General features: G+C 42.3%; 2 protein-coding genes across 2 annotated transcripts; both read right to left on the bottom strand.

Annotated features, from left to right (window-relative positions):
• Positions 1-18362: 18362 nt before the first annotated feature.
• On the bottom strand, positions 18363-19988 carry LOC126100592 (uncharacterized). Its single transcript, XM_049911218.1, has 2 exons — positions 19874-19988; positions 18363-19192 (listed from the first exon to the last, which is right to left on the bottom strand). The coding sequence occupies exon 2, from the start codon at positions 18828-18830 to the stop codon at positions 18378-18380; it is 453 nt and encodes a 150-aa protein (XP_049767175.1). The 5' UTR covers positions 18831-19192; positions 19874-19988; the 3' UTR covers positions 18363-18377.
• Positions 19989-20247: 259 nt separating this feature from the next.
• Positions 20248-34164, bottom strand: LOC126100593 (uncharacterized). The gene is made up of 2 exons (XM_049911219.1): positions 34006-34164; positions 20248-20702 (listed from the first exon to the last, which is right to left on the bottom strand). Exons 1-2 carry the CDS (start codon positions 34012-34014, stop codon positions 20364-20366), a joined length of 348 nt encoding a protein of 115 aa, XP_049767176.1. The 5' UTR covers positions 34015-34164; the 3' UTR covers positions 20248-20363.
• Between the last annotated feature and the right edge of the window lie 37925 nt (positions 34165-72089).

Consider the following 72089-nt stretch of genomic DNA (forward strand, 5'->3'; position numbering starts at 1 on the left):
GATCACAGAGTTTGTAAAATCTGTATCATAACAAGATGTATAATTCCTGTGTGTTCACATGCTTTGCCCTCGCTAACTCGCAATCGCATTCTCTTTTTAAGCCGAATTAGACCCCGGGAAGATCTAAATACCAGTGCGTCACGAAGTCTACTGTTTAGAAATTAAAAAAATATATAGAAAACTAAATATTGTTAATATTTGGCTCTACCGTTACCTGGTTTCGAAAAACTGCTCGCTTCATGAGAAAAGCATATAGCAAATAAATTTTTTCTCGTTCGTATATTTCTAGTTGGGGCGCTAACGATGCAGACAGAGTTGTCAAAATTTCCTTTGGTCCAGGTTAATACAATTAGCCACAGTGAATACTGAACTTCTCCATCGAAATATACCATGGCGTGACTACCAATTAATTGTCTTGATTTTATGTAATAGACTATGATAACCGTTCCATGCTTCGCCAAGAATGCAACTGTTTGTCACGGACCGTTAACGATTCTAAACCAAGGTCCATCGCAGTGTATTACACTCTTATTTTCTTATGCATTATATCTGTTAGTTCAGCAATTTCTATCAGGTAGCGGTCTGTTGTTTCTGCCTCCTCTGTAGTAAAGATAAGTTGACTTCAGAAGTTTTCCTTACCTTATTTGTTGCCACAGGCGCGGAACAATTCTTTCCGCTATTTCCAAGAATCGTAGAATGTCGCCAGCTGCTGTCATGCTTTTTATGGATTTTATTTCTGCCCTTTCCAATGGTAGCAAGTTGATCGAATTTTTTTTTCTGAAAAGAATAAATTATATGGAGCGATTACGAGATTATTTCAGCACGAATATCAATATTTCGGTACTTACAATACGGGTTTCCCAGCAAGTTCGGCCGCTATGTCAATAGAAAAATTGTTGGTCACATGGAAATATTTATCTATTCGATAAAAGCAGTAATTAGCTTAGAAACTACATTCTACGAAGTCTCACCTGCCAGCAATGTGTTTTTCTATTTCCATTGACGCCATACTTTTCTGACGCAGATGTTATAGGTTCAGTACTTTTTCTATACATAAATCGATTGTTATTAATGTCGAAAATATCACGTACTAGCTTCAGAATATTTATTTTCGTTGACAGTAGTCGACTTAACCAATTATTTCATTTTCATACCATCCAAAATCGTGCCCGGTTACTGCAGAACCACATTACAAACATTCTGTGCTATTGTCTCACAGATAAAATCCTTACGTCTTTTAATTTAACCGTGGGAGTAGAGCTGTGCTAGAACAGGACTAGATCTGTTCAAGCAGTTGTAATCACAGTTGGAGAAATCTCTGGCTCTACGAGAACTTTCGATCGACGCACAATCTAGCGACTTCAGTTGGTACTTTTCTCCATGACGTCTCACAGCGTTATTAATATAATGTAGATATTAATAAAAATAGCCGTAAGACACATACTGCAGTATATTATACAGAGTGCATGTCACGTGTAAACGCAGCTACTAATAAATACGTAAATGATCACAATCAAGGTTTGATCTGACGCTCGAGCTTTAGCTCGTCCTGCAGTCTAGTGACATCTGTTGGTACTATCTCCGTAACGGGTCTTGCCACTGCTATTTATTCTCGCAGGCGCAATTACAGACAATTTACTACATTTTTTTTCTTTCTTGCTTCAGTTTTAAATCTACGTTAAGTAAGGGATATGAACCAGTGCCTCTTCTGGCATTAGAATTATCTTACACTTTCACTCGATTTTTCGATATGTAAACAGGACTCAAAATTCCCATTAGTAAATGAGTTGATATATATTGTTAGCCTGTAATAACGAAATAAATTATTGTGTAGGGTTCAGAGACGAGTAATATTTTTGAAGAAAATTACTTTTACCTTTGACCGTTGGCTTTAAAGAAATGAAGTCACCATAGATAATCACGTAAGGTTTCCATAATTATTATATAACAATCATAATTGTGAATGACTTCACATACAATATGCGTATATGTTGATTGTATTTATTACCCTTGCCACCCGTGTTTCACAAAACCGTAAGATTTCAGGCAGATCTGTAGTTTGTTTAAATGACACTTTTTCTGTTTCTCGCGATCACTTGTTCTCACGCACTATAAGTGAGGTGTGTGATTGTTCGAGCATTGAAAGGGTGGTCCATTGGTAGTGACCGGGCCAAATAACACACGAAATAAGCATCAAACAAAAAAAAACTACAAAGGACGAAACTCGTCTAGCTTGAAGGGAGAAACCAGATGGCGCTATGGTTGGCCTGCTAGATGGCGATGCCATAGGTAAAACGGATATCAACTGCGTTTTTTTTTAAAATAGGAACCCCCATTTTTATTACGTATTCATGTAGTACGTAATGAAATATGGATGTTTTAGTTGGACAACTTTTTCGCTTTGTGATAAATGGCGCTGTAATCGTCACAAACGTATAAGTACGTGGTATCACGTAACATTCCGTCAATACGGACGGTAATTGCTTTGTGATACATTACCTGTGTTAAAATGGACCGTTCACCAATTGCGGAAAAGGGCGATATCGTGTTGATGCATGGCTATTGTGATCGAAATGCCCAACGGGCGTGTGCTATGTACGCTGCTCGGTATCCTGAACGACATCATCCAAGTGACCGGACCGTTCGCTGGATAGTTACGTTATTTAAGGAAACAGAAAGTGTTCAGCAACATGTGAAACGTCAACCACGACCTGCAACAAACGATGATGCCCAGATAGGTGTTTTAGCTGCTATCGCGCCTAATCCGCACATCAGTAGCAGACAAATTGCGCTAGAACCGGTAATCTGAAAAACGTAGGTGTTGAGAATGCTACATCAACATCGATTACATCCGTACCATATTTCTATGCACCAGGGATTACATGGCGACGACTTTGAACGTCGTGCACAGTTCTGCTACTGGACACAAGAGAAATTAAGGGGCGATGACAGATTTTTTGGACGCGTTCTATTTAGCGACGAAGCGTCATTCACCAACAGCGGTAAAGTAAACCGACATAATACGTGAAAGGTGGCTACACTGAGCCACAGCGCCAGAGATCGCGCCAGAGAGTATTGTTCGGCCGCCTCCACTGGCAGTGATTACTGAGAAGTAGCGGCAGGCAGTTCTTGTCGAGAAGCGGTGCTAGCTAGGCGGTTCTTGTTCAGATGTAGTGGAGAGTTCTTGCCGAGAAGTTGTGGTGGGCACTGCTTGTCGTGAAGTCGGAGTGGATATGTGGTAGTAGGGAGTGTTTGTTCCATGTTTTATGCAGTTATTTGATGGGAGAGATAGCAGATGTTATTCTAATGAAGATATTGTAATGATCAGAGTGCATTTCGTCAATATATATGAAGGTAAAAACCACTATGTTCTGTTATTATTTGTGTGTCTCAAATAATGCATCATTACAGGTTCAGTCAACAAAGCATCTGGCTTGTGTTCTTGTATTAGAGTGTAATTCTGATTTTCTTGCGCAATTATAGTATTTCTAATTTTTTTAATTACTTCAATATAAATGGTACTTGAAATTTCTTGTCTTATTGGAGAAGAACCGCGCCAGATGTGTACGTTGAGTCACACTTCCACATACAGAACAGTTATACTTGTGCTTTGGATTCGTTGGTTTTATAGTTGCTGGGGACTTAATTAATTAATTGTGTTAACGAAAATTTTCATTTCATTCTTTGTTGTTGTTCTAAGCAGTCAGATTGCGTACTAAAACTAGTCAGGGCCAACCGTTTACGATACACAGCGTAATCGGACGTACAGCTACTAAAATTATTTGCATTTTATTATTTAAATTAAGCCCCCATGCATACGCATTATTGGGCAACGGAAAATCCACGATGGATGCGACAAGTGGAACATCAGCGACCTTGGCGGATTAATGTATGGTGCGATATTATTGGAGGAAAGATAATTGGTCCCCATTTTATCGATGGCAGTCTAAATAGTGCAATGTATGCTGATTTCCTATGTAATGTTCTACCGATGTGACTACAAGATGTTTCTCTGCATGACAGAATGGCGATGTTCTTCCAACATGATGGATGTCCGGCACATAGCTCGCATGCGGTTGGAGCGGTATTGAATAGCATATTTCATGGCAGGTGGATTGGTCGTCGAAGCACCATACCATGGCCCGCATGTTCACCGGATATGACGTCCCCGGATTTCTTTCTGTGGGGAAAGTTGAAGGTTATTTGCCATCGTGATCCACCGACAACGCTTGACAACATGCGTCAGGGCATCGTCAATGCATGTGCGAACATTACCGAAGGCGAACTACTCGCTGTTGAGAGGAATGTCGTTACACGTATTGCCAAATGCATTGAGGTTGACGGACATCATTCTGACCATTTATTGCATTAATGCGGTATTTACATGTAATCACGCTGTAACAGCATGCGTTCTCAGAAATGATAAGTTCACAGAGGTACGGGGACTGATGACCTTAACTGTTTAGTCCCCCGTTAAACCTCCCAACAACCACCACCACAAAGGTACATGTATCACATTGGAACAGCCGAAATAAAATGTTCAAACGTACCTACGATCTGAATTTTAATTTAAAAAACCTTCCTGTTACCAACAGTTCGTGTAAAATTGTGAGGCATATGTTTGTGTCTATTACAGCGCCAACTATCACAATGCGAAAAAAGTGGTCCAACTAAAACAGTCATATTTCTTTACGTACTGCACGAATGTGTAATAAAAATGGGGGTTCCTATCTAAAAAACGCAGTTGATATCCGTTTGACCTATGGCAGCGCCATCTAGCGGGCCAACCATAGTGCCATCAGGTTTCTCCCTTCAAGCTAGACAAGTTTCGTTCTTTGTAGTTTTTGCGTTTGACGCTTATTTCGTGAGATACTTGGCCCGGTCACGATCAGTGGACCACCCTGTATAGCTTTGCGGCGTGTAGGAGAATCTCGAGCTCGCTCGAATGAGAGTCAGTTTCATGTAGTCCTACTTGACAGTAACTGCGAATGTTGATCAATGCGCATCGATAATCTGTTGTGGACGACGTAATACAAAGTTGCGTCCGAGAAGTTCGGTAGATGGTCTCATAAATCAAAGAAACAAGTTTTAAAAAACAAATACCTTTACTGGGTTTCAAAGTAATCACTATTAGCTACAACATACTTCTAACACCGACTGTAGAGCCTACGGAAACCTCAGCAAACGCTTCTTGTGGAATCGCTCGAATCACCGTGGTCACGGCGCTGTTGGATATCCGCGTCATTGCAGGAAATGAGACCTGGTATTCTCAGTACGATCCGGAGACGCAGCGACGGTCAGTGGCTTGGTGTTCATCGTCTCCTCATCCCCCAAAAAGGTCGGCTGAAAAAATCCAAAGTTAAGAAGACGTTGGTCGCCTTTTACGACAACTAAGTCCGCAGCACGTGGTCTTGCGGTAGCGTACTCGCTTCGCGCGCACGGGGTCCCGGGTTCGATTCCCTGTGGGGTCAGGGATTTTCTCTGCCTTGTGATGACTGGGTGTTGTGTGGCGTCAGCTGAAAAGGACTTGCAATTCCGGCGGCCGAACACCCCGCATGGAGTCTCCAAGCCAACAATGCCGTACGATCATTTCATTTCATTACGACAACAAAGGCTTGATCCGTCGTGAGTCTCTACCTGATCGAGGTGGAAGGACCTTTAGACAATGCTGGAATCCTGTCTACTGCAGATGAATGTTATGAGATGTTATGCAATATAGTGACTTTGTTTGTAAAGCGAAAGCGTCTAAATGGTGTCTGAAGACACGCCATTCTTCTCGAATAGCAACCTTACCGTTCCCACAGGAATGTATCATACCCTCACTCGTCTTCTCATTCCATTGCGACGAGTATTTAAGGTTGATACCAGGCTCAAGAATGAAATTATTATTGTTAAGTAGGATAAAATACTTTGTGAGTCGGTATAAAGTGTGTTAGAAGAATCAGATCATATTATTGGGCCTATCAACAAATCATCAAATCAAAAATTTGATGTTGTGTAAAACGATTTTTATTTTGGGCACCGCAAGGCCGCAGCAAATACGCTATGTTTAAACTTCGAGAATCAAAATTGTATAGACGATAGAGCATCTTAAACTGAGTAATGGATGTAAATTAGTAATTACTTTTCTATTGATGTAAACAATTTTACGTTTATAGTTATAAGCTAAGCTGTAACCAGCTGTTCAGTGAGACGATCGCCAGAGTTATTCTATGTATTACAAACACAAAGTACAGTTACGAAACAGGTCTCTGTGTTCAAAATCCTTTGTCCCCATTGTTGGCACATGTTTGTAATCAAGCTGTGACTTCCACCAGCACTCTGCACGCCATATTTAACGAGTGCACACTGACGAACCTCTTTCGAAACCTTCAAATCCGACTGTAGGAATATTTGAATATTCCTTTTGTAAGAACGTTGGCCAGCTATCTATAACTTGAACGGCTAATTTAATCTTAGGTTTTTATCCGTCACGCTTAATTTCTTGCCGTATAACTTCTCTCTTCCGGGAACCACAATTTACTGCTCCATACATGAAAGCAATGTCTGCAAGTTCTCATGACGAATCATGCTCCATCTCTCACAACCAGTCATGAAATTTAATACGCTGCAAAATGTACAGTGTTCACATCAAGACGATTAGGTACTGTTTTTCCAAAGTAGGGCCACCAACTGTTGTTTCTTATAAAACATGTAAGCAACACGTGCCTCTGATACACTGTTCATACAAGACGTTCTACCGCTATAACGTATGATTTCCCGGCTATTTATGTGGGCTAGCTTTGTTAAGCTATTGTTGTGGCTTTGACCATTATCAAATCTCTAGAGGGAAGCGGATTTCAGTTCGATTGACGATGGGCCAGGCTTTCGCTGATCTTCCTGTAGCTGTAATTTTTCTGATGGAGGCCTATGTGTCCAACATCGGTGGCAGAGAAATTTCTAGAAGCGGTGCTAGGTAGGAAATGGCCAGTGGAGGTGCCTATATTCTGTTCGTGATTCTGATTGGGTGTGATAATATCACAGAGCTGCTGGAGCTTGTGAAGTTGAGGGCTGGGCCGTCAACGCTCGTGGTATGGAGGTGGCGAGTTATGAGGGCTGTGGGGTGCACCTGGCATATTAAAGCTGTTACAGTTTCGGAACTCTGCTTACAGAGACACTTCATGATCAATGAGGTTGCTTTTCCAATATGGAAATCATACAAAGCATCTGATAGCGTTGTAATAAGCAGTGGATTCTGGTGCCTATCAGACAGCCTGAAATTCCAAACTGCTAACAGCCTTGATACGTCTGGGCATTGAGTCAAACAGAGCTTGGGTGGCGTGTACAGGTAGAGCTGCCGATGCATCTTCAACACGATACCACAGTTCATCAAGAGTGGTGACTGGCGTATTGTGACGAGCCAGTTGCTCGGCCACCATTGACAAGACGTTTCCAATTGCTGAGGAATCTGGAGAGTGTGCTGGCCAGGGCAGCAGTCGAACATTTTCTGTATCCAGAAAGGCCCGTAGAGGACCTGCAACATGCGGTCGTGCATTATCCTGCTGAAATATGGTGTTTCGCAGGGATAGAATGAAGGGTAGAGCCACGGGTGGTAACACATCCGAAATGTAACGTCCACTGTTCAAAGTGCCGTCAATGCGAACAAGAGGTGACCGAGACGTGTAACCAATAGCACACCATATCATCACGCTGGGTGATACGCCAGTATGGCGATGACGAATACACGCTTCCAATGTGCGTTCACCGCGATGTCGCCAAACACGGATGCGACCATCATGATGCGGTTAACAGAACCTGGATTCATCCGGAATAATGACGTTTTGCCATTCGTGCACTCAGGTTCGTCGTTGAGTACACCATCGCAGGTGTTCCTGTCTGTGATGCGCCGTCAAGGGTAACCGCAGCCATGGTCTCCGGGCTGATAGTCCATGCTGCTGCAAACGTCGTCGAACTGTTCGTGCAGATGGTTGTTGTCTTGCTAACGTCCCCATCTGTTGACTCAGGGATCGAGACGTGGCTGCACGATCCGTTACAACTATGCGGATAAGATGCCTGTCATCTCGACTGCTAGTGATACGAGGCCGTTGGGATCCAGTAGGGCGTTCCGTATTACCCTCCTGAAACCACCGATTCCTTATTCTGCTAACAGTCATTGGATCTCGACCAACGCAGCAGAAATGTCGCGATACGATTAACCGCAATCGCGATAGGCTACAATCCGACCTTTATCAAAGTCGGAAACGTGATGGTACGCATTTTTCCTACTTACACGAGGCATCAGAACAACGTTTTACCAGGCAACGCCGGTCAGCTGCTGTTTGTGTATGAGAAATCGGTTAGAAACTTCCCTCATGTCAGCACGTTGTAGGTGTCACCACCGTCGCCAACCTTGCGTGAATGCTCTGAAAAGCTAATCATTTGCATATCGTAGCATCTTCTTCCTGTCGGTTAAATTTCGCGTTTGTAGCACGTCATCTTCGTGGTGTAGCAATTTTAATGGCCAGTAGTGTAGTTAGACAGCGACAGGGCTTTCAACTATATTGACTTACAGTTGTGTTACGTTTAACTCTGTCTCGCTTGTCAAAGCGAGGGTGGCGACCATTATTTATAAAGATCGTGTAAGAATACACTGCCATTGCATAGACTAAATGTAATCTAATCACTGATGACAAAAATGCTTGGTAGCAGATTCGGAAAACACAGGACTGAGCGAGATGGCGGAATGGTTAGCAGAATGGACTCGCATGTGGGAGGTCGATCAAACCTACGTCCGGCCATCCTGATTTAGGTTTGCTTTAGGCAACTACCGGGATGTGTCCTCTGAAAGGGAACGGCCGATTTTCTTCCCCATCCCTAATCCGAGCTTGTGCTCCGTGTCGAACGACCTCGTTGCTGACGGGACTTTTAAGCACTGATCTCCTCTTCCACCTCCTTAAATCATAGGCCAGCTCGTGTCTGGCTGCGATGAGCCACGGGCGGGCTCGGGAAACATAGCGATTCTGTGTCTTATTTAATGACAGTGGTAGAGACGAATGTGTATTTTCAAATGTTTGTACTATGGAAAGCTGGCTGATACTAAAAACAGTGTTTAAACTGAATTTAAATGTGAATTGTGTAATTTAATAGTGGAAGATATCTCATTAAAATTAGACACACGACCAGTAAGACCAAACCGGAGGAGGAGTTTGACACTATAGTCATCAGAAGGAAAAATCGGTACAGTCGGTAGTGTGGTAGAGGTGGTAGAGAAGATAGTTAATCCGAGTGCGCCAATAAACGTTTCCGACTAAATCTGCGACACAGTGCGTTGCGTAATTTTCGCACGTCGACACGGAAGATCATATGCACAGTCGACAGCAACATTTCACGGCTTCAGGTAAATATTTCTGACAGTTGGTCTGTTACAGGAGCGAACCAGGCTCCGCGCGCTGGGGGGTGTCGAAGTGTGAGAGCACCATCCGCCACTAAGCTGGTTGTTAATGTGCACTCGGAGCCAATATGTTACTAACTTCAGTATACGTGTAAACTTGGGTAATAGATCCGTTTATATGAGTGACTTCTCGTGACCCATTTATCTAACTGCGCGTTCCTTTGTAAGTGTAGTGAATTTACAGGGATTTTACGAATGTTAACGCTCGTAGAGTGGATTTTCTGTTGATATTTTTGTTATTTTTAAAACTTTATGGACTGATTATGTGTTTTAGTGATATATGCGTAAAACATGAAGATTCTACACAATGAGCTCTCTGTGTCAATCCAGGGGCGCCCCCATGTTTTCCTCACAGTAATGGCAAAATATTTTCCCCTCGCATGTGGTTTACAAATTTTGAGGACGTGGACATCTGCTCACCATTTTGTCCTATTGGTTACGACATTGCCCTTTTAGTACGTTCTCGATGTTGTAAACAAGCCAACTGTACAGTTACAGTACAATTACGTTTTACATTTTGACATCTTTTTGTTTTCCCATCTACATCTACCTGTACAGGGCTACTCTGAAAATCGCACTTAATTTCCTGGCAGAGGGTCTATCGAGAAAGCTTCACAACATTTCTCTGCCATTCCACTGTCGGACAGCACGCGGAAAAGAACATCTTTCTATTCGAGCTTAGTTTTCCCCTCTTTTATTATGATGATCGTTTCTGCCTATGTAGGTGGGCGTGAAAAAATATTTTCGCAGCGGAGGAGAAAGCTGACGATTGAAATTTCGTGTGAACATCCCGCCGCAACGATAAACGTCTTTGTTTTACTGGTGTCCATCTTAAATCGTCTATCATGTCCGTGACACTATCTCCCCTTTTTCTCGATAATACGAAACGTGCTCCTCTTTTGTGATCTTTCTCAATGTACTCCGTTAATCGTATCTGGTAAGGATCATACACCAAGCATAAATATTCCAAAACAAGACGGAAAAGGATCTGTTGTATCTTCTAAATGTTCTGCCAATGAAATAGTCTTTTGTTCATCTTCCTCGTACACATAGTGTTTTAAATTTTAGTTGTTCGTAATTTATGTTATTTTCTTTTGGCACCATTGTAAAAACCTATTATCTGTGTCTTCCTACCGTTAAAATATTGCGCTTTTGAACCACTGCCACAAGTTTCATCAACCGTTTGCAAATTGACTTTTGTGGAAACTAGTCGTGTTCTTGCCCACACGCAACCTATAGGGTCGTGCATAACATAAACCGTACAGTTTTTTCACTATCTGAATCATCTTGGTTTTTATGAGAAGTATAACTGGCTCTTTTTGTGTTCTATGAGAAGTATATCTAGCATTTTTGAGGGCACTTTCAAAACGTTCCCGCAATGTCTTTTCATCTGACTGCTTGGGTGTACCTGGAGGATAATATACCCAGGACCACGCAATGTTTTGTAATCGGGGTTACAGTCTAGTGAGTGATATCAGAATGACCTGCAGCAGTGCGCAGTGAAAACCGCCATAAATAGCTCCTGGAATTCTCTACAGTTTCGGCTATTGTGTGACATGAGTTGAGTTTTGTGCAGACTTTTTAAGTTTTACAAGTTCTCCACATTCAAGTGCTCTATAACATTTTAAATATTCTTGAAGATAATGGTTAATTCTTCAATTAGAGAGATGTATGGTAAATGAAATTAAATATATTTGTAAAACTAGTTACATAAAGTGTTGGTGGTTAGAGCAACACGTTATCGGTCGTGTACTATCTTGCACCTTGAAACGAAAAAAGGTCTTCTACCATAGTGATATTTGCAAACGAATTGAGTTTCTTTAACGTCCCAACAATTTTCCCTGTCTTGAAAACTGAAATTTATGTTAGTTTCCAATAGCTTGTATTTCAACATGATAATAACTTGTAACTGATTTTCGAATACAGTAAAAGGTCTCTGTTGGATTTCTTTCATGTTAATTTCTTAAATCTTTGTCATTTACGGCATACATTCCACGTCTAAATTTACTGTGGTGTTTCTGACTCTATCTTGTAGGAGACGTAGCAGTGGAACGTGTTACTTTTACACGAAAACAAGAACGATCTGTCACACTAGTACACTTTAAAATACAGTTTATATGTAATTCATGTCACACAGTCTCATATGGAACCTACATCCGCTTTCTTTTATATAGTGCATATGATAAGATACTGTCATCCCCCTTCCCTTCTGTGTGAAAGGATGAATGAGCAAATGTATTTCTAGTTGCATGCTTCATGGTAGCAGACAAGCCTGTCTGCTAGAGAACAGTAGGACCAATTTCGGAACAGGTAGCTACGCTTTTTAAAAGCAAAGAGATTTCTATTCTTGGTATGGTCCTGTCTGTTCAAATGGTTCAAATGGCTCTGAGCACTATGGGACTCAATATCTTAGGTCATAAGTCCCCTAGAACTTAGAACTACTTAAACCTAACTAAACTACGGACATCACACACATCCATGCCCGAGGCAGGATTCGAACCTGCGACCGTAGCAGTCCCGCGGTTCCGGACTGCAGCGCCAGAACCGCTAGACCACCGCGGCCGGCCGGTCCTGTCTGTCCCTTGTCATGTTGGTATAGGAAGCTGCCTCTCTGGTCACTTCCGATTGTATCTGTGAGGCACCCTCACTAGGGGCCCACTCTGGTCTGTCCGCGGCGAGCGTCTCTGCTAAGTCCGTAGGATGGTTCAAATGGCTCTGATCACTATGGGACTTGACTTCTAAGGTCATCAGTCCCCTAGAACGTAGAACTACTTAAACCTAACTAACCTAAGGAGATCACACACTTCCACGCCTGAGGCAGGATTCGAACCTGTGGCCATAGCGGTCGCGCGGTTCTAGACTGTAGCGCCTAGAACCGCTCGGCCACCCCGGCCGGCAAGTCCGTAGGACAATGGTTTTCTTAAGTTCAGCCTAACAGAAAATTTAATCACCTTTGTTTTAGGTTTAGATCTAAAATATATTATCTTAAATTGCTACGCAAAGTAATTCGAGTGTGAAGTTCAGAATATCTTCCAGTAGTTGCTTTATCACTACTTTGTGAGCAAAGTGGAACCACGTGTTGATGATCCGTAACTCTAACTAAGATCATCAATCTTGTGCGACTGCTACGGTCGCAGGTTCGAATCCTGCCTCGGGCATGGATGTGTGTGATGTCCGTAGGTTAGTTAGGTTTAAGTAGTTCTAAGTTCTAGGGGACTGATGACCACAGCTGTTAAGTCCCATAGTGCTCAGAGCTATTTGAATCATCAATCTTAAATACGAATGTGCGTGAGATTATAACGTCTCGTCTCGATAATATTTTTCAATATAGCAACTTTACTTTATGTTCAACCCACGTGGGGTGTACTTTGTGAGACCAGTACCACGTGCTTATATGATTGTTTGACCCATCAGGTTAATAGTATGACGGTAGTAACCAGTTCGCGGTTTTTCTTTTGTAAATGGCGTTTCGATGTAATTTATTTTAATTATCAAAATTATTGTGGAGTTACACTTTTTTTGTAAATCAAGTTGACATCGTGAAGCATGTGGTGTAATCATCAATTTAGCTCTCAGCTATTCTTTTCGAGAAGATTTCACAGACAATTAGTATGAATTTAGTATACCAGTGTGTGGTAATTTCATGACAGACAGGATTGCGCTAGGAATGTAACTTATTTGGGTGAAAGTTGAATTGGTTGGTTGTGGTTAAATGCCTCTTGCATATGTTTCAACATTCTTTGTGTGTTATTTTATGAATGCAATGTTGTATGTAGTCTCCCAGTCTTGGCTCCATATTTGATGTGTTCCGTAAGATTACAAACTCACATTTTCACAATCCTAAATAAGGCTCCAGTTTAGTTATGAATCATGTTTAAAATGCTGAAATTTTAACAGAACAATGATCAATGTTAAAATAAATGTCCAAATATAAACTGATTTATTTCTTTTTATGTGAATTCTCACCGGTTGTGGTAAGATGACTATTAAAAGATTATAATTAATATTCGTCTGGTTGGAAATTTGGTAAACTAGACTGGATACCTGGTGAAATAGTTGCTCAGTAATGCAAGGATAACTTCCCCAGATAGCTCACAGCTTTTAAACCGCTTTTATTATCTTGAATATCAGCACCGCTCTCAGAACAACTTAATGCATCAACTTTACAACAGTGTTGAAAAAACATTCTCCATTACAACACTTAAATTTGAATAGAATATTTGTTTCCAGTACATGATCATTTCATACCTAGGAACAGATATTTACATTTGGAAAACCTTACTGTTCTGGAGTGCAGCAGACCTAAAATGAATGGTATCATTTCAAAATGAAATAAGACGAGCCTGAAAAGTTTTCCACTGTACAATACTCCCTCATACTTTAAACTGCAATATATCATCAAAAACATAATTTGAATATGTTTTTCCCTCTTAAAGACAAGTCATGTAATGTACAAAACAATATGCAATAACCACCTGATTAGTTTGTACTAATTTCGCAAAACTCTGATTGATGAGTTCTTTTTCACTCTTAGTTTTGTTTCCTGTAGTATCAACAAAATTACTTGACTTTTCACCTGCATCTTCGTCATTTTAAATTCATATACCTTTGTGCAGATTTGTGAAACTTTTTTAAATTGATGAGTGACAGCTAGTGAATGTGCCATTATGACTGCCGTGTATTATACGTGGTCAGAAAAGAAACAAAACAACTTAAAAATGCAACTTTAACTACTTTCCAATAAAACGAACACTGATGTAATGACAGACCGTCGATTCGAGATGTTTTGTGTATGACATCTAAATCATTCTTGATATTAGAATTTTGTCATTTTGCCATGGATTCAATAAAATCCAGTACTTTTAAGCCAGGCATCGTCATTCCCCTTTTTTCCAACGTAATTTCTGGCACCGGAAATACTGTCCAGGAAGCTACTATCCCTTATTATCATAGGGCATGAAGTCAGCAGAGGTATTGGCTATGTCTGTATTTTCTCCTCTGTACAATTACTGGGGTTTTTATTGGAGATTTTTGAATTCAATTCACCTATTTCTTGTAATATTTCATCGCACAATGTATATGTATCTATTCCATCACTTTAAGTTTCGGTTTTCATCTGATTTTAAGGTACAAAATGCTTACGAATGTCAGTAACTTTCTTTCACTCTATGGGCAACGCTTTTACGACTCGCAGTGCACAATATTCCAAGTAAACAATATTCGTGCATCTCTGCTCACTTACAGCTCACTGTTGACGTTAAACACAAACATGTAAAGAATGAAGTAAAGTCTTGCAAATGTCATCAGCCCTGAAAAATTAAGAAAGTACTGTACCAATATGACGAAGAATACTGTGGTGTGCGTACTGTAAGACCTTCGGTACACACACCATCAGATTATTTGAATTGTTGCTCTAGCGAAGTAGGCGAGTGTCAGCAATATCTCTCATGGTCTTATCGTGGTGTGTTTATCTTCTGCTGTTAGGTCAGACGATAGAAATGACACTTGCATGCTTGGAGTAGCAAATTGATGGTGACCAACTTTAAACAGAACATGATTAATTTTCACTCACATTTATTAAAATAATAACAAGCGTAAAAAAACTTAACTTGATTCAGGATGCTATTTACAACTGACAATCTGAAGTTCCTTTGGTCTTGTTACATTAATCTTATTCTCACATATCTCTGATACTTGACAAAGTGTCTAGTCATCTTCATGGCTATGTACAGGAATATGGTAATCTTATTAGGCGCAGACTGAAACTTGACTATAGACTAATGAAAATTAATGCAGACTAATGCAGACAGACTAATTGGAGGTCTATACACTCGTTATAATACCTCGCACGCTCAGGTATCACTGCACGACTGTGATCCGCGAGGAGAAAAGGTTCTACGTTAGCAGCAATCTCATTGGCTGCGTTACATATTAATACGCGGATCGGCGGAAGCAGAATTTGGTCCGTCTCTAAGACAGCGCCATCTCGTAGTGTGGAGACGGACGAGCGCTGTGCCTGCGCTGTTGTGCTTAGCGAGGTGCGCTCTAGTGTGAAAGTTGTGTTTGCCCTGACTACGCGGAACTATGTACACAACAAATACTAAACTGACTTTATGTTCCTGTAGACAAAATATTCGCGACATAAGGAAAGAAAGGCTACATGTGAAAAAGACGTGGCATTACTACTAAGCTGTAACAAAATGAAGTAAAGTTGGCTATCAACTGTGTGACGGATTCCAAAGTGTGCACGGTCACATACAGAAAAATATCCGTGATGAGAGATCCATATCGGAAATATTGCCTTCCGAGAGAACAAAAAAGTCGTCGTTCTAGTTCCTTTGTCACTAGCTGCGCTTATCTGCATAAACCTCAAACGGCTGTTGGAGTAACAAAACAGTTGCACGGAAAAACACATTCGGCTAAAGATTTCTCCTTCGAAATTCAACAACAATCAGGTGCTAATTTAAAGTATCGTATCATTTTATATTTGTTATCATTTCCTGAATGGGTGTTCATGTGTTCTGCATGGGCGCTGACCATTACTTATAGGTAGAATTAGTAGAACGTAGTACCTGAAATTACTGCGAATCTATGCGGTCTAACAGTGGGTAGTACTCACTGAGTGGCTGTTGTACTACAACATTAATTTCATTAATTGCGACCACACTCAGCTGTGCTCCACACCACCAGTTCCAGCCAAATGGTGCTCATAATCTGAAGACGGCAATTTAAAAGTGCCGAAAACGGTCATTTTATTAACTCACACTGCGATCCTGACTTTTTTTCTAAGTGATCAACCATAACATATCGATATTACTTCCCAACCATGTTGGTTAAAATTATTCAGGTAATGGGGTTTCTTGAAGGAAAACATAATGACTTCAAATTAAATACCGTTTTTGTAATTTCGTTTACAACGTCCTGTAAAGTTTTTCCACCGCTCTAGTTTATTTTATAACTTTACATATTTTATGTATCCTTTTTACGCCGTTTTATCGATATTTTCGTGTCATTTTCTGATTATATGCCATGCGTTTTAGGTCATAAAACCCGGGTACTGTGGATGGAGGACCTCTTTCGTATTTGTAAACTAAATGAATTTTCACTAGGGACAGATAGATGTCCACTGTCCACCCCTCCCTCCCCCCTCTTACAGGCGCCCCTGCCCAATTTCCAATAAACGTGTGGCGGGGGGTGGGGGGAGGGGAGACGAGGGGGGCGCTAAGGTGGTGCTCGCACCCCGGAGACACATAAGCTAGAGCCGTCTCAGAATCCTCAGATCAAAAGGCTCTACGTTGCCGTTTATTCATTGGTACCTGTCTATATGCGGCGGCAGCTACTTATAGTACCTACGTGATTTACTATTTCGTAATTCAGTCGCGATTAATGCTTGTAAGGGGAATGAGCTTAAGTAAAAGTTAACAGCCAACTCAAGAAACAGAGGTACAGAAGTGTTGTTTATTGTCAAGAGATACTGCGAGAAATAAAACCTGAAAATCATAAAATGAAAATTTAGACAATTTACTTGTTCTGATCTTGTCACGGTTTCTTCAGATTGATTGTCACTGGTTGAAACGTTGCAAGAACCACATTTTAAACATGGAAAGAAATGATGCTGTCAAGGAGGTATAGAGCTTAACATGTCAGCCATAATATTTTTCTTTGCTTCCGTAACGAATTTTCCATCAGAGGAAGCTGTTTGAAATTGACACCGAGCGAAATTCACTGACAGACGCTAATGCCTGCTTACAGAAGCACGCCCTTGCCTTACATGAAGCTCCTGGAACTAAACCTTGTCATTCAGGTTGTATTTATAAAATGTGAATCTTCCATGCGCTTTGTCGTGCATGGTATGACGTTTCTTCTGCCAGCTGCATTCATTTCCAGCAATATTTTTTTTTCTTTCCCCTGACACACTGTTGAAGGTGTTAATTACAAAACCTAAACGTTGTATGTCATAAACCACAAACTTATTCGTAGCACACCTGATGGCTATGGGCATTTGGACGTACACCACTTGACTGCCAAGGCGCTCAGTAGTTTCAATTCCTATGAACTAACTACTGAGCTATTACCCACAACCCTTGGGTTATACAAAGATCCGCCTCTCTGGTTATGATGAGTGAAACGAAGCTAATTTTTCAGTTTGTGACTTACACCATGCGGCAGTCAATCCGCATGTATGGGGTATAGGTCACTACATGGAAGAAAATAATATTATGTCTTGTCCCAAAAGTGTTTATTTTCCAGATAGTGAGACATGTTTAGGCTGAATGGGAAAACAGGAGAAAATCACCGACTATTCACTCGTCCATTGGTTGAAGCTGGTCCGCATCCAAGCATATATCGCTTATTTTTGCAAAAATAAAAAAATTAAAAAACGTGCTCAAAATGTCTCTTGGCTGAAGAAACTAATTACATAGATATATTCAGTCACAAAAGACTTCGTTTAACACAGTGTATCCAGTGTTTTCTGCAAAAGAGGAGGTTTAATTGCCTCTCTACATAATAAGATGAGCCTTTGCCGGACTTGAAGAATGATCTCACCTACTGTACAACATCAACGCAAACGATCAACCAATCGGTCCTTAAAGAAGAACATTTATTAATTCAGATGACACAGTAACTGCAGCTCAAGATAAAAGCTTTGAGGAAGTGGAGGTGAAGTTGACAGCAGGTATTGAAGGTCTCAGCAGATATTATGTTGATAACCACCTAAAGACACATCCCGAGAAACAGAGATCTGTACCTTTCATATGAGAAACTGGGAAACCAGTAGAAAGTTAAATATTACCTGGAGAGAGTGCTGAGTAAGGGAAGTGAGACCTGTACGCTAAGTTACGCTGCAATATACTGCGGGAGTAATAACAAGAAGCTGCCACGAAGGGTAAAAAGTCTTCCTGCGGGAAATAAATAGTGGAGCTCAGGCAGCAACGGACAGAAGCAATTAGGAAGCAGTTCGGATCTGAGTACAGATGTGGTCCATGTCCAAATGTTCAATCTTCGTAGTCGACGATTCCGGAAGTCTGTTCCAGCTGACAGGAGTCATCCGTTCACCACCAGATGTCAACCTCAGCTCTGGGGGTCGACCCGAGTTAGGTCGGCACCGTGGCTGACTAACTACAGCGAGAACTTCCAGCAGGACCGGCCGCAGCGCGGTCTCGGTCACAGGCGCCGCCGGGGACTGACGCCCGGACTTCGCGGCATCCCGGCCCCACGGCGCGTGGTCCGTCCATAACGGGACCTCGCGGACATCGCGACTGACGGCCTCCCAGCCGCCGGTGCAGCAGGCGTCGGCAGCTGACCTCACGGCGACGCGGCTGCCGAGCGGCGACGAGTTCACCTCAACCACAGGGCATCCTGACTTCAGCGGAGCAGTGGTGGTGCGCGTTGCACGCATTGTCGGAGAATCTACACAGCAGCAGCCAGGCGGAGGGATCCGCAGGGCTGGGCAGCGACGACGAGGGAGAAATTGTAAAGAAAGTTCAACAAATAATTGCAAAACTCCACGCCATCTCAGTATTCGCTGCAGCCACTGTGTCTGCTGCTAACAAGTGGTGCAGAAGCCGTAACAAGAGGTGCAGAAGTCGTAACAAGTGGCCATCTGTCGTAACATTATGTTTGTTATCTTGCCAGATATGGTTATTACATTTTGGGAAATGCTATTTTGACTGTCTGGATGACTTTAAGATGGGTTTTGGATCCGAAACTAGTGACCAAGAAAATAAGAGTGAAATTTTCAACTTTGTTTTTTCCTTTGTCCTGTGTAAGGGGTCCGTAGGCCCTTACTGTAGGTTTGCACTCGGCACAGGTGGACAGGGCAAACTATCGATTAGTGTGTCGTGTTGCGAGACTGAGTGGAGAGTTTTACAGTTTTGTTGCCGTGTGGCGGGCCGAGCTGTGCGGAAGCCAGCAATTGTTGTAATGCAAGGTTTACCGACAAAGGGAGTGGCTATCGCCGCGTTTAGAATAATACGGGAAAGTGATAAAGTATAATTACGAGAGTGATCAGTAATATTTCTGTGCCGTTATTTTGATTTCGCGGCTACCGCGCCGGCATTATTTTGGATTTGCAGTGTTGGATTGCAGTGTTGGATTGCAGTGATTGTATCAGCGTGTGACGAATATTGAATAACGAAGAAACCTGTGCTGAGATTAGCCGTTATTAAAAGTGTATGACGAAGGTAGTGGCTGTCTCCTTTTTCTTGTGTTTTTGATACGAATATAGGTCTTGATTACTGAAGCTGTGTTGGCGTTCTTCTTGTCACCAGACATTTCATTATTACATCATTTGAGAAGGACAAAATGGAATGTAACAACTCCATAGCAGTCCATTCCGATTGCCAGCCCCATTAGGTACACGGTCACATTAATTAATAATTTATTTGGCCTGCTATTCAGATCCCGATCAAGCGGGATACATAAAATACGGACGTGTTACACCTGACTTCCATTATGGTTCAAATGGCTCTGAGCATTATGGGACTTAACATCTAAGGTCATCAGCCCCCTAGAATTTAGAACTTGGTCCAAATGGCTCCGAGCATTATGGGACTTAACATCGGAGATCATCAGTCACCTAGAACTTAAAACTACTTAAATCTAACTAACCTAAGGACAACACACATATGCGTGCCCGAGGCAGGAATCGAACCTGCTACCGTAGCGGTCGCGCGGTTCCAGCGCCTAGAACCGCTCAGCTGCAATGGCCGGATCTTCCATTATGGTTTGCCCCAGTATATTTAGCGGCGAAGTAACAAATAAATAATTAATCTGCCAGTGCCAGCATCTGATATGAATGAGTGAGTAATTCGATGTAGTAGTGCTAGGAGTGTATTTATTGAGGCCATAAAAGTTTGGGGTACAAGACTAAATTTAGACGCAGGCAGTGACAGTTGACAGCAGCAGGTGAACGGCATCGTCGGTCAGCGGGCTAGATCTTCTGGACGGGCAGGTGTCCGTACGGGGCGGCGATGACAGCGGGGGCGGCGGCACCGGGCACGATGGCCTGCGGCAGCGCGTACTGCAGGCCGGGCACCTGCAGCGGCACGACGGGCGCCTGCACGGCGGGCACGAGGGGCGCGGGCACCAGCGGGCCAGGGTACTGCCGCGACTCGTGCACCGCGTACGCGAAGTTGCCGCCGGAGCGCTGCTGCATCACCGTCGACGTCACGGCCGCGCCCGTGCCCGGGTCCATCTGCGACGAGTGCTCCTCCACCATGACCGGCACCGCCGAGGCGGCGGCCACCACCAGCAGCGCGAGGGCGGCGAGCTGTGGGCAGCGTGAGTAGGATCAGTACGGCAGAAACCAGGGATATGCGAATGACAAGTAGATAAAATGTGTGTGGGAGGCAGGTGGAGTTTGTAACTAAGCAACAGGGTGGGAATAGTACAAGCACAAATCCAGAAAATGAGTGAGAAGAAAATTGAGTTTATAACTAAGCAATAGAGTAGAAGCAGTACTAGCAGAAATACAGGGGATGTGTATGGGGGGTAGATGGAATTTGTAACTAAGCAAGAGGGTGGGGATAGTACAAGCACAAATCCAGAAAATGAGTGACAAGAAAATTGATTTTATAACTAAGCAATAGAGTGGAAGCAGTACTAGCAGAAAAACAGGAAATGTGTATGGGAGGTAGATGGAATTTGTAACTATGCAACAGGGAGGGAATAGTACAAGTACAAATCCAGAAAATGAGTGAGAAGGAAATGGAGTTTGTAACTAAGCAATAGAGTGGAAGCAGTACTAGCAGAAATACAGGGAATGTGTATGGGAGGTAGATGGAATTTGTAACTAAGCAAGAGGGTGGGTATAGTGCTAGCAAAAATCCAGAAAATGAGTGAGAAGGAAATAGAGTTTGTAACTAAGCAACAGAGTGGAAGCAGTACTAGCAGAGATACAGGAAATGTGTATGGGAGGTAGATGGAATTTGTAACTATGCAACAGGGTGCGAATAATACAAGCACAAATGTAGAAAATGAGTGAGAAGAAAATTGAGTTTCTAACTAAGCAATAGAGTGGAAGCAGTACTAGCAGAAATACAGGAAATGTGTATGGGAGGAAGATGAAATTTGTGTAATAAGCAACAGGGTGGCAATAGTACTAGCAAAAATCCAGAAAATGAGTGAGAAGGAAATGGAGTTTGTAACTAAGCAATAGAGTGGAAGCAGTACTAGCAGAAATACAGGAAATGTGTATGGGAAGTAGATGGAATTTGTAACTATGCAACAGGGTGGGAATAGTACAAGCAGAAAGCCAGAAAATGAGTGAGAAGAAAATGGAGTTTGTAATTAAGCAATAGAGTGAAGACAGAACTAGCAGAAAAACAGGAAATGTGTATGGGAGGTAGACGGAATTTGTAACTAAGCAACAGGGTGGGAATAGTGCGAGCAGAAATCCAGAAAATGAGTGAGAAGAAAATTGAGTTTGTAACTAAGCAACAGAGTGGAAGCAGTACGAGGGGAAATTCAGTAAATTGGCTTATATGTAGTTGTATAAATATATGTTGTGAAGGTGAAGTTTACATATCCACACTCCAATGGGAGCGATTCCACCAGAAATTCAGTGGAAGTAATTCTGTACTTTAAAGGCCATGACTGGAGTGGAGGCGCTGTCTAGAACTCAGGACATGAGTAGAAGGAAGAGAATGTATGTATGCATTTTAAAAAGTGTGTCAGATGGAGGTAGTCTTTAGCACTACTTTTAATTTTCAAGATGAAAAAAAGAAGGAAGTAACTTAAAACCAAATGACGAGAATGGTCTGAGCAAAAGGAATAATAATAATTATAATAATAACAATAATAATGACAAAATAATAAGCAGAACAACATTATGAGTTTGCCGAATAATGTCATAAATGAAACTCAAAAGAAAGCAGAGGAAATGAATATTGCCGTTAAAAGAATGTGTGTGGGAAAGAAAGTGGAGTTAAGATCATCTAATACTCAACTTACATCCTCAAAAATGAAGAAGTGGAAAAACTAAGACCAGAAATTTACCTATAAGTGTGATACTCCTTAAAATTTTATTTTTTTCGTTGCGTAAATGATTGCAACAGAGACAGAGTATGTTCCGGGACAAAAAAGTAATTTTAAAAAAATCCTTTATTTAGGCTGCTTTACCTGAACCAGTCTGTCCAACTCAGTGCCATCGTAAGTGGCTCGTTATCTGATATCTTAAGAAGTATGAGGGAAACAACAATAACGAATAAGTATCCACATTCCAACAACCACATTTTACACTGTACATTCCAATTGAAGTACAGTTTTCGTATCTTTTCCTAAACAATAATGTTTTTGGAGATGACTATCTATTGAACCACATCAGATGTTCTATAATCACATTTCTGAACTAGTGGATTCGCGAACAGGTACATTTGAATCCGACACCATAGGTTAGCCTAGAGTATTTCAACAGTTCAGACGAAAGCTTGGTTGTATGGGATAAGGCCAGCGTGCGAATTTGGTTGCTACTCGGACACAATTTAGATTGCCGTTTAAACTCATTGCCGAGTAAATATTAACAAGTAACTGCAAAAATAAAATATGTTGATTTCTGACGCTTTAAGCACAGAATTCACACTACAAAACACAGTTTCGAAGCCAGTTCTGTGTGTTGTTATATTTCCGTAAAAAAATTTAAAGCAAAAAACAGGAAATTTGTGGTAAAGTCTTATGGGACCAAACTGCTGAGTTCATCGGTCCCTAAGCTTACCCAATACTTAATCTCACTTAAACTAATTTATGCTGAGGACAACACACACACCCATGCCCGAGGGAGGACTCGAACCTCCGCGGTGCATATTAAAAGCAGATAAAGCTTATCCATAATGGATATTTTAGGACCCGTGTCTATTAATTGAATGTAAATTCGTAAAACTGCAACCAGTCTCTTTTTTGAATAGTTATTTGTTATTCCATAAACCGGTTTTCGAATCTTTTCAGGTTCATCTTCAGCTGTTTTTCTGGTAGTTACATATGTATATTTATATTCATTAACATGGAACCAGACAAAAAAAATCATATCTCTCCCCCCTACCTGTTTTTTTTAAGTTTTATTGCATTCAGAAATTTACAAGTGAGTTTGCATCGCTCATAAGCGTAATCGAATACATAGGACTATACGACTTTATGGAACTGGTAACAGAGCAGTATTAGACATATATGTTGGATAAATCGAAGGGTGCGGCTCTAAAATATTGAACGGTTTGTAATATACCTTCTGACTTAAGTTACAAACGAAATCCGAATGAGACAGTCAGAGCAATTTTAGAGAATTTGAATTTTTATTTCTTTTTTCTTCTTGTGCTGCCCACAATATACGTTACATGTCTTAATACGGCGTCGTAGAGGAAACTAAAAATTGTTAAAATGGCATGATACACCAGAGTTGCGTGAGCGATTCTGATGTTTTGTTCCGTAATCTGTATTCAAAGTCGCTAGCAATTCTTGAACTTGTCCTCGCGAGGCTGAGAGATAGGCAGTCAGTCTTTGCAGTAAGCAGAGTTACCTGGTCACGCCACGAATCAAACCCAGATCCACCTCTGACAGCTGGAGTAATTTAAGGCTGTTTATAAGTGGTTTTTATGGAGTGTAATGCGTTGCAAAATCTTAAAAATCCGTGAAATACAGAAGATTCATTTCTGACCTGTCAGGTGTGATCAGTTCACAGATATAACTGAATCTCTCTATTTGTAAGAGTGTGATTGAACGACTTCCTCTTTTATACATTCATATTCTTGACACTATCAGTTATCCTATCATGCATTTGTTGAAGAAAAATAAACTTCCAATATATCTTGTGTAGCTAGTGGTTGTCCCTTCGGCTGTGAGACTAAACATATCGTACACCGAGTCATATTCCTATGGATTGTAGCGCTATGTTCTGTAGTTTTTGCCGTATCACATCTAGCTTTCATTCGTTTGGATTTTCCACACACTTGACCCGTTGCGGGACTACAGCTTTCTGTACATGAAACCGAAAACATTGTAGGGGAACGGCGCTTAGCAAACAAAAGTGTCGAAATTGGTTGGTTAAAACTGGACTTTGTTAAATCAGACTGTGTCATCATGAAAGTCTTTAACTTATTCAGTGCAAAAGAAGGCAGGAATCGTCAAAAGCTAACTGAAATGATACTGTTTTTATTCATTAAAATGTAAGTAACGTACAGCAACTTTTTCGCTGCTGCTAAATCATGAAAATCGAAGGGGAGACTTGACATGTTATAGGAGTTCTTGGGAAAGAGCGTACAAGTTGCTGGTGTGATGTTCTCTACTATGCTACGCCAGTGCTAGGAGGTCTGATAGGTAATATCGAAGGAGTTTTGATACACGGTGGCAACATCGAAACAGCTCCCTATAAGAAAGAGGAAAATATTACAGACGCTCAGGCGTTTATGCTGAAAAATAGGAAAAAGCCATTTGAGCAACGGGTATTCAAAGGAAGACGGTGCAATCTTCGGTTGAACCTATGGTGTATCTTACGCAAGGACCATGAGAACAAGATAGGAATAGTTATGTTGTGTGCAAATACTTTTAACCGTCTTGGGTACTATTAACAGCTTCAGCTGAATTTTGGCAGTATTTAATCCACGACATACCGTCTTTTATCCGTGTTTTGTATTTGTCGGACGACGAATGTTGGGAAAAAAGACCCCGAGATTTTCCGCTCTAATGTTTTAATCACATGTCACCTGAAAAGTGGCTTTAACGCCACGAAACCGGTAGTGGTACAGTAATAAATTACCAAAATACAGCTGAAGCGGTTATTAATATACAAGAGGAATACATATAGCTGTGGTTGCTCCACCTACAAGATTGTCTACATTTACCCGTGTCTTTGTACCCCAAACGAATATGAAGGAAAGATGATTAAAGTTTAACTTCAGCGATATGTTGAGTGCAAACTGCAGTTCTCATGAAAGCGAATCCACCGTCTTGCAGGGTGGTTATGATTTAACTTCCACTACTTCAGAGGGTCCTATGCAAAACAAGTCATCGTAAGACAATGAAACTACGTAGAAGTATTTTTAAGGACATGCAGAAGAGAAATAACGAATAACCCGTCGAGGGAAACACATTTTAGCTTCCATATGAGAGGGTAACATTTGTTACTTGTGTACCATGTTTACGTTTCAGGTTGCAAAAATTTCTCAGTGTGACGAGTATCTGCATCCACGACAGCGTGGATCCGCACGAGAGACATAATTTCACAATCGTTCGCAGCACTCATGGAAATGTTCAGCTGTCGTGACACAGGCCGTGCACGGCTTCAGTATCGCACATGGCGCCCAGCATTCTCAGCCATGGTAACTGAAATTCTTCAATTTGTGGCGTAGCTGGCCGTCGACCTCTCCCAAGCGAAATTCCCTAATCGGAAGTTAATTCGAAATTCCGAATCATGTACATCCACAGTGAGGAACGAGGACCTCTGCGTATTACTTTAATGCGTTGATATTTGCGCAAAGCAGAACTATTGTTTTGATAAAGAAACTTTATGTGGAAAACCTGCTCACGTTGTTCGGGACCATGTTGACGTTTGCAACTTTAACGCATACTGATGCTTGCGTTTCAGCGCTATGTCTCTTTACTAGCAACCGTGCTTAACCTTAAGTCATGACTAACACTACGAGAAACGCAAAACCAGCAGCGCACAGTCTGACCATCATTTCCAAGAAGTTGGACACCCATACGGTAAATCTTTTTCTGTTTACACTGGCTCATGGAGCTAAAGTTTAACTATAACCATCTACATCTACATCTACATACATACTCCGCAATCCACCATACGGTGCGTGGCGGAGGGTACCTCGTACCACAACTAGCATCTTCTCTCCCTGTTCCGCTCCCAAACAGAAAGAGGGAAAAATGTAATCTCTCGTATCTTATCTTTGTGGTCTTTCCGCGAAATATAAGTTGGCGGCAGTAAAATTGTACTGCAGTCAGCCTCAAATGCTGGTTCTCTAAATTTCCTCAGTAGCGATTCACGAAAAGAACGCCTCCTTTCCTCCAGAGACTCCCACCCGAGTTCCTCCATTCGTCCCTCCATTCACGCCTGTCGCGACACCACTGGAGGCGGGCTGCACGATGTTCGGGCGTGAGCGGAAGACGGCCTAACGGTGTGCGGGACCGTAGCCCAGCTTCATGGAGACGGTTGCGAATGGTCCTCGCCGATACCCCAGGAGCAACAGTGTTCCTAATTTGCTGGGAAGTGGCGGTGCGGTCCCCTACGGCACTGCGTAGGATCCTACGGTCTTGGCGTGCATCCGTGCATCGCTGCGGTCCGGTCCCAGGTCGACGGGCACGTGCACCTTCCGCCGACCGCTGGCGACAACATCGATGTACTGTGGAGACCTCACGCCCCACGTGTTGAGCAATACGGCGGTACGTCCACCCGGCCTCCCGCATGCCCACTATACGCCCTCGCTCAAAGTCCGTCAACTGCACATACGGTTCACGTCCACGCTGTCGCGGCATGCTACCAGTGTTAAAGACTGCGATGGAGCTCCGTATGCCACGGCAAACTGGCTGACACTGACGGCGGCGGTGCACAAATGCTGCACAGCTAGCGCCATTCGACGGCCAACACCTCGGTTCCTGGTGTGTCCGCTGTGCCGTGCGTGTGATCATTGCTTGTACAGCCCTCTCGCAGTGTCCGGAGCAAGTATGGTGGGTCTGACACACCGGTGTCAATGTGTTCTTTTTTCCATTTCCAGGAGTGTATTTAATCGACGTGACTGTGTCATGTGCTACACTACTAATGGAGTATTCAAACATTACGGGATTCTTTTTCCTATTCATCTACATTAATTTATCTATATTTAGAGTTAGCTGCCATTCTTTACACCAATCACAAATCCTGTCCAAGTCATCTTGTATCCTCCTACAGTCACTCAATGACACCTTCCCGTACACCACAGCATCATCAGCAAACAGCCGCACATTGCTATCCACTCTATCCAAAAGATCATTTATGTAGATATAAAATAACAGCGGACCTACCACACTTCCCTGGGACACTCGAGATGATACCCTAACCTCCGATGAACACTCACCATCGAAGACAACATACTGGGTTCTATTACTTAAGAAGTCTTCGAGCCACTCACATATTTGGGAACCAATCCCATATGCTCGTACCTTAGCTAGGAGTATGTAGTGGGGCACCGAGTCAAACGTTTTCCGAAAGTCAAGGAATATGGCATCCGTCTGATACCCTTCGTCCATGGTTCGCAAGATATCATGTGAGAAAAGGGCGAGTTGCGTTTCGGAGGAGCGATGCTTTCTGAAGCCGTGCTGATGCATGGGCATCAACTTCTCTGTCTCAAGGAAATTCATTATATTCGAACTGAGAATATGTTCGAGAATCCTGCAACAAACCGATGTTAAGCATATTGGTCTGTAATTTTGAGGATCCGTCCTTCTACCCTTCTTATATACAGGCGTCACCTGCGCTTTTTTCCAGTCGCTCGGGACTTTACGTTGGGCGAGAGATTCGCGATAAATGCAAGCTAAGTAAGGAGCCAATGCAGTGGAGCACTCTCTGTAAAACCGAATTGGAATCCCATCAGGATCTGGCGATTTATTTATTTCCAACCCATTCAGCTGCTTCACAACCCCAGGGATGTCTATCACTATGTCCTCCATACGGGAATTGGTACGAGACTCAAACGGCGGTATGTTTGTACGATCCTCCTGCGTGAAAGATTTCTCAAATGCTAAATTTAAAATTTCAGCTTTCGTTTTGCTGTCTTCCGTTGCCAGGCCAGACTGATCAGTGAGTGACTGGATGGAAGCCTTCGACCCGCTTACCGATTTTGCGTAAGACCAGAATTTCCTTGGGTTTTCATGGTCACTGTGCTCTATTAACGGCAAAGGCCAGAGAGTGGCTAATTTCAATGTGAAGAACCATCTCCCATGAGCTATGAAGTGTGTTGGATTGCGTAACATATTCGCAGGTGTATTTTTCATGAGAACACCTTTTTAAAAGGAAGTCACTTTCTTGCTTTGGCTGTCTTCTTTTATTCTGTAAATAATCTTTCTATTTCTCTTCTAAGCAATCAGCTCATTTCGACCCCTTTGGCATTATCAGACTACGTTCCAATAAAAACTATTATGCATATGTTCCACACATCAAAGTAGATAGCGTGTAATGAAGTGCGTAAGAGTTTCACACTACTATAGTAGGTATCGGCATAACTATCAAAGGTGGGAAGTCAATAAGTGAAATGCGTCCCGTTTATTTTAAGGCTTTTACAACGCCATTAGTGTTTCCACTTCACTAGTTACGTTAACGAGCTTTAATTTGTTGTATATGTTGGCACAGTGACACGAACTGCGTGCAGCTATACACTCTGTCTTTTTTGGATTCAGACTTGTTCCATTCACGCGCGGTAGTTGTTGTTGACAAATGCAGTGTCAACTTTACTTCTCGCCTTCAAGCTTACATTAAGTACTTTTCAGCTCTGTCTCGGGATAGTTTTCCGGTAGTGTTGGTTATCGGTTGACGCTAAGACACTGCAGTACGGATAGGTTTAGTTATCAAGCGTTGTTCAGTACGCACCTCTTGTGTGGCTTCGCTGAATGCAGTGCAACAACTGCACAACGATGCCATGCTGAGCTGTTTCTGCAGTGATTTGAAACCCAACACGATACTTCTGTATCTGTTTATGGGTGACTACAGGAAACCGGACACTCTCGTATCAGAATAGAAGAAACCGCTGGCTATTTGACTGTCCTGAAGGCATTTTCACAGACACAAAGGCCGCGCGGGATTAGCCGAGCGGTCTTGGGCGCTGCAGTCATGGACTGTGCGGCTGGTCCCGGCGGAGGTTCGAGTCCTCCCTCGGACATGGGTGTGTGTGTTTGTCCTTAGGATAATTTAGGTTAAGTAGTGTGTAAGCTTAGGGACTGATGACCTTAGCAGTTCAGTCCCATAAGATTTCACACACATTTGAATATTTTTGAACAGACACAACGGTAACTGGGATAACAAACGGAATAAATCGCAAACGCGTCATTACGATGCAACGAGTCACCAGAGAATATGGATGGTTTACATCAAAATACACAGAAGGTAATCCCTGTGGTATTTATTACAAGGATTACCTTCTAGTATTTGCAATATTGCAAAGTGTAGCTCGAGCCAGCCCAAACAAGTACTGCTCACCATGTCATTCATGCGACGCCGAGTGTCTATGGTGGGCGTGGTTTTTTTTTTTACTTTACAAACAAAATTATTTTTACTGCCGAATTTTACGTGGCCACTCGATAGAGCGTTCGCATATTAATCTGGCGCGATGTTCGCCTTATCGATACCTATTAACAGAAAGAGTAAAACCCGAAGAATAACCAGTACTCTGGCACCGACTAAGCAGCGATACTGCACGGTGGTAGCAGTCAGTGACGGCCAGGACTGTCACTGCTGGCATACGGGTTGTTCTTCGTGTTTTACTGTTTCTATTAATACGTATCGGTAAGACGAACATAACCCTGGCCTAATGTGCGACCGCTCTATCGGATCGGTACACGCAACTGCGCTTTATAATTATTTTGCTGGTAGTGGCAAACGAACGTACTGTTTTCGTCGACACTGGACGTCTCATGAAATAGATGGCGATTAACATTTGTTTTTCTTGACTCCAGCTACACACTGCAAAAGCGAAATCGCAAATCTCAGATGCAGAGAGGCTAGAATGCTTAGTTCTACTAAAAGTAAAATGAAGTATTGTGTTTCTTTACTCATAAAATAACGGCCCCTAATTATGCATTGAGGGTACTAAGTAGAATACAGAAATTTGAAAACAGACGTTTCCTACTCTGTAGTAATCAGCATGGGCTTCGAAAAAGACGATCGTGTGAAACCCAGTTCGCACTATTCGTCCACGAGACTCAGAGGGCCATACACACGGGTTCCCAGGTAGATGCCGTGTTTCTTGACTTCCACAAGACGTTTGATACAGTGCCCCACTCTCGTTTAATGAACAAAGTAAGAGCATGTGGACTGTCAGACCAATTGTGTGATTGGATTTAAGAGATCGTAGATAACAGAACGCAGCATGTCACTCTCAATGGAGAGAAGTCTACCGAAGTAAGAGTGATTTGAGGTGTGCCGCAGGGGAGTATCGTAGAACCGTTGCTATTCACAATATACATTAATGACCTTGTGGATAACATCGGAAGTTCACTGAGGTCTTTTGCGGATGATGCTGTGGTATATCGAGAGGTTGTAACAATGGAAAATTGTGCTGATATGCAGGAGGATCTGTAACGAATTGACGAATGGTGCAGGGAATTGCAATTGCATCTCAATGTAGACAAGTGTAATGTGCTGCGAATACACAGAAAGATAGATCCTTTATCATTTAGCTACAAAACAGCAGGTCAGCCACTGGAAGCAGTTAATTCCATAAAATATCTGGGAGTAGGCATTAGGCGTGACTTAAAATGGAATGACCACATAAAATTAATCGTCAGTGAAGCACATGCCAGACTGAGATTCATTGGAAGAATTGTAAGGAAACACAGTCAGAAAACAAAGGAAGTAGGTTACAGTACACTTGTTCGCCCACTGATTGCATAGTGCTCACCGGTGTGGGGTCCGTACCAGATAGGGTTGATAGAAGAGAAAGAGAAGATCCAACGGAGAACAGCGCGCTTCGTTATAGGATCATTCAGTAATCGCGAAAGCGTTACCGTGTTGATAGATAAACTGCAGTGGAAAACTCTGCAAGAGAGACGCTCAGTAGCTCGGTACGAGCTTTTGTTGAAGTTTCGAGAACGTACATTCACCGAGGAGTCAAGCAGTATATGGCTCCCTCCTACATATATCTCGCGAAGAGACCGTGAGGATAAAATCAGAGAGATTAGAGCCCACACAGAGGCATACCGACACTGTTTCTTTCCACGAACTATTCCTCTGGAATAGAAGGGAGAACCGATAGAGGTACTCAAAGTACCCTCCGCCACATATCATGATGTTGCTTGCGGAGTATGGATGTAGATGTAGATGTAGATGTTTTGAGAAATGGTCACTCCACTAACTTATGAGGTGTGAGCAGCAGGTGAAGGAGATTTTTACAGGAAAAAAAGGCTTTGTAAAGAGGTAGTAGGCAATAGATGAGGAGGAGGTTGCAGAAGCATGTTTCTTGAGTGATGAAAGTGTATGTATATGTGTGTGTGTGTGTTGCACGGGTGAAGGTAGGAGAGGTAGGAAGAACACCCTAAAACGGAAAGAAAAAGGAGTATTCGCCAGCAGCTGGAAGGGTGGGTAGATTTTTTTGCCGAATTATAGTCAGATTAATGGACGGCGTTTAATGTCTCCTTGCCACCGGATGTTGAAATATGTTGCTGTAAGATAGAAGAATGCGAAAATTCAGTGGCAACAGAGTACGGGGCTGTAGAATGGGGTATGACACTGAAGGTCGGCTAGAATTAGTTAGCGGGAGATAGTTTGTCCATCAGATCAGAAATTTACAGTGTGGTCCATTGATAGTGACCGGGAAAATATCTCACGAAATAAGCATCAAACGAAAAAACTACAAAGAACGAAACTCGTCTAGCTTGAAGGGAGAAACCAGATGGTGCTGTGGTTGGCCCGTTAGATGGCGCTGCCATAGGTCAAACGGATATCAACTGCGTTTTTTTAAATAGGAACCGCCATTTTTATTACATATTCGTGTAGTACGTAAAGAAATATGAATGTTTTAGTTGGACCACTTTTTGGCTTTGTGATAGATGGCGCTGTAATAGTCACAAACGTATAAGTACGTGGTATCACGTAACATTCCGTCAGTACGGACGACACTTGCTTCATGATACATTACCCGTGTTAAGATGGACCGTTTACCAATTGTGGAAAACGTCGATATCGTGTTAATGTAAGGCTATTGTGATCAAAATGCCCAACGGGCGTGTGCTATGTATGCTGCTCGGTATCCTGGACGACATTATCTAAGTGTCCGAACCGTTGGCCGCATAGTTACGTTATTTAAGGAAACAGGAAGTGTTCAGCCACATGTGAAACGTCAACCACGACCAGTAACAAATGATGATGCCCAAGTAGGTGTTCTAGCTGCTGTCGCGTCTAATCTGCACATCAGTAGCAGACAAATTGCTCGAGAATCGGGAATCTCTAAAACGTCGGTGTTGAGAATGCTACATCAACATCGACTGCAGCCATACCATATTTCTAAGCACCAGGAATTGCATGGCGACGACTTTGAACGTCGTGCACAGTTCTGCCACAGGGCACAAGAGAAATTACGCGACGATGACAGACTTTTTGCACGCGTTGTATTTAGCGACGAAGCGTCATTCACCAACAGCGGTAACGTAAACAGGCATAATATGGACTACAGGGCAACGGAAAATCCACGATGGCTGCGACAAGTGGAACATCAGCGACCTTGGGGGGGTTAATGTATGGTGCGGCATTATGGGAGGAAGATTAATTGGCTCCCATTTTATCGATGTCAATCTAAATGGTGTAATGTATTCTGATTTCCAACGTAATGTTCTACCGATGTTACTACAAGATGTTTCACTGCATGACAAAATGACGATGTACTTCCAACATGATGGATATCTGGCATATAGCTCGTGTGCAGTTGAAGCGGTATTGAACAACATATTTCATGACAGGTGGATTGGTCGTCGAAGCAGCATACCATAGCCCTCACGTTCACCGGATCTGACGTCTCCGGATTTCTTTCTGTGGGGAAAGTTGAAGGACATTTGCTATCGTGATCAACCGAGAACGCCTGACAACATGCGTCAGCTCATTGTCATTGCATGTGCTAATATTACGGAAGGCGAACTACTCGCTGTTGAGAGGAATTCGTCGCACCTATTGCCAAATGCATTGAGGTTGACGGACGTCATTTTGAGCATTTATTGCATTAATGTGTTATTTACAGCTAATGACGCTGTAACAGCATGCGTTCTCGGATAGCATAAGTTCACATTGGAACAACCGACATAAAATGTTCAAACGTACCTACGTTCTGTATTTTAATTTAAAAAACCTACCTGTTACCAACTGTTCGTCTAAAATTGTGAGCCATATGTTTGTGACTATCACAGCACCATCTACCACAAAGCGAATAAATTGTTCCAATTAAAACATTCATTCATATTTCTTTACGAACTACACGAATATGTAATAAAAAATGGGGGTTCCTAATTAAAAAAACCCAGTTGACATCAATTTGACCTACGGCAGCGCCGTCTAGCGGGCCAACCATAGTGCCATCTGGTTTCCCCCTTAAAGCTAGACAAGTTTCCTTCTTTGTAGTTTTTTCGTTTGACGCTTATTTCGTGTGAGATTTGGCCCGGTCACGTTCAATGGACCACCCTGTATATCCTGGGTGCTGTATGAGACAGCACAAGTTTGCGGTTGTCAACTGATTCATGCATCCCATCAGGGCGGCTGAACAATAAGCAATCGAGTTTTTAAATGCAAAGCGACTGGGAAAAAAAATCAGTTAATAAATACGATGAACAAGAAAAACTTCGTATTTTTCATCAGTGCACGCAATCCTTTGTTCCACTGAGCGGCCTGAAGCGCTGCTACTCACCTTGAACATGACGGAGCAGATAGGTTTGTCGTCGGTGCTGAGGGACTGACTGCCGGCGCCGGGGTCGCGTCCGTGTACTTATAGGTCGCTCTGCCCTGGCGCAGCCAGTTCAAGGCCAGCCGCAGGGCAGGGTGGCTGCACCACCTGGCCGGCGGTGCCAACAAGAAGAGCGAGTCGCCGCTTCCAGAAGCTGCCTCTGGCTGCCTTTAGCGGCTTCTGGCCGCCGCCGCCGCAGCTGACGGCGTCGCAAGGACAAAACAAAGACGTACCCTCCCTCTAGGGAAGAAGCTCGCGAACTGCTCGCTCAACACTGCCAGGCCCGCGGTGGTAACCGTCTCCAGACAGCTCTACTGCGCTGCAGGACGCGCGTGGACTCGCAATCAGCTAAGGGGGAGACTGACTCAGTCCAGCAGTTACTACTGAAATGCACATACACTACTGGCCACTAAAATTGCTACACCAAGAAGAAATGCAGATGATAAACGGGTATTCATTGGACAAATATATTATACTAGAACTGACAACTGATTACATTTTCACGCAATTTGGGTGCATAGATCCTGAGAAATCAGTACCCAGAACAACCACCTCTGGTCGTAATAACGGCCTTGATACGCCTGGTCATTGAGTCAAACAGAGCTTGGATGGTATGTATAAGTACAGCTGCCCATGCAGCTTCAACACGATACCACAGTTCATCAAGAGTAGTGACTGACGTATTGTGACGAGCCAGTTGCTCGGCTACCATTGACCAGACGTATTCAATTGGTGAGAGATCTGGAGAATGTGCTGGCCAGCGCAGCAGTCGAATATTTTCTGCGTCCAGAAAGGCTCGTACAGGACATGAAACATGCGGTCGTGCATTATCCTGCTGAAATGTAAGGTTTTGCAGGGATCGAATGAAGGTTAGAGCCACAGGTCGTAACACATCTGAATTGTAACGTCCACTGTTCAAAGTGCCGCGAATGCCAGCAAGAGGTGACCGAGACGTGTAACCAATGGCAGGCACTCCACACCATCACGCCGGGTGATACGCCAGTATGGCGATGACGAATACACGCTTCCAATGTGCGTTCACCGCGATGTCGCCAAACATGGATGCGGCCATCACGATGCTATAAACAGAACCTGGATTCATCCGAAAAAATAACGGTTTGCCATTCGTGCACTTAGGTTCGTCGTTGAGTACACCATCGCAAGTGCTCCTCTCTGTGATGCAGCGTCTAGGGTAACCGCAGCCATGGTCTCCGAGGTGACAGTGCACGCTGCTGCAAAGGTCGTCGAACTGTTCATGCAGATGGTTGTTGTCTTGCAAACGTCCCAATCTGTTGACTGAGGGATCGAGACGTGGCTGCACGATCCGCTACAGCCATGCGGATAAGATGCCTGTCGTCTCGACTGTTAGTGATACGAGGCCGTTGGGATCCAGCACGGCGCTCCTTATTACCCTCTTGAACCCACCGATTCCATATTCTGCTAACAGTCACTGGATCTCGACCAACGCGAGCAGCAATGTCGCGATACGATAAACCGCAATCGCGATAGATTACAATCCGACCCTAATCAAAGTCGGAAACGTGATGGTACGCATTTTTCCTCCTTACACGAGGCATCACAACAACGTTTCACCAGGCAACGCCAGTCAACTGCTGTTTGTGTATGTTACATCGTTTGGAAAGTTTCGTCATGTCAGCACGTTGTAGGTGTCGCCACCGGCGCCAACCTTGTGTGAATGCTCTGAAAAGCTAATCATTTGCGTATGACAGCATCTTCTTCCTGTCTGTTAAATTTCGCGACTGTAGCGCGTCATGTTTCTGGTGTAGCAATTTTAATTGCCAGTAGTGTATAACAGCTAGAGGGGTAATGTTTCATTACCTCAGATATCAAACGGGTTTATATTGCTGCCTAACGGTAATTTACGGTACAGATAACTCTTTCGTTTGTTGAAAATGTCTTCCAAGCTGCTTTCTTTCTGTAAGAAAAAGTCATGCGTTGTCAGATCTGAAGAGAACCGTGTGTATCTAACTGTTCAAATGGTTCACACGCTCTGGTTATCAGTCGAAACTACCAACGTTTGAGCAGATAGTTTGTAGCTTCTGCTTCAACTCATCACTGGATGTCAATTCAGACATGTCAGCCGTTTATTTTTCAAACGTATTTTATTAAGCTACCAGTTTCGGCGATTTACTGTACCATCTTCAGCCCCCTGACCGACATCTAGGAAGATTTTACCTCGATTCTTGTCAAAACAGGAGCCAGCTATACTAGTATTAGTGGATGTCTGCTTGCTATACCGATCTCTTCCGTCATAAGCAACCGAAGATGGAGTAGTAAGTCGCCGGAACTGGTAGCCAAATAGAGGTTTGGAAACTTGACGGCTGAAAGTGGTTTGATTTGACATCCTGTATCGAACAGTCGAGTCTCGCAAAGGTCTATCAAAAGAAGGAGATACACCGTCAACTCATTATGTTCACGCGTAATAATCATCACTGTTTTTTCTCTTTATTATAACAATCGGTCGTGACGACACCTACTGAACCACAAAAAGAGGGAGTGCATCTATAATATCCTCTTTTTTCCAGGGATTTTCAGTTCCGCTGAAGCATTTTTTTTCTTGCATTTTTGTCTCCAGTATGTAATGTTGTGTTGGCTTTCAGATCATGTAACGTTGCTCCAGGTTCCTCCGATTATGCTGCTTATTTTCCGTGGACGATTTTGAAATGTTCTTCCTAAAATGCATCTGAATAAAAGAGGGACCCATCGTGCATCCGCGGTTCATGTGCAGAACTTTGTTTAAAGTATTGTGGGCTATCGTCATTACTGTCGTCAGCCATTTGGTACTCACTACTGAATGGTCCTCCATCATTTTTCCATTACGCCGACCTCTAAGTCTTTACTAATTTTTGGAATCTAGCAAAGAGTGTACATTATTCGATTAATTCTCCTCCTATTTAATTATTTGAAAAGTTCCATTCGGGGTACTGAGAATAGATTTGATGATTTGGAATCTCCCTGTCGGTCTCCTCTTTCAATTCTTTATTTCTCGTAGCCTCTTCGTAATCCGACGAAGAAACGTCAACAACTTGAGTTCATAAATGTGGTTAAAACAAGCACACAATCAAGAAATGAGCCCCTGCAGTCGATCCCGTGCTAAAATTTGAGACACAGCTCCGATAGTACGCAGTTATGACCTTCTGAAGGTACAGCCTTTAAACCCGTTTGTCACTAGCTCCTCACTTCGCAGCCGCTTGATGCCAGAGCGGGAAGTACTGTACAGCGGAGTGACAGCCAGAGCCCTGCTATTCACGGACGTCGTAGGCTAGGGAAGGGGAGTGTAAAGATGGGCACATCTTACGGTATATTGATAATTTTTAATTATGGACCGTCTGACAGCAACTGAATAGACCATAATTTTGGTGCCATACGCTACTGTACAGCGGAGTGACAGCCAGAGCCCTGCTATTCACGGACGTCGTAGGCTAGGGAAGGGGAGTGTAAAGATGGGCACATCTTACGGTATATTGATGATTTTTAATTATGGACCGTCTGACAGCAACTGAATAGACCATAATTTTGGTGCCATACGCTTTTCGCCTTCATTTTCTGCAAGGCATCATCAGTGGCCTGGAAAATGCACATATGTTAGCTATTTAATTTACATTTTTGTCACTGTGCCTATAGGTTATAAACAGTTCTGGTGGTTGGTATTTCCTATTAAGTAGTAATGTTTTGAACTGTACTTACAGGTTGCGTGGACAATTTCTTACATATTACGCTCCTGTTGCATTTTTGGTGTTGTTCTTCTTCTTATGAATGCCAATTTGCGTTTTTTCCCCACATTCCACAGCACTATGAACTAAACGCTTGTTTCAATGCAATGTTTTGGTTTCTGTTGCCGACTGTCAAATGTTTTTGCCAAAGATCGAATGCTATTGCCAAACTTTCGAGTGTAATTATTGAAGTATCTGTGATCTGTTAGTGTATGCATTTGTGTGTGTGTGTGTGTGTGTGTGTGTGTGTGTGTGTGTGTGTGTGTATGTGTGTGTTATGGTGTGGTACATATATAATTTTATTTTTATTTTTTGGTGGGCTCTGCTTATGTGTGTGTGTGTATTTTGGTATGTATGTATGTGTGTGTGTGTGTGTGTGTGTGTGTGTGTGTGTGTCCAGAAGGTGAAGGCGGAAGAGTTTTTTTGTTTTGTTTTATGTTATGATTTCCGTTATTAACTGTAGTAGGGAGCCTGTGCTGATCTGTGTTTGTTCATTTATCACATGTTTGTTTTCTGCTATGGCTTTCTGGATGTGGAAGTTTTCTTGCGTTTGTAGAAGATGTTTGTCGTGGTTGCTTATTCTCATTATTTTCATTTCTTGTTCCATGTTTGTAGGATGATGGTTATGGTGTTTTAAATGCTCTGCAAATGCGGAATGGTTTGTTTCATACTTCCAACATCTGATACGTTCTTTGTATCGTGTTTCAAAATTCCTGCATGTCATGCCAATGCATACTGCATCACAACTTTGACATTCAAGTTTATATATTCCTGATTGTTGGAATTTGTCCCTCTTGGTAGTTGGCTGCCTTAGTTTGATTGGAGAGTTTGCCCAGGCTTATATGATATTTTGAAGCCCTGTCTCTTTAGGATGTTTGCAAATATGTGTGTTAGTTTATGTGTGTAGGTCATGGTGTACCATCTGGTTCTTTTCTGTGTTGTTTTGTCATTGTGTGTGTTTGTTGAGTGTGTTTGTAAGTTTTCAGCTTGTGAGTTCTCTTGTATTCTGGAAATGTTGTGTTTCTTTTGTATTTGTGTCTTTATTTTTTGATTGAGCCTGTGTACCGCTTGTGTGTCATACCTGTTGTTCCTAGCTATTTGTATGATTGTACTCATTTCTTGTTCATAGTTTCTCTTGCTGAGTGGGATTCTGTTTAATCTATGTAACATGTGTCTTAGTGCTGCAAGTTCCTGGCTGTGGGGGTGGTTGGATGTGGAATGTATTATTGTGTCTGTGGCTGTTGGTTTTCTAAAGATGTTAAATGTATGTTTGCCATTTTCTTTTTTTTATTGTGATGTCAAGAAAATTTGTTTGATTTTCTTTTTTTTTTTTTTTTTCAAGTGTGAATTTTATGTTCTGATGAGCTTTGTTTGTTTCCGAATGGAGTTCATCTATTTTCATTATTGCCCATCTACCAGACTAATAATGTCATCCACGTATCTGTACCAATATATGATTTTGAAACTTTCGTTAGTGGTTATCTTTTCAAATATCTGATTTTCTAGGTGACTGATGAAACTGTTTGCTAGCGGTCCATAAGTAAAAATTATCAACATGCCGTAATGTTACACGCAACTGAGGAAGACAGGACTACAAAAGTTGAAGATGGACACATCTGCCCAAAGTATTAAAAATATTGTTCGAAAATAATTCATTTTCCGTGAGACATAGTAAGTAATATGAGTATGTCATATGTCATACTTATGCACATATAAGTACAATATTCCAGATGAAAATTTCACTCTGCAGCGGAGAGTGCACTGATATAAAATTTCCTCGCAGACAATTGTGTGAAGGACCGAGACTCGAAACTGGGACCTTTGCTTTCCGCCAAAGGCAGAGATCCCAAGTTTGACTCGGCTCGGTACAGAGTTTTAGTCCGCCAGGAGGTTCATGTGCAATATTATTTTAACAACATACTCCTACTGACAATCTGCAACCACAAATACGCCTCAAAATCCAAACGAATGAGTAGAAGAACCAGACAAGTTTTTATGCAACGATGTTAATGAATTTAGCCTCACAATTTAATCATGCGAATCACACTGAACAATAGGACGTCTTCCGCAAAAGTACTTCTTTTTAGCAGTGCCAGCTTATAGTCCAACGAAAATTACGGGCAACAAAGAAGTCAATAGCCAAACAGAACTACGCTACTTGTTTAATACACACACATTAGTTTCATCCTTTACACTGCGTTTGTGAACAGCAACATAGAAATGTTTAAAAGAAAGAAGTCTGTAGCACCAGCTTCACGTTCAACACGCAACACAATGATAAAAGTATGTTACCAATGTCAGAATATTTTTTCACGAACCTCTTGCTCACTTCACCGTACACTACTTAGCACTCGGGCATTTGGTGGCTGCATTGGGGCAGCGAAAGTTTATAGATTATATATTCAGAAGGTCATAACTCCGTACGGTCAGAATTATGACGCAAATTTCCTCGACAGATGGGGCTGACATCTTGCTAGTGCGCTCTCTTCTCCTTAAAATATGAGGTAAAGTCGCAGATATTTCTTTGTAACTAAGGGTTGAGCATAGATATGCAGGACATAACAGCACCCAAATTTAATCCTGAATGTGTAAGATGTGGAAGTGTAGTTTCGAATCAGTTATAGTGGGTAAAATAGCGAATTTTCCGACTTATGTAAGTAACTTTTCACGTTCTTGACTGCTGATCTATGACATCGCCTCCTTTTTGAATGGATCTGTACACTTCTTTCTGCGGGATTAAAAAAGGACCTACGAAGAGGACTGCAACCAGATAACATGAGTGGAACTTGATTAAATAGTAACAACGTAACCGCACCACGAAGTACTGCCCCATCAGCTGCAGCTATTTGTGAGTGTGATGATGATGTTTGGTTTGTGGGGCGCTCAACTGCGTGGTTATCAGCGCCCGTACAATTTCCCAATCTTTGCTCAGTCCAATTTCGCCACTTTCCTGGATGATGATGAAATGATGAGGACAACACAAACACCCAGTCATCTCGAGGCAGGTGAAAATCCCTGACCCCGCCGGGAATCGAACCCGGGACCCCGTGCTCGGGAAGCGAGAACGCTACCGCGAGACCACGAGTGGCGGACCGCAGCTATTTGTGCCCCACTGTATGAAATGTAAGCAAACATATAAATCAGCTACGGTTCGTGTAGCGATCAGACAACTTGCCACTGAAACTGTTCAAACTTTCACAATCTATACGGCAGTCGGAAAAGTGGATATGGTTTTCGTTTATGGCACATGTCGCCAAACCTGTAGAGTAGCAGTGTGGCTGTTTTATGAAAGTTACTCTGATCGTACCTAACGCTCAGGATCTGAGACAGTGCCATTGCAAGAAATACAATACGCCAACGAAAGCGAAAAGGAACATCGAAAGAAATTCAGAAAACATTTTAGCAGAGGTAACGCTCTGTAGTGCGAGTAGGATCAGCGAAAGGAGTTCTCTGCGAATACTTCATTACAGCGCCTTTCACTCTCCCCGCGTTTTGCTTCATCATTAGATTCTTAGCAATGACATCGGTGACAATTCTCCGAATGTAGAACACGAACATTATAAAGTGATGCACTGTTTACTTCGGTTACATACCACGGGCAGATCAATCTTCACAGTATTGTGTACTGGTCGGTTGAATATCCATGCTGGTTGAAGGGAGTGGATAAACAATGACCTTGGTCTGTCAATATGTGGTATGGACAGCACTGGTGTCCATTCCCTCCAGCACTACTTCGGAAATTAGTCGAGTCCATACCACGTCGTGTTTCGGCACTCCTACGTGCTCGCAGGGCCCTACACGATATTGGGCAGGTCTACCACTTTCTTTGGCTGTTCAGTGTGTTGCTGTAGACCCTCTTAACAGGGTATTTGGAGCTCATTTGATCGGTCGGTTGGGAAATAGAAAATGGCCAACACACGCACCATGCTTCACGCTTCTAGGCTTCTCTCTTTAGCAAACTGGAACAAGGTGTCTGCTAGGAGACAACGAAAGTGTCTGAAGGGCTGAAAGGCCATATGCTGTAACATGGCTCTGTGCTACAGATGAAATTAAATAAGCGATATCGCTCGTTCTTCGTTACAGCACGCGGAATGTTAAAATTTCGAGAACTTCATATGACAGTCATAATAATATACACAAGAAGCCACATGATCTACGTCTTTGCTTACATCTGGTGCTGTAGGGACTTGTTACTCTGATGACGCGCCTGTGTTTTTCGGTTCTTTCCAATACGCACAGAAAAAAAAGCATACAGATCTTCTTTACATAGTGCAGCAAAGCGTTTGTAAAAGAATTTTAATGCGAATCAGAAGTATTATACACAACAGAAACATGGTGTTACAGATCAATAACTACTTCTCGCGCTGAGTTACAATTTATCTAGGGTGTGTCACATCTTCAAGTTCATAGGAGTACTCGTATTTAATTTTTAGGGCAGACAAGGTATATCAAACAATCAGTCGAAGTGACAAACACCATTAAACACAATACTGTCAACACTTGCATTTGTGTCCCCAGTACTATACACAGTTTTGATGTGCATTGTATCAGAATAGAAATTGGATTGTAGATCTTCAGACTTCTCAGGCGATCTGTTGAGAGCTTGATGTGTCGCCTATTCTGCCGGATATCAGCGTCATCCTTGTGCGATATTTCGACAACGTAACTGTCATTTTCATCAGGTGCTAAGTGAAACTGCCTGAGGCAGTTGCAGTATCGTGCAGGAACGAAACTGGCGTCCGGCAGGATACTCGGCACCTCTGAATGATATCAGATATTGGGTTATTTTAATACTTTTCACTAATTATTGCATAAACCAAAAGAAGTACCTAATTAAAATTATGTCAAGAAATCTTAATACAAATAGGTTGTAAATACTGATAGCAGCCTACCTTATCAAAACAACTTATTTCACTATGTAGTAGACTTTACTAAATTGTGTTGCAAACATTAAAATGCATTACGTTGAAAACGTTATATTTACAACATCGTAAATTCTTAAGTAAGTTAGTACTATTGGCATTATCGTATAAATTATCAGACAGTAATGTATGGCCAGATACAGTCATTATTTCCGGAATAAGACATTAACTGTGTAATAGGCACGTATTAGAAAAATTAAAAATTTCGTACACGTAGTCGGTTTTTAGCAGGCTTGGTTGCTAGAAATGTTATTATCTTCTGAGGTATGGCCTTTAGAAAATATTGTTGTGTGTCATGCACAACGTATAAATATGTTCATTAAACAGGGTATGTATACAGTGAGCAATATCTCAAATATATGGTCGGCAATGTGCTAGTAGTCTAGAGCATTTACTTAATATCGTAGTTATTAAAATATACTATGCAAAAACGTGCTGTCTCTCCATGGGCACTGCTAAAATATATGCACAGCATTAATGTTACCGTAATAATTTCTATGTAATATGTTACAGTCAGACATCAATGTATTGTTTACTGAATAATACTTTATCTGTATGTGGTGCCTATTCGTTCAGATATAGCTGAAAGCACGGGCATCATTTTGATCCAGCAGCCATTATGAATTAAGGCACAAAGGAATTACGGACTTTGGCTGAGAGTGGGCATTGATTTAAATCAATGGGAAAAGTTGAAAATTTGTGCCACACGGGGTTTCGAACCCAGGTCTCTGGCTTACTACACACATGCAATGACCACTGCGCCATCCGGACACAATGCTCAACGCAACTGCACGGACGTCCCTAGAACGCCCCCGGTCAGACCCAACATTTCAACTTATCCACACACTGCTAAGGTAGTGTCCCTTGCCCATTATTCTCATTACTCGCGGCATTTCGCCAATTACGTACGTGTTCGAGCCTAGTATGTATCTGCACTGCGCTGTTGCCAATCAGTTGTCTATCAATTAAAGTGTAATTCTTGTCAATTTAGGTTGGTCAAAGGTAAACAGGCTGTTCGGAAATTACCGTCACAAACTTCTAGGACTAATATAGGGGGTGAGTACATAATATTTTAAATAGGGACCCATGTCCGGAGACGTACCGTTTCGGTTCCACGATGGTTTTAGTTAAGATGTGTAACGCATCCACCTCTCATGAGGGATAGAGAAAAGTCTTAGAGTTTCTTCTCCTGGCATGCAACAGGGTAGACAGGATGACGTGTACTACGTCAGACGGTCACCTGATGTCCCTTGACATTTAATTTACGAGAATTTGTAACACCGAAAATGCAGGATGCATGGCACCTGCTACCGATATATAATTTTTTTTAATTATATGTAAATCTTTGTAATTTAAATGCTTTCTTTTTAATAATTAAGAACATTGCTTCACTGTATGTGTACATTTAGGTAGAAGTCGGTTGACGTTTTATTGTATTTATCTGTGTTTTACTGTGAAACTTATAAGATGTGGGGGAAAAAGCCAAAGGAACTGTTATTTGCATCGACTAGCAACGATAATAGCAGTGCTTGTGCGTTGTAAAATCTTTGGGTAGGGGTTGTTGCGCAGAGCGCGCGGAGAGAGCGAGAGACGGGTTCCAGCGCTTGCAGTGTGCGAAAGTGTGGCGTTAACGCTCTCGCAGTAGAGAGTACCATTTCGCCGTCACCATGTACGCGCGCCGGCCAGATGATTAGTAGCAGGAGGAAGGACAGTGGACGGGCAGAAGAGGCTGTATTAATTACAGTTGCCCATTCCTGTAATCAGCCGTGGCCCCACAAGATGCTACCGTCTTCAACAACAGCAGCAGTTCCAGCAATGCAGATTCGTCGTCGGCTCCGAGTTTCGTCCCACGCACAGCACTGAAGTAGGACTATTCATTGGTAGAAAGTATTAACGGCTAACCCAGCAGCACAACTAAATGTGATTTGATTAATGAACTTTATTTAAATAATAACCAGTTAAATTCAGGGCGATTGTGTCCTCATTGCCCCCAGACATTGTTACCAAGCAGGGTCCTTGTTCCCTTTTTTCCTTATGTGCTAACCGAAGTTTGAGAATCTATCACTGGAAAAAATCCAAATCTAAACAAAATGCACAAATTAAGAGTTCGGAAGTTTTATTTATTTTAGCTTGGAGCACTTGGCTGTTTGGTTTGGTACGTGTTCTAATACACTCCTGGAAATTGAAATAAGAACACCGTGAATTCATTGTCCCAGGAAGGGGAAACTTTATTGACACATTCCTGGGGTCAGATACATCACATGATCACACTGACAGAACCACAGGCACATAGACACAGGCAACAGAGCATGCACAATGTCGGCACTAGTACAGTGTATATCCACCTTTCGCAGCAATGCAGGCTGCTATTCTCCCATGGAGACGATCGTAGAGATGCTGGATGTAGTCCTGTGGAACGGCTTGCCATGCCATTTCCACCTGGCGCCTCAGTTGGACCAGCGTTCGTGCTGGACGTGCAGACCGCGTGAGACGACGCTTCATCCAGTCCCAAACATGCTCAATGGGGGACAGATCCGGAGATCTTGCTGGCCAGGGTAGTTGACTTACACCTTCTAGAGCACGTTGGGTGGCACGGGATACATGTGGACGTGCATTGTCCTGTTGGAACAGCAAGTTCCCTTGCCGGTCTAGGAATGGTAGAACGATGGGTTCGATGACGGTTTGGATGTACCGTGCACTATTCAGTGTCCCCTCGACGATCACCAGCGGTGTACGGCCAGTGTAGGAGATCGCTCCCCACACCATGATGCCGGGTGTTGGCCCTGTGTGCCTCGGTCGTATGCAGTCCTGATTGTGGCGCTCACCTGCACGGCGCCAAACACGCATACGACCATCATTGGCACCAAGGCAGAAGCGACTCTCATCGCTGAAGACGACAAGTCTCCATTCGTCCCTCCATTCACGCCTGTCGCGACACCACTGGAGGCGGGCTGCACGATGTTGGGGCGTGAGCGGAAGACGGCCTAACGGTGTGCGGGACCGTAGCCCAGCTTCATGGCGACGGTTGCGAATGGTCCTCGCCGATACCCCAGGAGCAACAGTGTCCCTAATTTGCTGGGAAGTGGCGGTGCGGTCCCCTACGGCACTGCGTAGGATCCTACGGTCTTGGCGTGCATCCGTGCGTCGCTGCGGTCCGGTCCCAGGTCGACGGGCACGTGCACCTTCCGTCGACCACTGGCGACAACATCGATGTACTGTGGAGACCTCACGCCCCACGTGTTGAGCAATTCGGCGGTACGTCCACCCGACCTCCCGCATGCCCACTATACGCCCTCGCTCAAAGTCCGTCAACTGCACATACGGTTCACGTCCACGCTGTCGCGGCATGCTACCAGTGTTAAAGACTGCGATGGAGCTCCGTATGCGACGGCAAACTGGCTGACACTGACGGCGGCGGTGCACAAATGCTGCGCAGCTAGCGCCATTCGACGGCCAACACCGCGGTTCCTGGTGTGTCCGCTGTGCCGTGCGTGTGATCATTGCTTGTACAGCCCTCTCGCAGTGTCCGGAGCAAGTATGGTGGGTCTGACACACCGGTGTCAATGTGTTCTTTTTTCCATTTCCAGGAGTGTATTTAATTCTGTTCAAGTCAGTAAAAAAGAGGCTCAGTTGTTCAGACAATAATATGAAATCCAATTTGAAAATTAAGTAACTGCAAAGTAAAAAGTGCTTGTCTTTCTCTAAATTTCTTAGATGACGTTATGTTGAGGTCTCTGAAAGTCATTGTTCACGTAGCGAAGTTCAATACTAACATACAGTTTAAGTGGATTTTTCAAATCATTACTTTTTCAAAATTTAATGAGAAACTTAACGTAAAAGTGACTTCTCAGTTTTCTTTATCATTACATACTCACTTAAAATTAGTGTCAAAAGACATGACAACTTTCAGTTTCCACGTCAGTGATTAATAATAAATGTTTTTCTTTCCCATCATCTTGCACAAGATTTTGGATGTAAATCTCCCTAGTGGGCTGGCAACCGCAATTATTTCCTTTTCGTTGATTAGTATAACTTTTGGATTCATGATCAGCGGTACCCCTTTTCTGTCCAATGTTGTTCGTGAGTGAATGCACAAAATAACTTTCATTTTTTTCAAGTTGTAGCCCTGTTCGGTTTAATTACTTTCCTTATTTTTAGAAGACTTTTCTATCAGAAAGATCGGTTGTACACTTTCCCCCTACTTATCGGTATTAGTTCTTCGCGAAGGATGGCCTTATCCAATTAGAAAAATTCCATTAGGTATACACACGATCCACGGTCATATTTCATATCACAGGCAGAATAGTCCGATTAGTAAGGGGAAGATCGGCTAGCGTGACTTCTGCCACTGCACTGGAAACTGAAGAGACGCCAGGTGGGATGGAGTGTGTGTGTCAGAAAATGATTCGTAGGTACAATGTCTGTAAAAACGTTGGTGGTCGCCACATCGAGCAGTTGTTGTAATGCATCAGTACTGTTCTGTACGTACAGTGTGCTGAGTTCTTTCTCTTTTTGGAATAGTATAAACACGCAATGTTTAACTGTTAATACAAACAAATGTGCTTAAGTGATAAATGGGTGACTCGGTACATTTCTATTTCGAATTGTTACCTAATAATCATACTGTACATGCCTAATTCACTTCCTAAAGCAGAAGCGGGTGAGTTAAGCATCTGAATTGAAATCGTCGTAGAACGGAAACAGTATGTTTCCAGATATGGGTTCAAATGGTTCAAATGGCTCTGAGCACTATCGGACTCAACTGCTGTGGTCATAAGTCCCCTAGAACTTAGAACTACTTAAACCTAAGGACATCACACACATCCATGCCCGAGGCAGGATTCAAACCTGCGACCGTAGCGGTCGTGCGGTTCCAGACTGTAGCGCCTTTAACCGCGCGGCCACTCCGGCCGGCCCAGATATGGGTTCATATTCAAAATATTATGCACTTACTCCTCTCTACGAGTCTTGGAAGTTTGTAACAGGCATTTCCGAACACCCTTTATAAGCAACGACTTGTAGGCAAGCGGTTAGTGTGGTATTCGTGTCTTTCCGACGTGCTTGCGGTAAATGCGGAAACTTGAACTATCGCGACGTCATTAACAAATGCGTCCAAACTGGACAACGTGCTGTTAATCTTTTCTTGGTTGCCGAAGGACAAACACCGGTAGGAACGTATCAGAGAGTGAAGGTGTATGGGACAGCATATCTACTTTAAACCACCGTTGTGGAATGGTGTACTACGTTCCGTGCTGCTTCATGATAACTCACGTCTCCCTACGGCAGACGCAGAGGTTACGCGAACTCAGGTTGGAGACACTCTAGCCTATATAATCCTTTACCTCTCCGCATGCGGTCGTCACACTTTCGGTCCCTTACAAAAGGGATGATCTGTTGGATGAGTATGTGCACGGACAGTTGCGGACATCTTCACGTAGCAGAACACGTTGTTTGACCAAATGGTTATCACCAACTTCGTGTGTCTGTGGGATGGTTTTCTCACTGCTCACGGCGACTTTGCCTGATTGACATACCGATTCTGGAGTGTGCGGCTTTCTAACTGAACCTTTGTCCACCCCATAGTTCATACGATTAGGCTGATATTATATTTGAAACATTCCACTATGTAATTAACATATAACATGAAGTTTCCTATTTCTATTGCTCGGGGCTCACAAAACACTAAGTCTACAGTTGAAGTAATGGACGCTAGCACGCTGCGTCCTCTCTGTTAGAAAACTAGCAGTTCAGTCGCGAAAGGGGTTACAGATGCCTTTAGAATGTACTTTCTTTAAACGGCGATGTGCTCCGGAATCACAAGCTTTCGCAATGTCAAAATTTTGTTTCTTCTACTTACAACGTTGAGGAAATATCCTCCCCGATAGCTGAGTGGTCAGCGTGACGGATTGCCGTCCTACGGGCCCGGGTTCCATTCTCGGCTGGGTCGGGGATTTTCTCCACTCAGTCACTGGGTGTTGCGCTGTCTTCACCATCATTTCATCCCCATCCGGCGTGCACGCCCAATGTGGCGTCGAAGGTAATAAGACCTGCACCAAGGCGGCCGGACCTGCCCCGCAACGGGCCTCCCGGCCAATGACGCCAAACGCTCATTTCTATTGAGGAAATCAGGTGCCTTGCATTTCCGATAATCAATAATTTAACATCCATTCCGATATACATGAAGAATGTTATTCTGCTCTAGGATTATCACAATTCTCGGGCTCAGATTATGTTTCAATATTCAGTTAAAAATTAATATTTGCGTTGTAGGACTGTATTTATGTCTATCAGTTGTACTTTCTTTTCTGTAGGTAGGTGTGGCTCGTGCCCTTCTGTAACTACGGGTAATGTACCTCTGTTCAAGCGATATGGTCAGGTCAGGAGCTGATTCACTCTCGCAAATTCTATACAGAACCTGACAGTGCCTCCATTACGTCCTGAGTTGAAGGATTTTAACAATTTAAGCAGTATTTCAAAACCACTACTTTTCATTACTACAGTCACTCATTGCCAGCAGTAAAACCATCGTATGTTGGCAACATTCCATGATTTTGTGAAGGAAAACTTATGAACAAAAGCCCCAATATCATCTTTTCTTTGCTACTTTTTATTTCTAAGTCTTCCTAGTTCACTATCATCAGCTTATTCACTTTGTGACACTTACTGAATTGCCATCATTTACTGCTGTGTTTGGAACGCAACCTTCCATAGCATTTTTCTACGATATTTGACGCCTGTTTCAGTTTCGTTAATTTATGCGTGTACGTGAAGTTTTGATTTGTGTTGCAACTATTTTGTGGGAGGAATAATATCTTATCAAGCTTGATTGTGTCCGTACAGGAAGGTAGATCTTAACCGAGTATTCAGCCTAGTACATTTAATTCCAGAGCTTCATCGATTACTCTTTTGACGCTGAGTCAGAGTTACTGTACATGCTCCCTGCTTGAATCGAATGATTGTAACTCCTGTCTGGAAAATTAGATCATTTCTTTCTAATCAGGAGTACTGAAGAGCAGACTTTCTGCTTACTTTTCTAACACTTAGATTCTTGACGCCTATCGTGACTACAGCTACATCGTACTGGACACAGCCTTTATGTGAAAATTACCAAGGAGATTCACAAAAAAATGAAGGCGTTAGGGGGAGTACTAAAATATATGTGCTAAATGACTTACATAGAAAGCTTTTACAACGGTTTTGTGTAATATTTCCACTTGTTCGCTACTATGAATTTGAAAATTCCCGAATCATTTGTGGATTTTACTTTCCTTCTGCAGCCAATTCTTGGTTAAAGGATCCAAATAAAACATTTATCCTATTCGTGATCTCGCTATTCGTTCCTTCGTCGTTTCTCATAAAGACTTAATTCCTGCCTCAGTCGAATTGAGATTCTTGTCTGATGCTACAAGCACAATGCCACCCATTCCTTGGGGTCTCCCTTCCCATAAACTCTTATGTTTACCCCAAAGATCTCACCACCATTAAATTTGGGATTTATCTAACCATCTACTCCGGGTATTGTGCCGGACCCGACTGCTTTTCAAATGTGCTTCAAACTCTGGCACTTTTGTGCGAATACTTACGCAATTTAACAACAATTTTGTGATATTAGTAACTATTTACGGTGATTCTTGACGCCTGCTATGATGCACTGTTAGGGCGACCTAGTTCTCCTAACGTCAGTAATACCATTTCACAAATGACATTTGTTACTTATTGTCTCAGAAAGCGTCTGGTACATGATTGCCTGTAATTCCACCTTGTGACACGAGAAGACTGTTTCAGCTATAACTACAATAGGGAACTTCCGTATCAATGCTTGAACAATACCGTTACCAAAATGGCGCATAGCAGTTTTCATACCGCTTGATTAAATTCGTCGGACTTATTTGTTGATGGCCTGCAGTTGACAAGTTCACATGTTTGAGGAAGGTAACGAATGAACTACTGAAACACGACGATGTTACGTAAAGTTTCGCCCAGTTCACTGCAGCCTTCTTGTCGAGGATAGCTTCATTTTTAATTCATTTAACTCTTAAATGAAACCTACTTTAGTATACCGAGGAATATCCGTATCAGTGCAGTAGCTTCCACTAAATTTCATTTATGTGCAGGGAACTTCGGAATTGAAAGGGATGTCATAGAGCGCCATCTACAATATACCTAGAGGAAGTTTCCAATTCATTAAACGAAAAGAAAGGAGGTAATACGTGTTACACGGCTGCGTTTTGCTAATGACGTCATACTGTTTGTCTTCAGTGCCGATAAACTGCAGTAACCGACGGAAAAGCATAATAAAGGGAGTGGGAAATTCAATTATAGTAAGTCTCAAATGGCGTATAACCAGGACAACGAAAACAAAATTGTTGAAGTTAAGAACAAGTAATACGTTTAATTAATTAGGTTTTATATTTTGAGCAGTGGAAGAGAATGTAATAAGTTCAATTAATCAGTTTTTGTATGTAGAGCAGCTGAAGAGAACGACACAGTACACATGTAATGAGATATAAAGAAGAGTAAAATTACGAGGTCGTGCTAAAAATTGATGCCAGAGAATTTGTATGTACAATCTCTTAAAACCTTTTAACGCTTGATCAGTAACCACTCTTAAAGTATACGAGTGCAGTTGGTGACAATTCACCGTTGCTTCAATCTGTTAATATCAGTATACTGTGTAAAACACGACTTTTGTACTTACTTTACAGGTGACGTATCACTGGAAGGATACGTTATAACTGGCATTGTTGTTGTTGTGGTATTCAGTCCTGAGACTGGTTTGATGCAGCTCTCCATGCTACTCTATCCTGTGCAAGCTTCTCCATCTCCCAGTACCTACTGCAACCTACATCCTTCTGAATCTGTTTAGTGTATTCATCTCTTGGTCTCCCTCTACGATTTTTACCCTCCGTGCTGCCCTCCAATACTAAATTGGTGATCCCTTGATGCCTCGAAATAGGTCCTACCAACCGATCCCTTCTTCAAGTCAAGTTGTGCCACAAAATTCTCTGCTCCCCAATTCTAGTCAATACCTCCTCATTAGTTATGTGATCTACCCATGTGATCCTCAGCATTCTTCTCTAGCACCACATTTCGAAAGCTTCTATTCTCTTTTTGTCTTAACTATTTATCGTCCACGTTTCACTTCCATACATGGCTATACCCCATACAAATACTTTAAGAAAATACTTCCTGACACTTAATCTATACTCGATGTTAACAAAATTCTCTTCTTTAGAAACGCTTTCCTTGCCATTGCCAATCTACATTTTATATCCTCTCTACTTCGACCATCATCAGTTATTTTGCTCCCCAAATAGCAAAACTCATTTACTGCTTTAAGTGTCTCATTTCCTGACCTAATACTCTCAGCATCAGCCGATTTAATTCGACTACATTCCATTATCCTCGTTTTGCTTTTGTTGATGTTCATCTTATACCCTCCTTTCCATTCCGTTCAGCTGCTCTTCCAGGTCCTTTGCTGTCTCTGACAGAATTACAGTGTCATCAGCAAACATCACAGTTTTTACTTCTTCTCCATGGATTTTAATTCCTACTTCGAATTTTTCTTTTGTTTCCTTTACTGCTTGCTCAATATACAGCCGCGTGGGATTAGCCGAGCGGTGTAAGGCGCTGCAGTCATGGACTGTGCGGTTGGTCCCGGCGGAGGTTCGAGTCGTCCCTAGGGCATGGGTGTGTGTGTTTGTCCTTAGGATAATTTAGGTTAAGTAGTGTGTAAGCTTACGGACTGATGACCTTAGCAGTTAAGTCCCATAAGATTTCACACACATTTGGTCATTTTTTTAATATACAGATTGAATAACATCGGGGATAGGCTACAACCCTGTCTTACTCACTTCCTAACCACTGCTTCCCTTTCATGCCCCTCAACTCTTATAACTGCCATCTGGTTTCTGTACAAATTGTAAATAGCCTTTCGCTCCCTGTATTTGATCCTTGCCACCTTCAGAATTTGGATTATAATATTCCAGTCAACATTGTCAAAAGGTTTCTCTAAAAGAAATGCGTAAACTATTAATAATGACTTTCTTCGAATAATGCATCGAGTAGTAAAATTTACGATGGTTTAGTAGCAATGTAACTTTTCCTTTATGTTCCAGCTTGCCGGGGTGGCCGAGCGGTTCTAGGCGCTACAGTCTGGAATCAGGCGACCATTACGGTCGCAGGTTCGAGTCCTGCCTAGGGCATGGATGTGTGTGATGTTTAGTAATTCTACGTTCTACGGGACTGATGACCTCAGAAGTTAAGTCCCTTAGCGCTCAGAGCCCTTTATGTTCCAGGATTAAATAAATAACAGAGTTATTCACCTCCTGCTTCTTTATTCTTTATTTCTGTATATTTATTTTATTTATTTCCCTACATAGTCAACCTGACGACGGACAAATTTCTCCCAATGAGGCACTAGTTTGTTGTTATCGTCGTTGTGGAATGTCTGATTTGTTGACGGAGCCACAACTTTACCTTGCTTGCACCACATCAGCACTGTCAAAGTGAAGTCCACGCACGTGTTCTTTGAGGTTTTGAAGCAGCTGAAAATCGGATGGGGCCAAGTAGGTACTATGTGGAGAATGTTCGGTGATAGTCAATCCAAAGCGTCGGGTGGTATCAGGTGTCATAGCGCTTGTGTGTGGTCTGGCATTGTTTTGATGATTGCGAGTGTGGTCCACTCTTCGAAACCGAAACTGGATTACATTGTGGTGTTTCGGACGCAGCGAAATACTTACGACACACGCGATCATGAAACTTCCTGGCAGATTAAAACTGTGTGCCTGACCGAGACTCGAACTCGGGACCTTTGCCTTTCGCGGGCAAGTGCTTTTGTAGCTCAGGTGGTAGAGCACTTGCCCGCGAAAGACAAAAGTCCCGAGTTCGAGTTTCGGTCCTGCACACAGTTTTAATCTGCCACGAAGTTTCATAACAGCGCACACTCGACTGCAGAGTGCAAATCTCATTCTGGAAACAAACGGTCATGGTAGACGCGACGATTCGGAACCCTCTAGCGGGAGAGTCTTGCAAGTATGTGCACTTGAAGAATGAAGTTGTAGAATATTAAAAACGTTTGTTTTCTTCAAATTCTTTAAGAGTTTTCACATAAAGAATTCGGAGCAGTAACTTTCAGCATGCCCTCGTAATGTGGAGAGTTTTCTGTACACTAGGTTTGATTTCGGAAACTAAGCTTGCAATGTGTCTGAGTAACTTGCAATCCATCCATTTTACTGGTTTTCACATTCTCTATAGCACTAAGACATGGTAATTAAATGCGAAAACTATTGGGAAAATAAGGTCGTACAGTGCTCAAAAGGGGCATTCGTCTTGGCAATTACTGGAAGAAGCAGGAAAATGAACAAATGGATTACGGAACCGAAGCGAATGAAAGATGCAATTAAGACCGCACTGATAATAAACTGGAATTTGGTTGGACATTTGCCCGACGATTAGATGTTAAGTTGACCAAGTATTATTGAAAGAATCTAACTTCGGTTCTGAACTTAAACTCAGTACATGAAAGGTATAATGTCAGCAAAATACTCTCAAAGGAACCCGTTTTTCGTAATATTTTGACTCAAAAGTAATCATTAACGATCATTTTGATTGATAGTGACTGGGCTCTGTTACCGTGCTATCAGAAAATAATGAATTAATTCATGATTGTAATCATTAACACTATGTTACCTCGGCTTAAATGAAACAGTGTTCTGTATCCTGACGTAATTATGAATCTTCATAAGTCCAGCAGCCTGCATATGTAGACTGTCTAGCCGTAACGCTGAGGGTCTCAATGTCGAACCTACACGGGGCCCTCCTGGAGTCCAGCTAGCTAGCAGGTTGTGAACCACCCTAAATCGCATACCCACCAAGTACGGAAGGTGCCAGGACTTGGAGCACATGTGGGAAATCGCTGAAAGTGCCAAGTGTGACTACGGACACAAGCGACAAGCAGTACATCACATAGTCCCACAACGTCCTCAGCATACATGAGGTATCTGAGGATGCAGTTTAGATATTCTCTTATAACCAATTCTTGGAAATATTTAAACAACTATCCTTTTTCTTACAATCATAAACTTTGAGTATCTATTCAGTTTATGAAAATTAATTTTTTCATGTGTAATTCATCCATTTATTTTAAAGTTTATTCTATTCAAATAAATGATATTGTCTTAACTTAAACAAATACTTTACTAATCAGAAATGAATGTAATTTATTTTACCTGTACTTTATGTACTTCATATTACCATTAACACCATTTCCTTTCAGTCGGAGTCATGTACCCTTATTGGCATACGACATTGAACTGAAACATTCAAAAGCAGGAAATGATTTCCTTGCGCAGCGGAGACTAAAAAGGATAGTTTGAATGAATAGCTGAAAGAAGAGAACATTATGATTACACTCTATAGCTCCTGGCACTACCTATAACTGTGACTGTGACCCTCACAGTCAAAGGCTGTTTGCGTGCTGTTGAGGATGTGATACCTCACCTCGTATTCACAACGCGTATCCACAAAAAAGAACATGAATTTTGACAGTCGTGTCGAACACAGTCTGGAACCCCATGAAGTCTCAAATTTTCGCCAACAGTGACTTAGCACACTGGCTGTAATGGCAAGTGAAGAATTAAAAATATTATGCTAATGGCAGCCCTTTCTTGAATAATAATTATTCAGAAGGCAGAATGCACGTTAGAATTCGTGTGAGCTTTCTGGAATGACTGTGGGGTGTGGATAAAAACTTTAGAAAATTTTCGTACTATTAATCATTGACTCAATAAGCAATAGCTTACATTAGTACATTATCCATATGATGGGGCTTGCGGTGTACGCTTTCACGAAACATGGAAATCAGGAGGCAACTCCATACGCTCTAAAATACTCTGAGCTATATCATAAAGTGGGAAAATAAAGAATGCTATACTCTAATCTCATGGATGGACAACTGAAATGTCAATATTGTTCCACATGGAAGTATATTTCTCTCTTTGAACAGCGGATATCAAGTCTGAACAGTGTTGAAAGTAAATCGATAGCCCTGAAAGCTTTTCAAACAAAATCTTAACACACGCTTCGCTAGCAAACATATATCTAAGTGTATGTACCACAAAAATATCTTCACTTTGCCAGCCAAAGAATGTAGTATGCTTAGCAGCCGAGAAGATAATTACATCATGTCTTTGTACTACTTTATCAGTTCACAACTCAAGAAAAAATGAATGATTTGAAAGACGAATTTTAATAAAAAGGCATTAAAATTGAATCGTTAAGACGAAGACGACTGCCTCGTTAGTGACGGAGGCGGATTAGATATTATTTGAAGAAACGACGCCATAACGTGTGTGTGTGTTTCTGAAGGTCATAAATCACGAAAACTTTATAATAGGACTCTATCCATCACAGAAAATCCTACAGCAAGTCATTATCTAGTACTGGACGGTGAAGTATAAGATTAAAAAGTTGTTTCGTGGAAGCCTAGGAAACAATGCCAATGTAGAGAAAAATAGTTTTAGACGAACCTCACGCTTCCTGGTACATAAAAAGATTTTCGCTGCTATACAGAGTCTCTATGAACTTTGGCCACTCCCAGTTTAGGGTTCGGTGACCCTCGGAGTTACAGCATCAGGCGATTAAGCCGAAAGGTCACCGACCACCGTAGCAGAAAACCTGTTATGCTCAGCGGACTGGACACTGGCCAGACTGCCTCACATATTAGCGGATGGGGAGAGGTGAGCAGACAAAGGACCAGACGGAACTGGTTCAAGAGCGCCCGTTGACAGATTTCATGAAAGGAAACCACCTCTCGAAACAAAAACCAACTTACGTCGAGATGTGTTGCCTATATGCAACGGGAAAATATCTCACCCTAGCAGATACATAGCGTCACTATCATCGGCATCACTACAGTAATCATGTTGTTCTTGTTCTTGTTCTTCACAAGACTGGATAAACCGCTTATTCCAGCTTATCAGTCTATGTCTTTCGTTGTCGTTCCCCACGGTAAAATCTGAGGGTATGTGAAAAAGAGCAAATATTACGAGTTTGTCACGCACGTAATATATTTTTGACCCGTATGTTTCAGTACTTGTTGATTTGGACTCCGTCATTGTATGAGCGTAATTCTTTTCCACTATTCTCACCTCGTATGTAGTGCCTTTCATAGAACACCTTAACTAGTTGTACGAATTTCGTTTCTATTAAGAGTATGTAACACCCCCTTGTCCTTCCAAACATATACACTGAAATGCCAAAGAAAGTGGTATAGCCAAGCGTATTCAAATACAGAAATATATAAACAGGCAGAATATGGCGCTGCGCTCGGCAACGCCTATATGAGACAACAAGTGCCTGGTGCAGTTGTTCATCTACATTTACATCTACATCATACTCCGCGGAGGGTACTTTCGGTACCACTTTCTGATCCCTCCAATCCTGTTCCACTCGCGAATAGTGCGTGGGAAGAATGACTGTCGGTAAACCTCTGCATTGGCTCTAATTTCTCGACTTTTTTCCTTGTGGTCAGCACGCGAGATGTACTGTATGTAGGGGGCATAATATGCTGTCTGACTCCACCTGAAAAGTGCTGTCCCGAAATTTCAATAGTAAATATCTCCGTGATGCACAATGCCTCTCTTGTTGTCACGTATGCCTATGGAGTTTGTTTATCATCTCCGTAACGCTCTCTCGACATCTAAACGATCCCGTGACGAAACGCGCCGCTCTTCGTTCGATCTTCTCTGTCTCCTCTATCAGTCCTATCTGATAGGGATACCACTTAAATGAACAATACTCAATAATCGGGCGAAAAAGCGCCTTATAAGTCACTTCGTTGGTTATATTTCCTTGAGATTCTTTCGATGATTCTGAGTCTGGTGTCTGCTTTTCCCACTATTTGTTTGACGTGGTCTTTCCAATTAAGGTCGCTCTGGACAGTTACGCTTAGATATTTTACGGCAGATGCGGTCTCCAGCTGTTTGTCATCAATAGTGTAGCTGTACAGTAGTGCATTTCTTTTCATATGTATGCACAATATGTTGTTAGATCGGTTAGTGCTGCTATGCTACAGTTGATTGTTATCAACAATAAAGTGAGTTTGAACGTGGTGTTATAGTCGGCGCACGAGCAATGGGACACAGTACTCCGAGGTAGTGAAGTAGTGGTGATTTTGACGTACGACTATTTCACGAGTGTACCGTGAATATCAGGAATCCGGTGAAACATCAGATCTGCGACGTCGGTGCGGCCGGAAAAAGATCCTGCAAGAACGGAACCAACGATGACTGAAGAGAAACGTTCACGTGACAGTAGTGCAACCCTTCCGCAAATTTCTGCATATTTCAATGCTGGGCCACCGACAAGTGTCAGCGTGCGAACCATTCAGCGAAATATTATCGATATGGGTTTTCTGAGCCGAAGGCCCACTCGTGTACCCCTGGTGACTGCACGATACAAAGTTTTATGCCTCGCCTGGGCCCGTCAACCCTGACATTGGACTGTGGATGACTGGAAACACGTTGCCTGGTCGGACGAGTCTCATTCGAAATTGTGTCGAGCAGATGGACGTGTGCGGGTATGGAGACAGCCTCACGAATCCATGGACCCTGCATGTTAGCATGGCACTGTTAAAAATGCTGGACGCTCTGTAATGGTGTGGGACGTGTGCAGTCGGGGTGATACGGGACCCCTGACACGCCTATATACCACTCTGACAGGCGACACGTACACAAGCATCTGTGTCTTATCACATGAATCCATTCATGGCCATTATGCATTCCGACGGACTTGGGCAATTCCAGCAGGGCAATGCAACACCCCACACGGCCAGAACTGCTACAGAGTAGTTCCAGGAACACTCTTCTGAGTTTAAACACTTCCGCTGTTCACCAAAGTGTCCAGACATGATTGTTATTGAGCTTATCTGGGATGCCTTGCAACGTGCTGTTTAGAAGAGATCTCGTACTCATGCGGATTTATGCAGGATTCATGGTGTCAGTTCTCTCCAGCACTATTTCAGACATTAGCCGAGTCAATGCGACATCGTGTTGCGGCACTTCCGCGTGCTCGTGGGGGTCCTACACGATATTAGGAAGGTGTACCAGTTTCTTTGGTTCTTGAGTGTAGATCACGTTCAGAGGGTGCCACAGCAAGATGATGTTTTGTACCTTTCACTTCAGTTTTGAGGACACATTGATTGATTAACAACAGAGACGCTGCGAAACTGTTTTATTGATACTTCACAGTTCAACATCAATTGCCAACAAATAGCAGCTTAAGGCGAAATATACTTTTCTGCAAATATTTACAAGAAACACATTACAGATTGTGATTCTAACGTTAAAAAAAGATTGTGCCAGTCAACAGTCAACGGAAGTTCACACAAGACAGAACGGAAGTGACTCTGCAGCCCTACCTGTAGACTGCTTCATTGTTGACACAGTAAGTTGTATCGTACATTATTTATACACATGAATAAGCTTTACAGTACTATACTACGATCATAGAGATCAAGTTACATCAGTACTCCCTGCTTCCTTACAATGGTTTCATGTATAAAATGTATCGACGTTGCGCAAACATTGTGGGGTATGAAAAAGACGTTGACAAAATTTTCATTTGGTGTAATGGAAAGGCCGATCGAAATGTGCATAAATGTAACATAACGCCTGTAACAAAGTACTGTGAACGCTGAGTTGACAGTCAACAGCCGTATTCCATAAATAAAGAACTAGCAAACTGCGATTGTGGTTCCAAATCAGCTGTAGAATATTTCCGAATAAATGAAAATTTGTGCCAAAGCGGGACTCGAACCAGGATTTCTCGCTTGTCGCGAGCGGTCGCCTTAGCCACGTTTTCATTAGAAAATCATGTTTCGCTATAAAGTCACGAAAAACGGAATTAAAACAGCAGACTCCTCGAGCACTAAAATTCGACGCTATGCCTTTCCTTTTTTGGTTCATTTGTTTGTCTACCCCCATCCGACGGACACCTGTCCTGTGTATATTTTAAGAAAAAACTCCGTTCTTGTCAGTTACTTTGATCTAAGTAGTTTTCGTCACCCGTTAAAACTGTTGTAGCGAAAGAGGGGCGGGGATGCCTAGGCCGCCTATGGCGACTCCTGCCCGCTTTGCCCCCTGCCCTCCTCTTCACGACTCCATATTATATACATTTGCAACAGCTCTCGAAGTCGGGAAATCCGGTTTCGAGTCCCGGTCTGGCACAAATTTTCATTTATTCGGATATATACCACAGCTGATGAACCACAATACCCTCGGATAAACAATACAGAGACGTCATGATAGGCCAAATGTGTTTTGTTCGTCATTTCACACACAATGGGTACATCCTAATTATCAAGGGATTCCTGAAACAAAGATAAAGAATCCAACAGTAAGCGATTACTAAAATCAGTGAAAATAGATTGGATACACTGTGTGATCAAAAGTATCCTGACACCTGGCTGCGAATTATTTGCAAGTTCGTGGACTCTCCATCAGTAATGATGAAATTCAATATGGTCCACCCTTAGCCTTGATGACAGCTTCCGCTCTCACAGGCATACGTTCAATCAGGAGTGGGGAGGTTTCTTGGGGAATGGCAGTCCATTGTTCACGGAATGCTGCACTGAGGAGAGGTATCTATGTAGATCGGTGAGGACTGGTACGAAGTCGGCGTTCAAAAACATCCCAAAGGTGTTCTACAGGATTCAGATCAGGACTCTGTGCAGGCCAGTCCATTAGAGGGATGTTACTGTCGTGAATCCGCCACTGGCCGTGCATTATGAACAGGTGCTCGATCGTGTTGAAAGATGCAATCACCATCCCCGAATTGCAAGAGGGTGCTTAAAACATCAATGTAGGCCTGTGCTGTGATAGTGCCACGCAAAACAACAATGGGTGCAAGCCGCCTCCATGAAAAACACGACCGCACCATGACACTAACGCCTCCGAATTTTACTGCTGGAACTACATTGGGCATTCACCACACCCACATCCTGCCATCGGATCGCCACGTTGTATGCCGTGATTCATCTCTGCACGCAACGTTTATCCACTGTTAAATCGTCCAATATTTACGCTCCTTATACCAAGCGAGGTATTTACCATCGTGAAGTGTGGCTTATGAGCAGCTGATCGACCATGAAATCCAAGTTTTATCACCTCCCACCTGACTGTCATTTTACTTGCAGTGGATCCTGATGTATTTCGGAATACCTGTGTCATGGTCTGGATAGATGTCTGCCTATTACACATTACTATCCTCTTCAATTGTCGGCTGTCTCTATCAGTCAACAGACGAGGTCGGCCTATACGCTTTTGTGCTGTTCGTGACCCTTCACGTTGCCACTTCACTATCAGATCGGAAACAGTGGACCTAGGGATATTTAGGAGTTTGCAAATCTCGCGTAAAGTCGTATGATACAAGTGACACCCAATCACCTGATAACTTTCGAAGTCCGTGAGTTCCACGGAGTGCCACATTCTGCTTTCTCACGATGTTTAATGACTACCACGATCGCTGATATGGTGCACCTGGCAGTAGGGGACAGCAAAATGCACCTAATACCAAAAACGTATGTTTTGGAAGGTGTCCGGATACTTTTGATCACATAGTGTATGTCACAAATGGTTCAAATGGCTCTGAGCACTATGGGACTTAACTTATGAGGTCATAAGTCCCCTAGAACTTAGAACTACTTCAACCTAACTAACCTAAGGACATCACACACACCCATGCCAAAGGCAGGATTCGAACCTGCGACCGTAGCGGTCGCGCGGTTCCAGACTGTAGCGCCTAGAACCGCTCGGCCACACCGGCCGGCAGTGTACGTCACATCCCATATGTATTTAGGATAAATACTAAGAAGTGAAAGGAAATGGGACCATCACGTACAATCTGTGTTAGAGAAGGTGCCTGGAGGACTTAAAGATGTTCGTAGTGTTCTGGTACAGGAAGCTGTCTGTAAAGGTAACTGCACAAAATAAAGCTAGTATGTTCAGTTCTGGAGTATAGTTCCAGCGTTTGCCGCCTTTACCAGGTAGGTTTAAGGCAGCCATCAAATGAATTCAGGGATGTGCTGCTAGAATCGTAGCAGGTAACTGTACCAAAAATAAAAGTATAATACTCTCCGGAAACTCATATGGGAAAGACGATCTTCTTTCGACCTTCTTCCCGCGAAACACTGTCGTGTAAATTTAGAGAAACCATATTCTAAGGGTATGTTAGGGCACTCAGCGGGTAATTAAGTATGTGAAGGAAAATAATAGTATAATAATCGGCGAGGATTAATAAGCCCTAATAGGGGAATAAAGACTTGCTCGTAGGAATGAGAGAAGAGGAAAGGTAATTGCGTTGTGCAATAAATTTCAGGGAGTAATAGCGAAAACAACTGTTCAGAAATCACTAGAGGAGGAGATATACTTGGCCAGGCGACACAGGAAGATTCCAGTATCATTGTATCATGGTCAGATAGAGATTTCGAAATCAGATGTTGGATTGTATAATGCACCCAGGGACAATTACAGACTCTGATTACAAATTAGCAAAAGTTAAAAAGTAGACTGAAGTTCAAGAGAATCGTCCGGAAGAAGCAATGAAGAACAAATGGGACACTGACATATAAAATTTGATGTGATGTGTTTGAAGTTTTACAACACTGTAGATACTGCGACAGTGAATACCACAATTGGCATTTCAGCTGAAGAGGAATGGAAATCCATAAAAAGGACAGTAACGGAAGTTGGATACACAAACATAGGTACAAGGAAGCTAACTGCAAAGAAATTTTGGGTAACAGGAGACTTACTCTATTCATCGACAGAAGAAGGAAGTACAAAAATGTTCTTGGAAAGACAACATAGAGTAATATATGTCACTTAGGAATCAAGTGAACAGGAAATGCGGGGAATTCAAGGCGAAACAGCTGCAGGAAAATACGAATAAATATTCTAAGGAAAGGGCGTCCGTAGGACTGTTTCGGCGTATAGAAAATAGACGGCAACCTTAAGTGAATTAAAAGGTAGGGCGGGAATGTTAAGAGTGCAGTGGGAATTGCACTGTTAAATGCAGATGAGAGAGAGAAGATATATGGAAAAGAGTCCACTGAAGGCCTCTAGTTGGCGAAGGAGGTGTCTGATGACGTGATGGAAGAAGAAATGGGAGTCGATAGGGAAGAAATAGGGGATCCAGAATCAAAATTTAGTAAAGCATGGAAGACTTGGAATCAAATAAGGCACAAGGAATACATAAGTTTATTACGTGTTTCTAAAATAATTGTATTAAGTGGCAACCAGACAGCGATTCACGTTGGTGTGTAGAATCGGTGAGACTATAGAGATTCCATGAGACGTTCGGAAAAATATCAACCACACAGTCCCGAAGACATCAAGAGCAGATAAGTGGGACAACTATCGCCCACCTGCTTAACATCTGCCAATAATAAGACACAGAAGAATGGAGAAGAAAACTGAATCTCTGTTAGTCTGTGATGAGTTTGCCTTTCGGGAAGGTAAAGGCACCGGAGAGGCGGTGTTGACGTTGCACTTGAAAATGGAAGCAAGATACAAAAAATCGATACACGTTCATAGGATTCGTAGAGTTAGAAAAAGCACTCGACAAAGAAAGATGTTCTAAACAGGAAATAGAAGAAAGCTATAGGTGGAGACGGGTAACACACAAATCTACGAGAGTCAAGAGGGAACAGTAAGAATGGAAGACCAAGAACGAAGTGCTTGGAATAAAAGGAGTATAAGAGAGGGATATAGTCTTTCGCCAATGCTGTTCGATCTATGCCTCGAAGAAGCATTGGTGGAACTAAAAGAAAGGTAAAGAAATGTGATTAAAATTCAGGATAAAAGAGTATCAGCACCATTCGATAATGAGATTGACATCCCCAATGAAAGTGAAGAAGGATTAGAAGACCCCTTGAATAGAAAGAATAGTGTAATAAGTACAGCTATAGACTGAAAGCAAAGTTATGAAAGCCGAAAGTAATTAGGAGTAACAGAAGTGAGTTTATCGATAAACTGAACACCTATATTGATGACCACGAAGTAGATGCAGAGAAGGGATTCTGCTATCCTGCTAGTAACACATTGCGAACGACGGAAAATAATGTAATAAGTAGACTTGCACAGGCGGGAAGAGCGTGCTTGGACAAAATAAATTTACTATTTAAGATAGGTCTTAATCTGATCAAGAATTTTCGGAGAAAGGTTTGAGGCCCAGTGTTGTATGGAAGTGTATCATGGTCTGAGAGAAACCCGAAAAGGCAGGGAACGGAAGCGTTTGGTATGCGCTGAAATAGAACAATGTTGAAAATTAGGCAGACTTATGAGATAAGAAATGAAGGGTTTCTCAGCAGAATCGATGGAAAAGGAAACAATTGGCAATCACTGACGAGAAAAAGGTGCGCGATGAGAGGAGATGTGGTAAGATATCAGGGAATAACTTTCGTGGTATTAGGGGGAGCTGTATCGGGTGAAATCTGTATAGGATGATAGCGATTGGAATAGATCAAACAATTTAGAACGTAACGTGCAATGCTGTTCTGAGAGGTAGAGGCTGACAAGCGAAAAAACTGTGGCGGACCCTATCTAAGAGACTTGTGAAACATTTCCGCTGCCACTATCGTATACCACACGTAGGGATACCGAAAATTAGAAAAGAAATGATATTAGAGTGCATACGACGGCATACAGATGAAATGTCAGCGGGTGCCCCAGGATAAAAGAACAACTAAACGGGCATTGAAAAGGTGCAGGCGATTTATCACAGGCCGGCATCTCGTGGTCGTGCGGTAGCGTTCTCGCTTCCCACGCCCGGGTTCCCGGGTTCGATTCCCGGCGGGGTCAGGGATTTTCTCTGCCTCGTGACGGCTGGGTGTTGTGTGCTGTCCTTAGGTTAGTTAGGTTTAAGTAGTTCTAAGTTCTAGGGGACTGATGACCATAGATGTTAAGTCCCATAGTGCTCAGAGCCATTTGAACCATTTGATTTATCACAAGTCATTTGTAACTTCACAAGAATCCAACAATCTTTTACTGCACAGATAACAAAAACATTAATGAAATACAAATGACAATAGGTACTAACAATGAATGTGATTAAGAAGGCGCAACTAGTGGGTGACAACAGTTGGAGCCAGCAACAAATTTAAAATGTTAACAACAGCTAAAATTTCAGCAGAAAATTAGATAACATAATTAAAGAAAGGCTTTCAGGGAATTACTCTAATATTTCTTCAGTAAACCAGTTGATGATTGATTAGTTAATTTAAACGAATAAGATGTATCAGTTTAGGAAGTACTAACAAACAAGCAGTACAATCATATAACTCAAACACGCGCTTAGCGCTGGCAAACAATGATAGTAGTGACTCTAAAGGTTACATTTCCAACATTTGGTCGGCCATAGTGGGTGCTTGACAATAATGAGTGTAGCTTACAAGAAGTATAGTAACATGAAATTTCACAAGTCTGGTAACTGATGAGCTAAGACCAGTTAAGTAGTAATATTTTATGCAACAAGCACAGGAACTATTCTTGACGCAAATATCCACTATTTGATCTCTCAGAGAAGCCTCCTGGGCATAACCAAGATACTGATGTGGAAAAATAATAAAATAACATTTAGCAGTTGAGAATTACACTTACGTTAAAACCAAACTTCAGACACGGAAAACATGGAAGGGGCACGCACGATCGGTCAAATTTATAATAATGGGCGCTACTGTTGATATTAGCGCCCAGTTACTTAGAGATAGAAACTCAATTTATGTGGGGTGCCTAGCAATCCGGGAGACTCTGACGTGTCAGAGGCTACGGTGTGACGGGAAGACAAGTAACTCAATGTGAGCGTGACCTGAAGCCCCAGCTAAACCTTACGTATTACAAGAAGAGTATCACAGTAAAAATTACTAAGCGGATTAACTGGTTAATCTTAGAATAAATTATAACAACAAGTTACTGTAATAAACAAGAAATTACAGGGCTACTCCAACACATTAACTTAAGTGACTAAAGAGGTAACAGGCAAACCTTGAGTGCTAATACTCAAACACTTATAATAGTAATTGTATTAAGGATAATTTTTTTTAAAGCTGCTAAATCTCACCAGAGTTATGGAACTTAACTACCCAGATGAGCCAGATGAGCCAATATTCACTGAGCCCGAAGCGTTTACTTACCACGGCCGTAAGCAATTTTATAGTCGTTACATCAGTCAGGGAAGCAACAACTACCAATACAAGTAAGACTGAGTTTCGATCTCAGTGGTCACTAATACACTTGGCGGCCTAGAACATACGACAATTTTAGGCTAGAATGACAAGATAAGCAAACGTTAACCAAATTGCAGTTGAAAGAAATTTTAAAACATCAGATATGGTACTCAGATAATTTCAGAGGCACAAGAAAGTAAATTTAATACTTGAGACAGAGTGATGGAGAACCACAGGCAGTCCAGTGTAGCGGGACCAACTTTAACACGGCAGCACATATGTCAATCCAGTAACGAGTATCTTAGCCGCAAAGGACAGAACAGGCGGCACCAGAAAATGAACAGCACTCTAACACCCACACTAGCAACTGTGTCTCCTAAATCCAGGAAAATCCGGCTGCTTCGACATTAGGCCCAAGAATTTCCGACCGTCGACAACCCGCTCCAAGAAACTAAAAGCAAAGAGTCAAGAGGCGACGGAAGCGCCACGAGGCTACTGTACAGAGACGGACCGCACCACTAGGCGAAGATGTAAGAACACAGAAAGAGGCGATAGGGCTCAATAGATAGCAGTTTTTTCCTTGATCAGTACACGAATCGAATAAGACGGATAATGGAAATTGTTTCAAAGTACGCTCCATCAAAATTGGTTTGAAGTACCAACCACCATGAACTTTACAGCGACTGGTAGGATACATTTGTTGATGTAGAAAGCAGACGAGATTATAGAAGACACGGTGTTGCATGAGCCTAAGGTACTATGCTACCCGCTAAACATACCGTGGCAGCCCGAGAGAGCTGCGGCCGTCAGTAATGGAATATTTACAGCCCACGGAACGTAGCGTCCTCGCTTGTAGGATGTAAAGCAGGCAACAACACCGCCTGTGTTGCGTTTCTTTTCACTGCTTTCAATTATCGCAAGATACGTTAATTCCTTGAACTCTCTCTTATTTTCTACTGAATGGTTGAGGAAAAATTAAGCGACGCACATCAAGGACGTCTGGAGCACCAGCACTCTCTTCTTAAGCAATTAAGGGATGGTGTCTAAGTTTTTGTAGCTCATTATGTATTATTAACGATACATCATTGTTTCACATTGAACTTATGTCTACAAACCAATTCAAGGAAAAGGGTTTAAAAATATTAATGTATACAGTTTCACCGGCCTGAATGGCCGAGCGGTTCTAGGCGCTACAGTCTGGAACCACCCGACCGCTGCGGTCGCAGGTTCGAATCCTGCCTCGGGCATGGGTGTTTGTGATGTCCTTAGGTTAGTTAGGTTTAAGTAGTTCTAAGTTCTAGGGGACTGATGACCACAGAACTTAAGTCCCTTAGTGCTCAGAGCCATTTGAACCATTTTCTACAGTTTCCTGGAATCATTAAATTCTTTTGGTGTCAGAACTGGCTGTTCTGTTGCACCATGTGCTTTTCCCTCGCATATGGCGAGTCGATACAGATGTTTTAGCTTCTGAAGTATTTTCATTTTTTCCGGCACGGTAGCTCAGCGTGTTCGGTCAGTGAGCTGGTTGGCCTCTGTAATTAAAAAACTGAGTGGAAGGATCAACAAACGAACTTTAGCGGATGTTCTGTGACGTCCGCAACGACCAAAGACAACGATCAAAAACAAACAAAATGCAAAAAACAAAAAACAAAATAGGGTCTGCGTTCGATTCCCGGCTGGGTCGGAGATTTTCTCCGCTCAAGGACCGGGTGTTTTGTTATCCTAATCATCATCACATCACCTCATCCCCATCGACGCACAAGTCGCCGAAGTGGCGTCAAATCGAGAGACTTGCACCCGGCGAACGGTCTACCCGACGGGAGGCCCTAGTCACACGACATTTATTTATAACGGTCTCTTCGCATATTTATTTCGTAAAATAATTTTTGCAAAATTTCGCAGCTAGGTACCATTGTCCTGTTTCCTGATGACGATGAGTCTTATTTCTTTGTGCTAATGGAAATGGAAAGTTGCCTGCTTGTTTTTCCCTACGACAAAGTAATAATGTTTCTCGAAGGGTTCTGAAAAAACACGGCTTCGTTCGATAGCGCATGTACTTTTATCATTACTTATAGACAACATTGATCACTTCGAAAAAAGTAAAATCAAACGTTTTGCACTTTTAAATACTTGCCTCTAGCGCTGAACAACTGAAAATAATCCGTAGTGCACGAAGCAAGGCAAAAGCCAAAAATTAAAAACGTTAACTAAGATGGAACTTCAGAATGTGGTGTGAGTTTCTAAAATAAGGCCAATCGTATCCACAAATTATAAATACCTGAAGCCTTGGTAATGATTAAAAACAATGTGAGTTATGCTGAATTTAAAATATATGAGGAATAAGAAAATTGTAATCATGATTTAAAGTTGGAAATGATGAGGTCCGCTAAAGGAAGAGCTAATCCACAGATGATTCACTTTGAGATGTTGCACGATAGATGTTAGTTAAATTAAAAGACAATAACAGAAATGGTAAAAAATATTTTTTACAGATGACTGTTGTATCTAGTGGTACGGATGAAAAGGTTTGTTACCATCATGTGATGCATTCTAAAACATAACAAATCCCATAATCTCGCTAGTACTTCCTAAATTGAGGTTTAGAACATTCTTTCTCTCACCCCTTCTGTTCTTCACATCAAATTATACACTTGCGTTTCACTTGATCTCTTATCCAACTACAATAAAAATTTATTTGTGGTATAATTTCAATTCCCTTTAGAAATGAGATTTGGTACTATATGGATTGGATTTCGAGACTGACAATTGTAAATGTGTGCTACCCTCAGCGAAAGTGAAGAAGAATGACAGTATCGGTTGACTGGAATGAGTAGTCTAACAAGTTTACAGTATGGATTGGGAATAAACCAGGAAAGACAGAAGCAGGATGAAGTAGAAGAAATGAGAATAGCGAGTAATTTAACATCAGAAATGGTGATGGAGAAACAGACGAAGTTGAATAATTCTGGTTTCCTGGAAGCTAAACAACCCACGACGGACGATGAAAGGAGTCCAAGAGAAGTCTACTGGTATCAAATGCAGGCCTTAATTTAAGTAAGAAATTTCTAAGAATTTACATTTGGAGCACAGCATTATATGGTAGTGAATCAATGACAATGGGAATACCTCAGCAGAAGACAATCGAAGTGTTTGGAATATGGCACTACAGAAGAATACTGAAAAGTAGGTGGACTGATTAGGTAACGAAAGAAGTGGTTCGCAGAATCGATGAAGAAAGGAACATGTAGAAAACATTAACATGGAGAAGGGGCAGGATAATGGGATAAGTGTTATGGCAGGGAACAAATCCTCATGGTACTAAAGGGAGCTGTATAGGGTAAAAAGTGTAGGAGAGACAGAGGTTGGATATATCCATCAAATAATTGATGACGTAGGGTGCTAGCCCTACTTTGAGGTGAAGAAGTTAGTGTACGAATCGTGACGGACTGACGACCCAAAATAAGAAAAAGTATGTTCGGAAGAACACGAGTGAAGTGTTGTGGAGTCGTCACATCTTATGTTGTGTACAATACTCCACAGACGAACTTTTACAGATTGTTCAGGGATATCTTCTGAGTATTTTGGTGTAAGGGACCTATGGTCGCCGGCGACTTGATAATGTAATTATGGTTGAGTTTATTATATCAGTTACTTTTCTTGATGTGAAAATAGCTTCACAACAGTTAAAAAGCCTTCAATATGCAGTCAGTAAGACGTACGACACGAAACAGAGAGTAATACAACAACAGATGCATAAAAACTGACACCTGGTTGCCGTCCGTGCGGGAACAGCTCGGCGTAGGGTCATTGTGCTGCTCTTCTATTCCATTCAGTGAATCCGAATATGACGAGCGTATCGACTGACGTATTCATAGCACTGCTGCTTGTCACTGTTAACGTACAAGTAACACTGCCGGGAAACAAGATCAGAGACTGCAAACTTGAGGGTAACGTGGTAAAGAGGGCATTGTTGTTGTCAACAGCAGGAACCGTGAGAGAAACGAAACGTGACATACAGCGCAAACTTTCGACATATGCACTGTTGTTCGCTATTTCCAGTGCAATACAGATGCAAAGATGATTGAGGCCAACAACTAAACTAAATGTAATAACTCTGCGACGACGTGGAGGAGACTGTCGGCACGTTGGAACGAAATATAAATTAAGTATCGCTGAGCAACCTCTGGAAGTATGTTGGTGAAAATTCTGGTTCAACTGGTATAAATTGTCTAGTGGACACCGTAGGATAATCTGTGAGTTTGTTCGCGAAGAATGCTCTACTCTATAGGAAAGTTTCAACGCCAGGAGACTGTACGGAAAAGCAGGAGGACTTTCAGATGGCCGAAGATGTGTCCAAGGACCGACAGTTTAAGCTGAACGTAAGTAAATGTAACTATTGGGCATACGTAGATGAATAAGTCCCTTAATGTTTGATTACAAAATTGGAAATAAATCACTGTAAACAGCAATTACCTTGAAGTACCTAGGAGTAATTGTCAGAAGCGATCTAAAGTGTAATGACCAAAAAAGGAAACAGATGTCAGACCGAGATTCACAATAAGCTATTTTTTTGGTCATCAGTCTTCCGACTGGTTTGATGTGGCACGCCACGAATTTCTCTCCTTTTACAACCTCTTCATCTCAGAATAGCACTTACTGTCTTCGTTCTCAGTTACTTACTGGATGTATTCCAGCCTCTGTCTTCCTCTACAGTTTTTGCCATCTATAGCTCCCTCGCACCATGGAAATCATTCCATGATGTCTTAACAGATGTCCTATCATCCTGTCCCTTCTCCTTGTTAGTGTTCTCCACATATTCATTTCCTGTCCTATTCTGCGCAGAACTTCCTCATTTCTTGCCTTATCAATCCACCTAATTTTCAACATTTTTCTGTAGCTCCACATCCCAAATGCCTCGATTCTGGGTTTTCAACAGTCCATGTTTCACATCCATACAATGATGTGCTCCAAAAGTACACCTCAGAAATTTATTCCTCAAATCAAGGTCTATGTTTGATATTAGTGGACTTCTCATGGCCAGGAATGCACTCTTTGCCACTGCTAGTCTGCTTTTGATGTCGTCCTTGCTCCGTCCGTCATTGGTTATTTTACTGCATAGGTAGCAGAATTCCTGAACTTCATCTATTTCGTGACCGTCAATCCTGATGTTAAGTTTCTCGCTGTTCTCGTTTCTACTACTTCTCATTACCTTAGTCTTTCTTTGATTTACTCTCAGTGCATACTCTTTACTCATTAGACTGTTCAATCCATTCAGCAGATCATGTAATTCTTCTTCACTTTCACTCAGTACAGCAATGTCATCAGCGAATCTATCATTGATATTCTTTCCCCTTGAATTTTAATTCCACTCCTGAACCTTTCTTTTATTTCCGTTATTGCTTCTTCGATGTACAGATTGAACGGTGGAGGCGAAAGACACCATCCCTGTCTTACATACTTTTTAAGCACTTCTTTCTTGGTCGTCCACTCTTATTATTGTCTCTTGGCGCCTGCACATATTGAATATTACCTGTCTCTCCATACAGCGAATCCCATTTTTTTTTTTTTTTTTTTTAGGATTCCGAACATCTTGCACCATTTTACATTATCGAACGCTTTTTCTAGGTCGACAAATCGTATGAACGTGTCTTGATTTTTCTTTTGTCTTGCTTCCATTACCAATCGCAAGGTCAGAATTGCTTCTCTCGCGCCTTTATCTTTTCCAAAGCCAAACTGATCGGCACCTAGCACACTCTCAATTTTCTGTTCCATTCTCCTATGTATTACATTACTCTTGCAAGGAACTTGGATGCATGAGCTATTGTGCGGTAATTCTCGGACTTGGTACCTTCTGTAGTCTTCGGAATTTTGTGGATGATCTTTATCCGAAAGTCAGATGGTTTGTCGCCAGACTGATACATTCTACACACCGACGTGAACAGCCGTTTTGTTGCCACTGCCCCCAATCCTTTTAGGAATTCTTATGGAATATCATCTATCCCTTGTGCCTTATTTGATCTTAAGTCCTCCAAAGCTCTCTTAAATTCTAATACTAGATACCCTAGCTCTTCTAAGTCGTCTCCTGTTACCTCTTCTATAACATTAGCAAATCTTTCGCCTCATAGAGGCTTTCAATGTACTCTTCAAACCTATCCTCTCTCTACTATG

This window comes from Schistocerca cancellata, chromosome 9 (assembly GCF_023864275.1).
Source record: "Schistocerca cancellata isolate TAMUIC-IGC-003103 chromosome 9, iqSchCanc2.1, whole genome shotgun sequence".
In the NCBI taxonomy this organism is placed as follows: domain Eukaryota; kingdom Metazoa; phylum Arthropoda; class Insecta; order Orthoptera; family Acrididae; genus Schistocerca; species Schistocerca cancellata.

Bases quoted from the DNA above. Each gene is read 5' to 3' on its own strand.
- LOC126100592 (XM_049911218.1), bottom strand. From the start codon at position 18,830: ATGCGTGCAACGCGCACCACCACTGCTCCGCTGAAGTCAGGATGCCCT.